Source organism: Ailuropoda melanoleuca, chromosome 2 (assembly GCF_002007445.2).
Source record: "Ailuropoda melanoleuca isolate Jingjing chromosome 2, ASM200744v2, whole genome shotgun sequence".
Classification (NCBI taxonomy): Eukaryota; Metazoa; Chordata; class Mammalia; order Carnivora; family Ursidae; genus Ailuropoda; species Ailuropoda melanoleuca.
This window is the reverse complement of record NC_048219.1, coordinates 143,314,730-143,386,818: the sequence shown is the minus strand read 5'-3', so window position 1 is coordinate 143,386,818 and position 72,089 is coordinate 143,314,730. Positions and strand designations below refer to the sequence as shown.

At 39.9% G+C, this 72,089-nt stretch overlaps 1 long non-coding RNA gene and 2 pseudogenes across 2 annotated transcripts; 2 read left to right on the top strand and 1 right to left on the bottom strand.

The window, feature by feature from the left end:
* Positions 1–2,229: 2,229 nt before the first annotated feature.
* Positions 2,230–2,376, bottom strand: LOC117801274 (annotated as a pseudogene).
* Positions 2,377–35,131: 32,755 nt separating this feature from the next.
* LOC117801355 lies at positions 35,132–35,218 on the top strand (annotated as a pseudogene).
* Positions 35,219–36,165: 947 nt separating this feature from the next.
* LOC105238070 lies at positions 36,166–50,579 on the top strand. 2 transcript variants are annotated; one of them, XR_002142906.1, is made up of 3 exons: positions 36,166–36,229; positions 41,390–41,556; positions 50,488–50,579. It is a non-coding gene; the product is annotated as an uncharacterized LOC105238070 (long non-coding RNA). The 2 variants fall into 2 exon arrangements; XR_002142907.1 differs by lacking the exon at positions 36,166–36,229 and adding an exon at positions 41,207–41,297.
* Positions 50,580–72,089: the final 21,510 nt, after the last annotated feature.

The window sequence follows — 72,089 nt, the reverse complement described above, 5'->3', positions numbered from 1 at the left end:
CCTCCAACCAGTTCTATGCCTTAGGACAAATCACTGTGCCTCGGATTCCTCATTTACAAAGCAGGGGAAAGAAACCTACTCTAATAATAATAATGGCTACTCTTAATAGGTACACCCCTCACAGCTCTGTCACAATGGAGCACTTTCTCCTAGTCTTTGGACCCCGCCCATGAGGTAAGATTCATCACCCTAAAGAACAGCGTGATTAGCAAGGTCAACCATGGAGCAGAGGGGGTAGAATTCACACTCCGAGCTTCCAATCTGTGGGGACTATTCCTGCGCTCTCCTACTACTGCTCTCGAGCAAGAGAGGGTCTCAGATACGTGAATGCACTCAATAAGGCTAAAGCTATACGCAAACTCACAATCCAGAAAGAACAAATGCTATCCTTCGAGCTGGTAACTTGGAAAAACTGGCCCCCGACAAATACTTAGTACTCTAAGATGGAAAAATATTTGCCTATGAGACCAAGCAAGCAAGATGGATAGAAGGATGGACAGGTAGACAGATGGACAGATCGATTAGAAAGAGCTCTTCTGTTTATGACTCCCCTTTCAGAAAGTTTGCCAGTTATTCAAAAGGAACCTTATTCTGGTTCTCTTTCATTTCCGGCTTTCCCCCCCGCCCCTGCATGTTTGCAGATTGCTTAATTACTTCATTGGGCTTTGGAACTCATACATTACAGATACATGATCGTCCAAGTCATTACCTGCATATTTTCCCATTAAGAATAATTATAGCTCTTACCACCACTGCCCGTGTACTTACGTCCTGCAGGCCTGGGCACACTGAAGTAATCATCTCTTCAAAATGATCTTGTTGGGTGAGTGTTGTGCGCACAATCAGTAATAAGCAAGATGAGGTGGGAAGATTTCCATCTCCTCCATTATTGAGTGGCTCAAAAATCACATTCCCCTTATGTCATCACAGTGCCATGCAGGACACTGGGGTGGTTTATGTTCTCCTGAAAAGTGAGTTAGCCCTAAATGCAGAGACAAGACCCTGGGGATGCTGGATTGTATCTGCCTTTCCGTGGATTATCTTTCTGAGCATGTATACATCACCCATTTCCTGGCTCAATTTCATTGTCTACAAAATGGGATTTATAAGATGCTTTAAAAACCTCCGATCATCAAATCTGAGATGGCACGGTCTTATAGGGCAGCATAGCTTTTTATACTGAGTCAGAACCCAAGTTGTGGAATAATGGCTCTTCCATTTTATCCACTCTATAACCTTGGGCATGTTACTTAACCTCTGGGAGCCTCAGTTTCCACATCTGTAAAGACAACACAGTGGTAGTCCGTGCCCCTTAGAGATTCTGGGAAAGCCCACTAGAAAAACACTTCGCCTGGTTCAAGGCACAGGTGACAGTCCTGTGAATGTTCACTGTCACTATTAACTGAAAGATTCTGGGGTCTTTTCAGCAAAGCTCAGGCAACACATCTAAATTAGAAATGAGAATTGCCTGCCAGATAATAGTCCGAAGACATTGTGAAGGGGTCACATGTTACTTTAATCAGTGGATCATGAAGGGGTTCAATTTCAAAGGTAGGAGAGAGACAAGCTAGCAGATGTTTGAAAAAATATTAGATTATAACCAAGAAAAATCTACTTAAATACCTGGTTAGTAAATAATCTACAACTGGTTTCTTGAGGAGCTTATCAATTGTTCTTAAATTTTTTAAAAAATCGTTTTATTTTCAAAAAAGCTGCAAAGTATTCACTGTTAAGTTTTTTAGATTTTAAAGAAGCACTGAAAAGCCTCCATCAAAATTGCCTATTACCACCTAGAAAAGGTTACTATTTTTGTGAATCATTCCACTAGCTCTCGCCCCTGGTCTCGCTCGTATTACACCCCCCGTATCCAGTAAATAATGTGGTTCTGTGTACATCCTTCTCTACATATTGCTCTTTCTACTTAGCTATGTATTGTAAACAACTTTTTGTATCACTTAATATTCTTTTCATTTTCTGAATGGTTAGGTGACTTTCTATTCAATTAATGTAATTTATTTAACCAAGCCTCAGTTGTTGGCTATTTTGGTTTGTCCCCAAATGGTTGTCATGAACAACCATGTAGCTGAGTCTTTGGATAAATTTCTAGAAGTAGGCTTGCTAGAGCAATGAAAATACACTTTTTTTAAACAAAGAGTTGTTTTTTAAATTTCCATTTTTTTAACTTGATTTGTACACAAAGACACATCTTTTTTTTTTTTTTTTAAGTGTGAAGAAGTCCTCCACCGCAAATTATGCCGTTGAGTTTCCCACAGTTGGGGAAACTGCAGAGGTCAGCGTCGCCTTTGTGCAATGGATAAGCCTCGCCCTGGGAAAAACACCTTCGTGATGATGGTATTTTCCCTGCCAGGTAAGTATGACACATCCTCATCTTAACTATAATTTGGTGTCCCCACTGGAAAAAAAATGTATGTGTTTCCTCTGGGACAGATTGTCTTTGAAGCAGGTTCTGTTGGCCCTCTTTGGTGGTGCTGTAAGTAGCAAATGGCCAAGGGTTCTGAGCACGATGTCTACCTGGGTCCCGGTAGACTAAACATGTCACATTTATAACCTTCTTAGCTGTGCTTCCCATAAGCTAGGGACAGCAGGAACTTGAGTGTCCCAGCCCATATGCCCAACTGAATATGATTATCTGTGTCTGGGTCTCTTGGTTTTCCGGGACACATTTGGTGTCACTGATGTGAGGAGGCTGTTGTTTCAAAGTGTGTAGAAACTTCAACCGCTTTTTTAAAGTGATTTGAAATACAAGCTTGTATGTGCACAGAATACCTCTAGAAGGATTCACAAGAAATTGGGGACAAGGTCTGCCTCCAGCTGGGGAAAGTGAAAGCAACACAACTGGGTGAGAGACTTCCTTTGCCCTGGATTCTTTGCACAGTTTTGATTTCTTACCATGTGCATGGATTCACAAGGGAACTTTTTAAGCAAGAAAGATTAAGCCCAAAAGAAACGAGTATGCATGTAGATGTTTCCTCTTGGTGAGCTACCAGATTAGTAAAACATAAGCAAAACTAGGTACTTAAATGATTTTACAAAAAGGGTATGAATAGTTGAGTATTTAGGATGCAAGGTCTGGAGCCAGACTGCCTGGGTCCATAACACAGCTCTGTCGCTTACTAGCTATGTGATCATAGACAAGTACTAAACCCTCTGTGCCTCAGTGTCCTCATCCATAAAATGCGGCTAAGTATACTGCCTCCTTCACAGTTGCTCGTATTCAGTAAGCAAATACATAAAAGCTCTCAGCACAGTAACTAGCACATAGTGCATGATCACTACGTATTAGCTATCGTTACTGCTATCATTCTTGCTATTATGCTTCACTCGATTTTTGCAGTGTTATAACTACAATAGCAAAAAGCCCTCCTTATGATTTGTAGACTTTGAAAATTAAAAGAGCAATTTCACCGGGGCACTTGGGTTGCTCAGTCGGTTAAGCATCAGACTCTTGATTTTGGCTCAGGTCATGATCTCAGGGTGGTGAGATCAAGCCCCATTATGGGCTCTGCACAAGTGGCATGGAGCCTGTTTGGGATTTTCTCTCTCCCTCTCCGTTTGCCCCTCCCCCCAAAAAAAGAAAAGCCATTTTACTGAAAGTGTCTAACTGACTTTATGTTGTTTACAACTATGCAAATACTTGGGGTGGGGGGATGGGGGAGAGGTGAAGAACTTCCTTTTAGTTAGTAGTGATTCCAGATTTGAGAATTGCCACAAGTCTTTGCAAGAGTAGGTGACCCAAACCATTTGGGGAGTTTGGTTTTTGTTTTCTTTGTGTGTCAATATGATTCTATTTCTTTCTTCTTTTGAGCATGGGTGGGGTACAGGGGAGGAAGAGACGATGGTTATACAGAAAAAACTAAAGTTGTAATACCCATTTCACGTGATCACCCCTTAAACAACTGTGTATTTAAGAAGCACATATTTTTTAATTTTAATTCCAGTATAATTAACATACAGTTATATTAGTTTTAGGTGTCCAATATAGTAATTGAACAATTCTGTACATTACTCAGTGCTTATCACAGTAAGTGTACTCTTAAGGAAGCACGTGTTTTGAAATCAGTATTTGCCCAAGGAAACCATTCACAAGATAGGAAGGCATTAAAGATTCCTGAAGACATTCTAATCCCGCCTACTGTGCATAATGTGCTCAGTCATTGGAAATGTATTGCTGGCAAAGCAGATGATATGGTGACGGGGACAAGTAGGCTCTGCTGTCACACAAGCCTAGATACATTCTTTTGCCCAATATTTTACTGCACATGATAAACAGAGTGCTGTTATTACGCCTGTTTCACGGGTGACCCCTGCCGCCTTATTTCAATGTGGCTCTTTCCAAGCTGCCAGCGTCCTCGGGGTGGTATCTCTCCGCCAGGACCTTAGGTTCGGGCCATCCCAAACCCAGGTCAGCGTATTTAGTTAATGAGAGCACAACAGATGCTAGTTACAAGGATTCTATTCTGAGGTCTTAGCAGATTTGGTGTTGTGCCTCACACTCAATAAGCATTTGCTGAGCGAATCCCAAGTTCATCATGAGGATATAACAGTATTGCCCCAAGAAACACAGGACTGTCTCAAGCACCCTGGAGCCACCAAACCTTCAGGCATAAAAAGGCTATGTTGTCTGGCCCAGAGTTCCTCCCTTCTCTGCTTCTTTGACAGCCAAAGCTGATTCAAATAGGGCAAAGGGTCGGAATTGAATCAAAACAATCAAGTCTAGTTAGAAAACATTTTCACTGCATACATGCAGGTTGTGTTAAGCTTAGAATTATGATTCGCAGTACTGCCTATAATAATACCTTTAAAAACAAACTGCAAATTGGCTTGTCTAATTTTACTAAATTATTCCAAATCCAAGAAGTGTGAAAAAGTGGGTCAGTCCCATGATGAATGATCTGATAGACAGTCTAAAAATGGAGACAAATGTTGAAACGAATATAACATTGTAGGATATTATACTTCAATACAAATTAAAAGTAAAAACAGAGACAAATGTCTATCCTGCTCTCCTTCAATGACATAGAGAGCATCCAGCTTGCCTGGTCATTACAATAGGAAGGCATGAGCAAAGATTGTTCTGGATACCACAGAGCTCAGCATTCCTCCTGTGGATTAGACATTTTCTTTGAAGGGTGACAGAACTGCACAACATAATTTTTAAGAAAGAAACATTTAGAATGTTATATACTTTTTGAACAAAAATTGAACGAGCTATATTTAAACCTCCTAAATTAGAATTTGTCAAGACACCAGATCCAGACATTTCCGAAGCAATATGATAGTGAAACACAAAGACACTGATGGGTACAGATTAACTGATGGGATAATATGCTTCTCTTGTCAGGGGCCACAAGCAATATGGCATTACCATGGTCACATCTCTGCCATATACAGGGAACAGCTAGGTTCGTGGGATGCAATCTGTCTCGATGATATTAATTTAAGGCTGAGATGGCCCTTTGGGGTTTGTAGGCATTTTAATTATAGTACTTTTTTTCTTTTTATAATTTTAACTGAGGTTATTGTATAAACATTTTTAATGCATCCTCATTATTAGGCTAAGGGAAGAAATCTATTTCTGCCAACAGAAAGCAAATAAATCTTCACTATCTCTTTGGTCCACTAGTTTACGTTTAGAACATCACACCTTTACTGAAAAGCTGTTGGAGACATATGCTCTCATTATTATCCTGCAGTGATTTATCACTTAACTCCAAAACAGGCAATATATCCAACTTACCCACTAACTGGTGTCCTATTCCAATTATCATTAATTAACTCAAAATATGTTACTTTTACACAAACAAAGCCTTATTTTTAAAACCCTATGCTTTGAGGCGCCAACGAATATTTTTACATTTCTTTAGCTAATATTTATTGAAAACCAATCATGTGCCCAACACTGTGTTACTCGATGGTATTTTTTAAGCTTCCCGAATATATCTCAAGTTTCTAATGTGAAAATTTATTCTCAAAAAAAAAAAAGAGAGAGAACTTGTGAGAAGAACCCCAGTGTCAGGATGTACAAATACAAGACGGTGGGTTTTGATACCAGCAATGCCAATGATCCTTGTGTGTGACCCAGAAGTCATGTATCTCTCTGTCCCTCTGTTTCTTCGCCTGCAAGAGTAGTAGTTATTTTTCTTGACCTGATTTAGCTGTTAAGAGAAACAGCTAATAAAAATTGTTGCGAAGTACCATGAATATTGAAAAGTACATCATCATCATGATTAATAATAATGTATAAAGCTCAAATATTGAAATGACTCTCTGGCATCATTCCAAATCAAGAAATATAAGCTCTGGCCTTGCATAGTAATGAAGGGAAACAGTGTGAGATACTCTTATTGTACCAGTTCAAATGAACATGGTGATGAATATCTTTAATTACAGTGTAGTCTGTAACAGTGTGTGTGTGCGTGCGTGTGCGCATATAAGCGTGTGTGTGTGTGTGTGTGTGTGTATGTTTTAAACTAAATGTGTTGCAATCCTCTCAATAATATATTTAGGGTTCGAACAGAACCATTCCCAAACCAGGCAGACATTTGTATATCTGTACCTAACCTTAGACTGGAATGCTCATTTTGATAGAGAAGGTAAGCAGCTAGCAGTCCTCTGTTAAAGAAAGCTGGCTCTGATTTCGTAGATCTCAAAATCTGTCATCCCCATGTTAGCTGACTATCTGGCACCTAATGAGAAAAACAAATTACTTTTACTTTCCATGAAAGACATTTGCATTTAGAACTTTTTTTTTTTACCCGTAAAAGGTTTATAAAGCATCCACTCAAACCATTCTACCTGCATTTTTCACTTAAAAGGGTCTTTATGAAATCTTACAGTAAATTTAATAACCCTCTTCAATAAACATGAGCTTTTATGAGTATGACATATCTAAATAGACTCAATGGTCTGCGAATAAAATCTGCATCAGTAATATTTTCAGTGCCGTAACATCCTACATGTTAAGGGGGGAAGCCACGTACAGAGCAGACTCCTGAATAAGAAAAAAAAATTAGTCTCCAGGTTTAAGAAAGCAACTGGTCAGTGAACACTTGGGTTACTCTTTAAGTTAAATGTGAAATGTCCTGATGTGTACAATATCGAGCTCCATGATATTCGAATATTAGCATCTTTCATTTTCTTCCATTTTCAGCAAATGCACATTATGGAAATAACTTCATAAATGGCCTTCAGTAATCACTCCTACTGGGTTTTTCAGGGAAAGGACCTTCACGTGCAGCGCTTCCACACCTCCGTCACCTCTGGGGTGGACTTCTGCTTGGGTGAGCTGCTGACATGAGCCCCATTGCCGCGAGTATCTCATAGCTCCTTTCGCCAGGTAAGCCAGCAAATTAGGCATGAGACTGGGACCCTCATTTCTCCTCTTGCTGGTGTGGATCAGTAAGGAAGACAGGAAAATGTTAGTGACTTTTTTATAGCTGCTATATAACAAGAGAATGAAATGTCAAAGCCCTGGAAACCGCATCTTTCTTAGTCCTATCAAAGCTCTTCCAGCTCCTGCTGATACTGAGACTTGCCCCTCACCTTCAACTTTGCCTTGTCAGCAAGTAGCAATTTAAAATTCCGCAATGCAACTACTGGGTGTTTACCCCAAAGAGACAGACATAGTGAAGAGAAGGGCCATATGCACCCCAATGTTCATAGCAGCATTGTCCACAATAGCTAAATCGTGGAAGGAACTGAGATGCCCTTCAACAGATGACTGGATTAAGAAGCTGTGGTCCATATATACAATGGAATATTACTCAGCTATCAGAAAGAACGAATTCTCAACATTTGCTGCAACATGGACGGCACTGGAGGAGATAATGCTAAGTGAAATAAGTCAAGCAGAGAAAGACAATTATCATATGATTTCTCTCATCTATGGAACATAAGAACTAGGAGGATCGGTAGGGGAAGAAAGGGATAAAGAAAAGGGGGGTAATCAGAAGGGGGAATGAAACATGAGAGACTATGGACTATGAGAAACAAACTGAGGGCCTCAGAGGGGAGGGGGGTGGGGGAATGGGATAGACTGGTGGGGTGGTAAGGAGGGCACATATTGCATGGTACACTGGGTGTTATACGCAACTAATGGAGCATCGAACTTTACATCGGAAACTGGGGAGGTACTGTATGGTGACTAACATAATATAATAAAAAATCATTAAAAAAATAAAAAAAATAAAATTCCGCAATGCAGAACAGTCCAAAAAGTCAAGACATCCCGACTGGGATTCAGTAGTTACTGAACATCCACACGAGCTAAGGGACTTGGGCAAACCTTCAGAACAGCCCACCCTTACCGTCGGCACTGAGGTAACGCACTTCCCGTGGTTAGACGTGCTCCTGAGGAGTTGTATGTAAATTGTTTCCTCCATAATTAATTCATACTTATAACACACCAAGGGATCGTGTTCTAAAATATGATGAACGTTTTTACACAAGCTTTTCTCAAATTCTTAAGTGGTGTCTTTTTTTAAATCAAGATTTGTATATTTAAATTAAGTTTTGCTTAAAGTAGAATGGATAGACAGAGATCGGTAAAACCAAAACAAAACAACAGATTCTCGTTTCAGTCCTTATTTCTAGCTCCTCTTGCCCTCTCCTATTTTTTTAACCAGAATTTCTAGCCAGAACCAAATGGAGGAAAGACGTCCAACAGTCCAAAAAGCTCTGTTTCCTCTGTTTTTTGAGGTCAAACTTCTTTTTTCAAATCATTAGGTGATCAAGGTCAAGAAGCAGAAAGATTGCCTGGGGAAGAGCCACAGGCCAAAATAAGACCTCCAGCATTTTTGCCTTTGAGCCACCCTTATCCTTATCTTCTCACTGCCCTGGATGCCCCAACTCAGGATGCAGGAGCACTGGGAAACCAAAAAGGGAACTTCTCCTTCCATACCTACTTCCTCCATCAACAACCTCAGACTAGAACCCACGGACATGCCTGGCCAGCCTGCCCGTCCTGCTCAAGTTCTCCATCCTCACATGAACTTCCTCCCCAGCTCTTGTCCGCCTCAGTGGTGACCTAGGGGGCTCGGAGGCAGGAGAACCTGAGTTTGGTAGGACGCTCAGACAAAGCAGAGTTAGGCACTCTCAGAATGCGCAGGGCCCACCCTGAAATCTTCCCCGCAGCCCACCCCTGGACAGGTGAAAACAAATAAATCAAGGAAGCCTCTATCAAAATGGACTCAGGAAGCCCCAAAGGGGGTGCGCTCACACACATACCACTCCTTGCAGCAGGCACAACCCAGAGAAAGAAGGACGGTAAGAATTATCTTGACAAGGGAGGACATTTTTTACATAGAAATTTCATCTGCTTTTAAGAAAAAGAAGGAAGATCCCTCCCTGCCCCAGCAACAATGAACTAGCCACCGCTTGTAGCCAATGAGAAGCTGCCACAACTTCAAACTCTTGTTCTTCTCCAGTGAACTTTTGTTCAAAGGCACCCTCCCCGGTTTCCTCCTCTCATCTATAAAAGCAAGTCCTTGTCCTCTGTTCTCAGGGCTTGCCTATGGATCACCTTCGTTTCCTTGCCCCAAGTTACCCTTCCCTGTTATTCCTGAATAAATTCATTCTGCTAGTAAAATAACTGGCTATTTTAGTTTTAAAGTTGACAAGAGCAGCAACAAAGAACAATTGGTCCAAAGGCTGACCAAAAAAACCCCAGAAATAAATGAAAAAAGACTCTAGTTAATCAACAAAATTAATCAAGTTAATCAACAAAGTAGATTATTATTCCTAAATAGCCAAAAAATAGCAAAGTGGTACTTAAACTTGATTTTAAAACTTGTTTGTAGGGCTTTCGGACATGCCTGCTGCCCACAGAGCACTGGAGAGTATCTGCTGGGATCCTTGCCAACCTGGACCAGGAACCCAATCTTAGTGCCAGAGAGCTCCCAATGATCATAAAGATGTTTCCTAAGGCTTGCATAGTTGTGCCTACTAACTGTTCTATTCCCAAGAATCAATGAAGCCTACTGCTCCAAATTACTGCATTTTAAAAGTACCAAATAAAATGAATGGGGTGATGATACAGAGAAAAGAAAACATTTAAAGATAATGAGCACAGAGCGCCGAGCTTCATCCTAGACAGGGGAGGGTGGGGGAAAAGGTCAGTAAATTGAGCACACAAATAATAGTCCTTGCAAATCATCTCGTAATTAATCCTTATCCAGCCAAAATGTACTAGCTTAACCTTTTCATCCTGGGTTTCTCACAATATTTACAAACCACTGCCTCTCAACGGGAATGGAAAACACACCCATTCTGGAAACTTCGGGACTGAGTGTGCCCTTCAATGTGCTCCTGCAGAACAGGGTGAGAAGGTGCCTGGCACTGCCCCTCTTCCTGCTGAGAACAATGGCGTCTGATCATACCATCAGAAACCACAATCCTATCACTTAGGAGTATTGTCTGCATTTTCAGTGCCGGAGTTACATGTACTTCATGGCAAAGGGTTTCGGGTTTGGTTTTGTTTTCAAATAATAGTAATATAATTGATCCTTCTAAAACAATGGAGCTGACCTCAATAAAAAAAATAGGCCTCACTTAGATCCTCCCCAAGAGTGCAATTCGTGATTTATTAGAAAACCCTGTCAAAAAGCAATTTAATGCAGAAGGTAAGTCCACAGCAGGGAGATGCTGAGAATAAAGAACATTCTAGAAGGCACTCAGGCAGAACTTCCAAAGCGATATTCCAAATACATAATTTCTCAAGATAAGAATATTGATAATCAACTTAAGGCTTTGAAAAACTCAGTTTGGAAACACTGCTAGGAAGTACAGCTCATATTGCCTACCTGATACTGTCATTGGAAACCCCTGTAGTGCTGAGCTGGCCCCACTGTGAACTGAAACTGCAGAAAATAAAGCAGTAGCCTGAGCTTTGGCGTCACACCCCCATAATGCCAGGTCCACTCCAGCCGGCACACAGCGCTCTACCCACAGGGTCTATTACTGTCAAACATTATCACACGAAGAATCAGAGAACCATGGAAAATCAGAGTGCGGGGGGTAGAGGGGCATCAGGGAGAGGAAGGGCTTAGACGGCAGCCAGATTATCATCACTGTGGTGTTGACCTGAAGAATTATAATAAATAACATTTATTACATGCTTTCTGTGTATCCCTTTTAAGTATATTATACTTTTAATCTATTTAGCCTCCATGACAACTCCTCCAGGGATGTGCTATTGCTGTAGCAGTGTTATAGATGAGGAAACTGAGGCACAGAAAGTCTCAATAATTCTCTTAAGATCACACAGCGAGGAAGACAGTGAATTCACAAGAACAGAGTTGATATTTCCTTCAACATTATATTCCATGTAAAATATGAGTTTGTTGAAAAGAATCAGGCTGAATTGAACAATTCGAAGAGGGTAGAGGAGATTGCCTGGGGCTACAGAAGGGGAAGGGGATCCTGGCCAAAGATGCCAGGAGCAAGAAGTGTGGTTACCTAATCCTGGCCAGGGCTGAGGGTTGCACATTCGTCAGATAGCCTTGTGTCTAGAGGGACAGCGCATCGGAGGAGCACATAAGCCTCTGTCTCCTCTTGACATTGCCCTTTCTTGAATGCTGGGTGATGATTACAACGACGAAGCAGTGTGTCCTGCTGCTGTGGGTTTATTTAAATTTAATTCAACAAATATTTATTGAGCACGTGAGCAAGGCGCTGCACTTGAGGCCACAGGCGACAGAACACTTGTTCCTGCCCGGCCAGAGTTTAAAATAGAGGGAAGGAATAACGAACAGCTCCCACATCCCAGATACTGGTCCAGGTGGGACCCTGAACGCGCTCCGCGGTGGCGGACTGGATTCCAACTGCCCTTCCCACCACGTGCCCCGGAAGAGGAAGGAAAGGCTCCGTGTGGCAGACCTTGGCACTGGAGAAGCCATGCCGATTAACGGAGAGCTGGCAAGAAGCCTGGAGTAGGAATGAAAAGTGGTCCCAGTCGCCAGCGTGCCTGTTGCTAGAGCTGAAGACTTGCCTCTGTGGACTCAGCTTTCTGCGGTGCGCGAGGGCTGGGACTCCTGGCAACTCTCTGGTCATGCAGCAAAGAAAAAGAGAGAAAACACATCCATGCTGAAAGCCTTTTCCAGCAGCACGAGGCTGCAGCCATGGTTTGGAGAATCAGACCCCGTTACTGCACACTGCGGCTGGGGCACGTCCGCCCCCCCGTTACAGGAGCTCACGCTCCTGCGGTAAGCCGCGAGGGCGCTGAATTCCCACTTGAGGGAAGCTCATTGGAGAGGAGGAAGAGAGGCGAGGTTATCAGCTGTCCTTGGGGAACAAAGCAGAACATCAAAGCTGGAATTGGAGACTGGTTCTGATTTGCAGACGTCTCTGCCTCCTGTGGAGAGTCTCAAAAAGCAGAGCCCTGAGAGAAAGAAAGAAGGAGGTTCGCTGCTCTCTGGTTAAGACTACACCCTAGAACAAACCAGGGGCCAGACATAGAGCCAAAACCCACCCATGTGCCTTCAGGATAGAGTCAGGTCCCACACAGGACGGATGAGGGTCCATGACACCCTGTAGGATACAGGCATCCAGTGCAAAACCAGACGCACACAGGGCTTCTCAGGACTGTGTGATGTGAAAGCCTTAATCTGTTTTGATGAAGAATGTATGGGAGAAGTCTCCATCCCTAAAACCCCTGCTTGGCAGCCAGTAACACGGCCCGCGGCCCTCTGAACCACTGAGGGTGCCTTCTGATGAAGGGAAGCTCATGCCTGCCCATGGGGGTGAGGAGGCCTCGCGTGTGACACCTGACAGCAGAAGGAAAGTGACAGCCTCTCCCAGTACCTGAGATGACAAGGCGGATCCAGGAAGGAATATCCCCAAAAAGGGTCTCCAATTTTTCAAAAGTCCTGCCCAACCCCTTGAAATAAAGAAATGCAAGTGAGCTATGGATGTCACAAATAAATCTTGGCCTCTGTGGTACAACGCAGGAAAGAAACCTGGTCTTTATCCTGGGTTCCTAGCAGACAGTGTTTAAAACCTCTGGAATCTCTGGGGTGATGAGAATTTCTTTTGTATGCTGAAGATTGAGTTAGTCACTAATGACCAATGATTCAATCAATCATACCTACCTAATGAAACCTCCATAAAAACCCCTAAACAACAGAGTGGGAGGAGCTTCTGGGTTGGTGAGCACGTGGAGGTGTTGGGTGGCACCCCCAGAGAGGGCACAGAAGCTCTGCACCCCTCCCTCTTACCTGGCCCTTCCATCTAGATGTTCCAGAGTCGTATCTTTCGCAGTACACCAGTAATAGTAAGCAAAGCGCTTTCCTGAGTTCTGTAAACTGTTGTAGCGAAGTATCAAACCTAAAGAGGGAGTCGTCAGAAATCCCTGATTTATAGCCAGTCAATCAGAAGTTCAGGTGAGCCTGGGACAGGCCGAGGTGGGGCAGTCCGGGACTGAGCCTTAATCCATGGACTCCGCGATACTCTAAGTAGTTAGCGTCAGAATTGAATCAAATTGTAGGACACCCAACTGGTGTCCACAGAGACCTGGAGAATTGTTTGGTGGGGAAGCCCCCCCACCCGCCGCTTTTGTTGTCAGAAGTGGTGTAAGTACAAACATCTCAGCTCAGGTTCTTCTCTTACATATGCTTTAGGAAATCTGCGTGATAAATGAGCAAGAATGGAAATCTTTTTCTCATGGGAGAATGTAGAAAGAGAGTGAAAATGCTGTCCTCTTAGCAACTACTGAACAACTCAGAGAGAGAGGCACCCGTATTACGAATTTCCTGATAAGATTTCTTGGAACAGAAGCTGCTGGGCCCCCCTTCCTCCAACCCTCAGGACTGTTCTAAAAACAGAGGACATAGCTGTTGCTCAAGAGAGGTAGAGGAAAGATGAGAGAAGGAAGCTCAGAGGCGGTGGCGCACTGGATGACAGGAGGTAAATTTACCCAAGTCACCAAGTAAGTGCTTTATCAAGACCTGTTGACTTGGGAGAGGATTAAACTGGCCAAGGCATGGAAACAACCAATGCACTCAATGCAAGAGCCAGACATAGAAGGATGGAGCTAGAAAGGGATGTTTGTGGGGAAGGGTATTCTGTAAAACACAGAAATCCTGGGTGGACAAAGGGGAAGCTGGCTGAGCTCAAATGTATGTGAGGCCCCCAGAGCCAGGGAAGCCTCAGGCTTTCTGGGCAACCCATGCCTTTGTCCCCTCCTTGCTCACAGGGATGTTGTGTGCACCTCATCTTCCCTCTTCCCCTTTGCCCTTGTACTTCCCCTCATTCACATTCTCCCCTCCCATTGCCCATCTCACTCTCCCAGCCCAATCAATGCTAGTTCACAGACCTCTCATTTCCAAATGTTCCCCCTTTTTATGTCAAGCCATTCACAGAGTCATCTAGATGTCCCGCTCTTGTTAGAGAATTTCTTCATAGGCATTCAAACAGGACATGAATAAAGTTACTGTGTTCTAATCCAGCCAACTGACAATATCACACACCACACAAATAAGCTGGTCTACAATGCAACCTACCCACACAGGGGGCTCTTCTGGTTTTACAGTTAGCATCCATACTGAGCAGAATAATTTAAGATAAAGAATCGGATGACTACCTATTATAATTTGTCATTGTTAAAGAATGAAAGTGATTGGATAAGTAGACAGGACAAATGCATGCAAGATAATATTGACAGCATGTTGACTAATCAAACACCCAATCATCTTACCTGCCACGAGTGAGTCTGGTTAAACATTTTGATGATGTACAGACTAGCTTGTGGAGGGATTTGTTCCCAGGTAATTGGCAGGAACCGAAGCTCATTAAATTAGCTCTCATCTGACATGCCAAATGATACTCACAGCTGATCTGTTAGATCATCAGCAAGCAATTGTTTATCTCTGCCATGAGCCAGGATGACAAATAAGCAATTTTAGCCAAAAGGGTTAAGGCCAGTGCCAATCATTATTCACACAGCAATTTAACTGATTCGGTAGCAATCAATACCATGCTGTGAAAATGCAACACAGCAGTTTCTTCCACATTGTGGGACGCTTTCTGTGAATATTCTGCCAGAATATAAGCAAACAAAATTCTAAATAAAGACAGGTCTCAAATGTAGTATTTGTGATCTGATTTTTAAGGGAGTGAAGAAATCAGTAAACCTGGAGGCATTTACGTTGGGCAGTTGCCTAACAGAGCAGGGACATGAAGAGAGCCCGCACCCAGATGATTGGGGTAACCAGTAAGGGATCATGCAAGGTGGCAGGAGAGAGGTGGCAGAGGCTGGTTTAATGCCTACACCAAACTTATCAACTTGATCAGAAAGCCCGAGATAGTGATGTGTAAAGCAGCTCGCAAAGGCTACTTTTTGCTCTCCATATCCATGCCCTTGAGATCACTGGAGATTAGCTGAGGGAGGGCTTCTGGACCACACAATGTCGTATTCAATTAGCTGATTGCCATGGCTGGCCCTTGTCCCGTAATAGATGCTATTTCCTTTTCCGACCTCGTCTCATCTTGCCTCAGGCTCCTGACATTATGGCCAGAGTTGAAGCTGTTGGGACAGCATCTCCCCTCATGGAACAAGTAACCAAAATAGAAAGAGTTTAACAAGGAAAGCTACTAGAGAGGAGCATTTAAAATCTGAGAACAGCAGCCCAGAAACTCCATCATCAGTGCGCCACTTAGTGAGATAAGCACTAAGTAGGATAAAAGCACTGAGATGGCTCTGTCCCGAGTCTCGGTTTCCCTCTCACTGGAACATGCAGACGTGTACCTAGTTTGTGAATTATTTGGGTTTTTTGTTTCTCCTTCTTACCTTGACTGAGAGTTGTGGTCACTTAGCTACTTCATTCCTCATCTGGTCTGGGGCGTCCAAGAAGCAGATGTCCAAGCCCATAACAGCCTCCTCAAGTGGGGCCTGTGCTGATAAACTATGCAGAGCAAAAGAGGATCGAAGCTGTTGCCCAGCATGAGGTTTTAGGGGCTTTTTACTCTTCCCATTCCCTGTGTTTTCCTTGGCCTCCCAATCAAGATAATCAACATTTGATCATAAATCTCCTTGCTTAAGAGCCCTCCTTACGTATGGTATGTTCCAGTAATCATCGAACCAATCAAAAGCCCTGAGGAAAAAGCAGTACCACAGGTCTTTAAAGCAATATATGTAATTAATGTGGCCATAATATTTATAATCTATATTCATAATTAAAATAATAAATACTATACAGAAAGCTCTTTCTCTGAGAGCTTGTCAGACACTTGATGACAAAGGCCTGCACTGAGTCAGTGGTAATGGAGCGATAGGAAAAATCCCAGCGACTGGCCAGATTCTTTTTCTTTTTTAATAATAATTTTTATTACGTTATGTATCCTTAGTTTTTGATGTAATGTTCCATGATTCGTTATTTGCATATAACACCCAGTGCTCCATGCAATACGTGCCCTCCTTAATACCCATCACGGGGCTAGCCCATCCCCCCAACCCCCTCCCCTCTGACACCCTCAGTGTTTCCCAGAGTCCATAGTCTCTCATGGTTCATTCCCCCTTCTGTTTACACCCTCTTCATTGTTCCCTTCCTTCTCCTACCAATCTTCCTGCTATTTCTTATGCTCCGTAAATGAGTGAAACCATATGATAATTGTCTTTCTCTGCTTGACTTATTTCACTTAGCATAATCTCCTCCAGTCCCTCCCTGTTGCTGCAAATGGTTGGGTAATCGTTCTTTCTGATGGCTAAGTAATATTCCATTATATATATATACAGACCACATCTTAATCCAGTCATCTGTTGAAGGGCATCTCGGCTCCTTCCATGATTTAGCTATTGTGGACAATGCTGTTATGAACATTGGGGTGCATATGGCGCTTCTCTTCACTACGTCTGTATCTTTGGGGTAAATACCCAGTAGTGCAATGGCTGGATCATAGGGTAGCTCTGTTTTTAACTTTTTAAGAGACCTCCACACTGTTTTCCAAAGTGGCTGTACCAACTTGCATTCCCACCAACGCTGTAAGAGAGTTCCCCTTTCTCCACATCCTCTCCAACATTTGTTGTTTCCTACCTTATCAATTTTTGCCATTCTAACTGTTGTAAGGTGGTATCTCAATGTGGTTTTGATTTGAATTTCCCTGATGGCTAATGATTAGGAACATTTTTTCATGTGTCTGTTAGCCATTTGTATGTCTTCATTAGATAAGTATCTGTTCATATCTTCTACCCATTTTTTGGCTTGATTATTTGTTTCTCGTGTATTGAGTTTGAGAAGTTCTTTGTAGATCTTGGATACCAGTCTTTTACCTGTAGTGTCATTTGCAAATATCTTCTCCCATTCCGTGGGCTGCCTCTTAGTTTTTTTGACTGTTTCCTTGGCTGTGCAGAAGCTTTTTATCTTGATGAAGTCCTACAAGTTCATTTTTTCTTTTGTTTCTCTTGCCTTTGGAGATGTGTCATGAAAAAAGTTGCTGTGGCCGATGTCAAAGAGGTTGCAGCCTGTTTCTCCTCTATGATTCTTATCACAGGGAGAAGTTAGAGGGAGTGAGAGGAGAAAGAGTCAAGAATCATCCCCAAGGCTCTTACCTAAATAACTGTGTAGATGAGGCATCCAGGATGGTCTGAGACATGGAAAGCCTGGGTGGTTCGGTCGGTTAAGTGTTTGCCTTCAGCTTAGGTCATGATCCCAGGGTCCTGGGATCGAGCCCGGCATTGGGCTCCTTGCTCAGTGGGAAGCCTGCTTCTTCCTCTCCCTCTGCTGTTCTCCCTGTTCATGCTCTCTCTCTCTCGCTCTCTCTCAAGTAAATAAATAGAATCTTTAAGAAAAAGGAAAAAAATGGTCTGAGACAGGCGAGGAAGAGAAGTTTCGAGCATATTGAGTTTAAGATGCCAGTGGAACTTTTAGGTGGAGAGATCCAATAATCAGTTTAATATTTGTGCTTGGAGTTCAAGGGAGTTGTGAGCTGGAGGGGCAGACTGGGCAGCTGTCAGCACATGGTTAATGCTGGAGCCACTGCGAGTGAATGAGGGGGCACATAAAGATAGAACAGGGCAAAGAGTGAACCTCTATAGACCCACATTTAAGGAGCCAACCAGGGAAAAGCAGTCATCCAAAGGAGGCTGAAATGGGACAAGAAACTAGTATTGGGGAAACCTCCAGAATCTTCCAGAGGGCGTTCACAACTTTCTGGAAAAAAAATGCCAGGTCCCCTACCGTTAGTAAATATATCAATATGCAACATAATGAAGTCTCAGCTCCCCCATACCCCCCAATGGCCCCCTTTCTGCTCTAAATCAAAGAGTTTCAAAAATGGATGGTCACAGTCTTATGTTTCCATGAGTCAAATAAGAAGAAGAATAAAAAAATTCCACTGACTTTGGAAAAAAAGGAAGTTATTGGAAAATTCAAAGAATTAATTTCTGGGAAATAATGAAAGTAAAAGCCAATTGCAATAGGCTGTGAAGTTAGAAGAGGAGGAGAAAGCAAAGTAGAAGGAGAGGTTTTTGTTCTTTTTTCTGTTCCTCAGATTAAAGACCGAAGCATGTTTATAGTCTGTGAGGAACATGTGGGGGTGGGGAGGATTCTTGTAGAAATAAATGACAGATAGATGAGAAAAAAGAGAGGGTGTGGGGAGAGAGATTGAGATTTAAAAAGAAACAAGGGAAGGTGAGCAAAAGCAAGGGATTAGCCTTGGAAGGGAAAAGGGCTCCCTCTTCATGAGCTCCAGCCAAGTAAATATGATTGCTAGAACCATACACCTACAGGAGAGGGGTTGTCCATGCTGTGAAGATTGGGAGCGAGAGAGTGGACCTGGGAGGATACAAATATTGCCTTTTGTTTCAGAAGGGTCTATTCATATGGGAGATCATACAGGGCCACCAATGAGAGCAGCTAGATGAATACAGCAGTTTGGGATGCAGGAGCAGCAACGACAAGTGGTCATATTGAGCCACGTTGGGGGTTCACAAAGCGTATTTTGTAAAAGGACATGGCAGCAGGAACATGGAGAATATTAGCAAGAGAGAAGGGAGCTGTCTCATACGCAGCGCTGCTATCCTTCTTGCTACTGCGGTTTCTACTTTGCCCAGCACACACCCACGCAAGCTAGAACTTCAGCAAGTTCCCCTTCTCTGTAAGTTGCTGCCGATGATGCTTGCCACATCGTATGCAGACGTGGTTCCCTTCTCTCCACATGCCGTCAACTCTCCTTTGTGTTCCAATGGTGAGGGAGATTACACGGACCACCCTGGCTTTCTGACAGGCTACCGGGTTGCGTACAACCAGAAAAAGTCTCCCCCACTATGAGAAATCATTGACTAGAACATTTCCTGTGTCACACCACCGAGCATCCCTCCGGCTGGAGCCCCCTGGGTTTTACTGTCGAACTGTTTTAATCCCACTCTGTGTGGGCCAGACTTACAAACAGTAGCAGACCATCGATTGAGCCCTTAACAAATGTCTAATGGGTTCTCAGCCTTGCACTAACAGTGGGATTAGCGAGGGAGCCTACAGAGACTGATTATTTCCTCCTAGATTTGGCCATAATCCAGCCTTTACCTGACTCTCTGCTCACCCAGCAATCTTTGAATACAAATTCAGTTTCTCAAGTATCTTAATAATAAGAAAAGAGGGCACTGGATAATGAACACAAAATCCACCACTTGAAGGGCAGCCCCCATTGTGAAATAATAACTTGGCATTCTGGTTTATACATAGTTTTTTAAGCATAGCATCGCAGCCATTTTTACAGCTCCTGCATGACACTGGATATCTGCTCTTTCCCCTCCTTTCTCCCACAGGTGGACCCTTGGGGGCCCAGCATCCTGGGCATAGGCTGGAGATGGATACTGCAAGTGCTCTGGCACAGGAGAGAGAGCCCTTGTCCAAAGGCTGCATGCTTGGAAACGGTTTGAGGAGGTAATAAGGGGAGGGCATGTATTCTAAAACAATATCTCAAGAACACACCAAATGAAAACTCCCAAGGAGAATATCTGATGAATAGTCTATAGTCAGACAGAGAGAGAAAATCAAGTATGAAGAGAAAGAGACAGAATATGGGCAATCTAGACAGGAGAAGACCTAAAACATAGCCCAGAGCCAATGAGAGGACAGCTTCCGGACCTTTCCTTTCAATAAGTTACCTGTAGTTTGGGTCATGGGGTGCAAGGGTCCTGTAAAGCAAGGATACTGCCTAGTTACCACATGCTGTACTTATGTATATTATCTCTAATTTTTACAACTCTAAAAGGTAAAAAAAACAAACAAAAACCCAAAACAAAAAACCTCTTACCTATTTCCGTTGTAGAAATGATAAAATTGAAGCTAGGTATTTAAGTAAGTGGCGGAGCCATGATTCATATTCATATCACCTGTCTGCCTTCAATATTATGCTCTGACTACAATGCCAAGCTCTCTAGGGCTTCCTTAAGGTACATCAGTCCCCCTCAGCCTGAAAAATTCTCCATAGAGTGAAACCTGTCCATATATCTGTAAACCTGAAAAGTTTAGGGCCACACCCCAGATGGCTGTGATTACCCAGACACCCTCTCCCTATGAGGCATAGCCTCATGGGGACATCTCTGCCATCAAGCAAACTTAAGTGGCTTTTCTAGGTACATCACCATGTTTTCACTGACTACCACAAGGTGCAGAAACCCTGATCTAGGACAACATGTAAATGAATTCAATGCTAATAAATCTCATTTAAACCATTAACTTTAATTTGACCCATCATATGGGCTGCTTCCTTAATTCTTACTTCTTGTATATGTCGTTGATAAGGTATGAATGAATCAATATCAATACATCCCCAATAGTAGAAAATAAATCAAGAGAAATGCTATATAAGCAGTGGTAGATAGAATCATCTTTCTGTAGTACTATTATTATGTATTATTATCACTGTTATTAATATGTTACTGTTGAATGCATTAGGGTGGAAAAATAATCAGAGCTCATTGAAAAGTGTACTGGCAAAACCCAAAAACAAAATCTTTGTCTTTCCTTTGTATTAACCAACAACTAATTTTGGTAGATCCTGGCTTTTTAAGGGAAAAAAAATGGTCTGTGAAAGTTACTCTAATAAAAAAATATCAAGTTAAGGGATGATTCTGCCATTTGAAACCAACAGTCAATGTTATATGTAATTGTGAAATATTAGAGCATTTTTTTGACAGCCAGGAGAACCACTAAAAGTTTAAGAAGTATGATATAGAGATCAAAATTGATGCCTTAATAATTTGAATTTTGCAGTAGCATAAAGCATGAATGAACAGGGAGAGAGGAATGGAGGTAAGAATGCCAGTTATGAACTTAAGAGTAGAGATTTCTGGGTAAGAAGGTGGAGTAGTTCCTACAAACACCCCTCAGCCCCACCTCACAACCACTACCACTGTGACCTCAAAATAGAAAACAACAACAGATAAAATAAGAGAAACTCTTTAAGGACCTTGTTACACTCAAAATCAAGATAAATCTCTCCATGGATGAGAAACAGGAGGCAAACTAAACTCAGGATGAGGTGTGAAGACAGAACATTTCCCAGGAGCAGATGGGATCCAGGGCCAGGATGGGGCTGCCCCCCCGGAACACAGCCTGAAGCCCTGGGTCTGCACAGACGGTATCCCCTCAGAGCAACACTGTAAGCTGCTCATATAATGTAAGATCTGGTTCTGGACTCCTCCAGAAGACAGCTACACAATCATTAAACAAGAAAGGAGGAGCTGAGGAAGAAAACAAATAAAATCCAGACGCTTCCACCCAAAATAGGTTTGCGAATGAGAATTTCAAAGCACATGAAGAAAACGCTCCCCTTTGATGGTTAACAAACTCAAAGCACAAAAGAATTCACCTTTATTTTGGAAGTGGAAACAATGGCGCCATCTAAAAATAAAAATAAAAAATTGAAGATCCTCAGAAATGTTTTCTTTTAAAACAACAGGATATTATAAAATAAAAACAAGGAGCTATCATTCAAGTACAGGCATATTTTTTAAAGATTTAGAAATCCTGGAAATGAATGTTTGTTGCAATTTTATAAAACCCCTCAGCAGATGGTAAGTCTTAGAGTCAAAAACGAAATCCTGCATTTGTAGCTAAAACTAGTACAACAGCAGCTGAGGCGGGAAGGCTGACAGGTGAGGCCCGGGGTGAGGTCATGGTGACAGGAATGTAAAGACAAGAAAACATTCTGAAAACAGAAATAACTAGGCTACTTTGCTGCGAGGTAGTATTCATTAAGATTTAATTCTGTCTCACCACTGAAATAGCCAAAGGTCAACTGTGATGATGACCACTTGAAATTCTTCCATTTGTGGAGCTCCGTTAATGTGGCTGGCATGCGGAAGATGGGTGAAAAGTTGAGGATTAGGTCCTCAGTTCTGTCCATCACCCACCATCTAAAATAAATGAGCTTACAATAAAATTCTTCACCACTCATGTCTGTAACAATAAGAAATCTTTTTTTGAAGTCTTATTTATTTAAGTAATCTTGACACCCAATGTGGGGTCAAGCTCATGACCCTGAGATCTGTTCTTCCAACTGAGTTGGCCAGGTACCCCAAGAAATCTTTAAAAGGATCAAGTTCATCAGAACTCTCCTGATGATCAGATTGTTTTCCATTTAAGTCTGATTAAATAAATCTACAATAGTTTGTCATAAAATATTTATTATATATTTATACATGTATTATATCATATGTATTTATTACATAAATATTACTCTATTATTTTCTCTTATAAAATTTTTAAAAATATCCTTCATTATGTCAATAAATTGATTACAGAATGATGAGCGTCGAGACAATAAAAATTCCATAAAAAAACCGAACTAACAAAAGTACAGTTTATTAGAAAAGTGAAATTTTTCAGTAAGGATGTGATAGAGAAAGTAGATTTATAATATTTCTGTTAAAACAAAATTTTAAAATAAGGTTGAATTAGCTTGGAAAAAACAATGTAACACATGATCTTAAAGAGAAATGTTTGTCCAGCTCTACCACTAAGAGTGTCCGAGAAAGAGAGCAGTATTTTTGCCTACCACCAACTCAACCTTATGCATATCCCAGGTCCTCAGACTTGAGTCTCTAATATTATTCCTTGCTACAAAGAATCAAAGAGCCTTTCAGGGTGATGATTCTATATTCTGAGGCAGGAGAAAATCAGGACAGGCTTGGAACACCCTGTTGCTGCCAGTCAGTAATTAGGGATGTTCTCAAAGGCATCGGACAGTGTGCATAAAAGATAGAAGGGACGGTTTTCAAAGGCTCCCTGGCTGGTGCACCCCTGAGGGCCATCACTGGGGTGGACAGTCTGAGATGAGGGCTGAGAGAGAGCAGGAACCCAGAAGGCTCTCTGACTCTTAACACGGACTTTTTAGGGGGAGGTGTCTGTCCAGCCCGCCAAAGAACCCATCAAAGCATCCCACAGCACCCGTACTACAGAGCCGGCATTTGGACGGCTGATCCATCACAGAGAAAGAGCGAGAACCCGTGGAAAGCATGGTATCGGTCTTCAGTTGTGCATGGCTGCAACTACAGCAAAGACTCTGAGCACTGGAGTTACAAGGAAATGGGTTTGTTCTCTCATTCCTCCGTGCCCCTGCACCAGAGCAGTAAGAAACAAGGAAGAGAAGGAGGTGTGTGATGGAGCAAATTATGCAACACAGACACAGACGCGCGCGCACACACACACTCCAAGCTCCTGGAGTCCCAAGGCTAATCTGTACTGAAGGAAGATGAATGCTTAAGATCAAATAGGAGATTAAAGTTTTTAAATAAAAGGGACTAAATTTTAATAACCAAAATGAGACTCTTTTAATAATTAAAAGTGACTGAGAAGGTTGAGAATCAGTGGGAGCTGTTACCAAGGCAGCTCACTACGCAGGAAATAGAAAGATAAAGCCCATGATAGCAGTGATTGGAGTACAGAGCACTGTGATAGCAGTTTATATCTCAACGGATTGAAATTCTTGAATCATACCACGTAAGTAAGATGTAGAATTCGACACTAAGGAAGTGTAAATAAAAAAGATTCACTTCCACGCACACACAAAAAATCTTTGGACAGCATATAAAATATAACCCATTATTTAATAGACCTTTATGTTTAATTATCATTTTTAGACAGGTTTTTTTTTTAATTAAGGAGGTCAATTGTGTCTAGGTCCTGTACTATTTGAGATAGGTTGTTTACTGTGGGAACTGCAACTTATTTTAAAAATATATACAAAGTATCTTCATCTATGGATAATAAGTGGAAATTAAAGTGATACGCACATATTTAGCTAGTAGAATAAAACTACCAGCCATTGTCCTATGTATGTGTGTCAATATATTCCGTCCTCTTACCCCCGACCTCAAAGCGATTAGGGCCAATAAGTTATCTTAAAATATTGTCTTAGATGTGTCTGGTTCCACCAGTGTTGTGCCGGCCCACCTCCCTTTACGAACGATGTACTGACACTCCTTCACATGTCCTTCTTCAACAACAGAATATGGATAACAGCGCTCTAGCTCTATTTTAACATTAATTGCAATATTATGATTTTTCACTTATTGCTTCTTTCCAAGGCATTTTGAGCTTTGATAAATCATTATTGACATAAACTAACCTCACATAATTAATGCAGACTTGCTGTCAAAAGTAAATGCGTAATCAGAATTTTTATACAAAACACAGATTCACTTTGCAGGCTCTTTGGAAATATATTTTAAAATGCATATTGGCAGCAGGGTAGATGTTTGAATTTTTGAATATAAATGCATCCTTTAATTATGAGAAACTACCATGGATTTTATATATTGGATATATAATTAATAGACACCTTTAAAATACTCTATTTAGAAAAAGCTTAATGCCTTGAGGAAAAAGGAGGTAAATGATTGAGCTGTGACTTGGTAGGAAAACTTGAGAAAGAGGGAAGACTCCTGATTCAAATGGCTGTCTTTACTCTGCAAGCGTGGCTAGCCACAGAGCCGCCAGAGGCTGGTTTGATTTTTAAGGCCCTCATTTATAATGTGGAAGCCTGAGCAAGACACATACCTACCTCAAGCTTCGGTTTCATCATCAGTAAAGTAGCCTACCTCACCGTGCTTTTATAAGGTCAAAGACGTGACTGCACTCCACTATTATAAGAAATGATTATCATCGTAATCACTGTATATAATATCTTCCTCCCTAACACCTTAGCTACCAGAAGGTCTCTCAAGATAGAGAAAACTTAAATCTGGAAAACTGTAGCCACCATTTATTAAACACTTATACATCAGGTCTTGTGCTAAACGCCGTATGTGTGTCATCTCGTTTGTCCCTTACCACACCAGTGTTATCCCCATTTTACAGCTGAGGAAATCAAGATCCAAAGAGGGAAGTAACTTGTTTACAGTCACCCAGATGGTAACCGATGGGTTGACACCTGGGTCGACTCCCTCCTCACGAACACTGGTACCGTTTTGGCAGCCCCACTCATCGTATGCGAACTCCTCATTAATTATTAAGAACAAAATACTCAGTGAATTCTAATCCTAGAAAGAATACAGTCTATTCAGGGCATAGTCAATCACCTTGCTCTGCTACCTCCCCCAGCAATGAGCATGGTGAGCTGGAAGGAGTCACCATGCCGCTAGCTAGCTCTGAGCTTCAGGGGGAAGGGAGGAGTGGAATCTCTCCCTCTTGTTCGCCACGAATGCCCCGGCAGATGGCAATGCTCATTTGGTAAATATTTCATGTGATAGCCAAATTCCTGAAAAAACATGTACCATTGAAGAAAAATTCTCGTCTGGCTAGTCTTCACATTACTCATAGAGGAAGTAAAGTCTGGAAGATGAGACAGAACAGAATTTACTGGGTCGCCCACTAGCCTAGGAGCCTGAGAATGGGGGCATTCCCACAGCTCCTCAGTCCCAGCAGCCTGCATTTTCCATGTGAAGGCACACCAGGATTAAGGAATCAATGAAGGGCCTCTTCCTCTGGGAGCCAAGGATAGGAGCAAGAGAGGGAGGAATGAGAGAAACCATTTCTTGTCGTAAGTGACTGGTGCGGCCATAGACTCTGTGCCATGGGACATGCTAGGGAAAAGTGTTCATTGCAAAACCCAGATGCCAGAACGAAGAAGGAATAGGGTACTTGCAGCAGCCACATCTGGCTTTTTGGCTAGCTTTCCACTCCATGCTGCCGATTCGCCCTGCACCTGCTCCTTAATTGTTTCACTAGTTACTGGTGAACTCGGTTTTACCCACTTCGACCACCAACCACTCAGAACTTGGATAAACGTGCCACCATGACATCTCTTTTCAAGCTGCTGTGAACCTTTCCATAGAAATCAATATCAAAAAACTTTCAGCTTTAGGAGTTAAAAAAAAAAAAGGAAAAAAGAATGTCTCTATTCTGGACCCCACTGGCAACTAAGTACCCTGATTACGTACACATATAATGATTTTGAAAATTGAGCTAAAACTCTATCTTGACCTAAAGTAGGCGCTCTCTTCCTGTAAATGAGCACAGGGTTCAAATGGTTAATCCAGTGGCTGTACTGTTAGGTAGGCCCTTAGGAAATTTAATCTACAAGGAGGCTTCGTTAAAACCCTCACCTTTAGCAGAGCTTTTTTGCGCATCAGAAAAGTGAGATACATTTCATGGCTTTCCATCTACACATTTTTATGCTACACCTTTCAGCAAAAGCTTTTACAATGATATTAAACATTAACTCTGTATGGGTTAATCCCAAGACACAGCATCAGCCTTAAGGTTAATAGTCCTTTTAATTAAAGGATAAGTCAGTTATTGAACACAGAAGCTAATCACAAAAGGATTACCACTGAAAATGAACATAGTCTGTGCAATTAGTCTGATAATTAAGACTTAAGTACTGGACAGAGATCAAAGTGCTTGTAATATGCAATAAAGTTCCTGGAGTTGTAAGGATATTCAAAATGTTAGCTTGCGCTTTATTGCACCTTCCATTTATCGTGGACCCATGATAGCAGCAAACACATTTCCCCGATGGATGTCAGCATGGGTAACTGCAACAGCTGTTACTGCATAAGCCTGGTGTTTCTCACAATATGATTACTCTGTCAATGACGGCTGTAAAAGGTGGCGTCTGCATTCATCAAACAGAGTTATCAATAAATGTAAAACCATACAACAATTAGAGATCTCAAAGGAAGAACAAATCCAGCTAGAAAAAAAATGTCAACCACACGCTTTAATTACTAAGATTGTTAATCAATAAAATGCCTTCATAACTTTTAATTAAAATTTTATTTGAGCTGGATGTTTGGAGAATCTTATTCTTTGTTTTCATTACATTTAACAGTTGCACTACAAAAATCCTAGTGGCATCTGTGAGCGGCCATCCCCTGAGGGACACTTTATATCTGTAATTGCATATTGTCACCTACAGAGGGTGTTAAGAATCCTTGTTAAAAATAAAGGAAATAGGAGACATCTCACAGTAGCCATTATTATGGAGCAAATTACTAGGTAGAGCAATCCAGAAGCTGTCAAGAAAGGTTAGCAAAAAGGGGTGTGAGGAAATCAACCATTCAGCAATTCATCTTGAACCAAAACTAGCTCTAAAATAAAACCATGGCAAAAAAGGTATTGGTTTTATGAAGTAAAGACATTGCCTTTGTTTATAGCAATGAATAAAGATTAAGAGGCTACTGATGAAGGATGAAAAGATGAAATGATAAAAGAAAATTCAAGTGCTTTAATCACACTGATACTCAGGCAAGATATAGTGAGAACAAGTTAGAATTCCAAAGCTTTGTGCTGTATACATTACTTTATCTTTACTTTGTGTTCATAAGAGTCTGTAATTTATGTATCACCAGCCCCAGAAGTTGCCTGGTGAATTCCCATACCTTCATGTCAGTCTCTTCAAGCTGAATGAAGCCTCACTGTTAATGTTTCTAAATGGTCTCTTTTTTTACTTATAAAAAAAGAAAATTGATCTTGATTTTTTTTCTCAATTGAGTTTCCACTAGGATTTCATTTGACTCTCAATTCCAGCTCACATAAATAAATGAGGTTGACTATTGCTTACTTCATTGCTGAAATAATTAGCAATCTCTCCTTTCACCTCTGAATGCTGATAAGAAAAAGAATTCCGGTGCTCAGAGGTGCACTCATGGGCTTCCCTTTTCTTAATCTCAGCTTCGTTTCCTGGATTCCCATTTGAGTAAGAATGACTGAAATACAGCCAGCCAATTCACCCAGTGCCTTAGAGGGCTGCCACCTCCCTAATTCAGAGCAGATAGAATGTACCCTCTGTAGGGGCCAAGGGCAAGCTGCCCCAAGATGGGCCACTTTGGCCAGAAGATTATTTTGAATTAAAAGCAATCAAAACCCAACAGATTTAGGAAAAGCTCTTTACCTCCCCCCCTCACCTGCCTAAATATACATTGGAAAAGACAGCCTGTACCAAGAAGAGAGTTCTTAAAAGAGATTCCTTTTTACCTAAGAAACTGGTCTTTATAACAAGGCAACCTTGGTTTTCCAAACATCTCTTCTCACCTTCCTGCTAATGGCCTTCCTCCCCTTTATATCCCCAGACTCCTACTTCTCTTCTTAGCTCAGGATGACATATATACCTCATTTTGCTTGTCTTTAGAGATTCATGTCTGTATGGATATGCTGTATATAGGAAATTAAATTTTCTCCTGTTGATCTATCATGAATAAATTTACTTCTTAGTCCAGATAGAAGAATCTTGGACAGAGTCAATTTTCCTCCTCCCCAACACCTCCATGTTTTTCTTCTCTCAGGAAAAGTTTAAGGGCAATCATCAGAGCACTGCTTGAAAGATCAACCAAGGAAGGCTGTTTTTAACCAAAAGGTCCCCATCCCAACTTTGGTTCCAGCCATCGAAAAACACTTGTAACTGGGGCACAGGGGTGCAAGAGCACCTGGCTCCAAGGGTCCCAACCACCCCAAACTCAAGCACTTGCCACTGACAAAATTGAAAGGCAGAGAGATGAGTGGTGATGAAACAAGAAAGGAATTTATTTTAGCAAGACCAACACCGGGGAGACAGCAGACTAACATTCAAAGACTATCTCTAAAGTGCTGAAGAAACTTCCAGGTTTATAAAAAGAATATGTGAGATGTAGGTGGGCAGTAAAGGTCAGCTCGGTCATTGTCTTGGAATCAATCATGCAGGGTCTTGTGGTGTCACCACAGTCCTTATTGCTTGAGGGGGTAGTTTTTGTTCCCATAACAGGATGCTTTGCCCGCAGGGTCTTTTGCCTGAGTTAAGAGATAAGCTGGAAAGAACTTAATCACACAGAAAGTACAGACCGAGGTCACAATGGAGGTAGTTGAAGTCCTCTCTCAGCCTGATTATACACGACATCAGGGTCACATCTTAGAGAAAGAAGAGGAAAATAATAGCACTTCATACTTAAATAATGCTTACCAAATGTCAGACATTGTTCCGAGCACTTTATAGATTTTAACTCACTTAATCCTCACAAAAACCCTAGGAAGTCAATTATTATTATCACACCAAGAGGTTAGGTCACTTGCCCATGTCACATAGCACACAGCTGGAACTATGAATCCAGGTTATCTGGCTTCAGAGTCTATGTCCTTAACCCCTGTCCAATACTGCTTTTAAGAAAATAGCACTTAAAAAGTAACAAATAAAAATAATAAAATAATTAAAAATAAATTTTTAAATATTTCTTAAATTACAAAATTTTAAAAAAATGAATAAAAAAGAAAACAGCACTTCCTGGCCATCTACTTTGTGTCAAGCTTATGCTCAATGTTTTATTTCTGTTTGCATAATTCTGCAAAGTGAGCTTTACAGATGAGGAAATTAAGACCCAATGAGGAGAACTAAACCTGCCCAAAGTCACACAGTAAGCAGTAATGTCCAGATTCAAATCCAGTTCAATTAGACTCTAAAAACCCATATGACTTTACACGTTGTCGGAGTAAGAAAGAATCACTGGATTTTAATTCTGCTAACATTCAATGATGAATAAGAAAGGGCTAGGGTGCCTGGCTGGCTCAGTACGTAGAGCATGTGACTCTTGATCTTGGGGTAGTGAGTTCAAGCCCCATGCTGGGTGTAGAGTTTAACGGAAGGAAGGGAAGGGAAGGGAAGGGAAGGGGAGGGGAGGGGAGGNAAGGGCTAGGGTGCCTGGCTGGCTCAGTACGTAGAGCATGTGACTCTTGATCTTGGGGTAGTGAGTTCAAGCCCCATGCTGGGTGTAGAGTTTAACGGGGAGGGGAGGGGAGGGAAGGGGAAAAAAAATCTTTTTAAATGAGCAGCTTCAAGGGCACCTGGGTGGCTCAGTTAGTTATATGTCTGACTCTTGGTTTTGGCTCAGGTCACGATCTCAGAGTCAAGGACGGAGCCCCAGGTCTAGCTCCGCACTCAGTGCAGAGTCCGCTTCAGATTCTCTCTCCCTCTCCATCTGTCTCTCCTGCTTGTGCTCACTCTCCTCTCTCTTTCAAATAAATAAATCTTTGGGCGGGGTGGGGGGTGGGGGGGATGTTCCCCAGAGCATGAAGGATTGCCTTCAACCCTGAGAGGAGGCCATGTTTTCACCATTCTCCTCGTGGATGAATATTAGGGTTGTGGCATTCATGATGACACGTGCTCCTCCCTACCAGACCAGTAAAACGAATGAAAATAAACAGGGAAGAAACAGGGATTTTCAAACAAACAATTAAGCAACCCAGGTTGGGGGGATGCAGTGGGGATAGGTAGGGAGGCTGCTCAAGTAGGAAAGTCAGGGTCTGATACATATCTGTAAAACCACAACGCCTTGCGTGATAGTAAACCCTAATAAACATGTCTGCACTGGATGACAGACCGCTTCCCTCTCTCTCCTAGCTTGGAGATAGTCCCTCCAAACTCTCCCTAAACCATGGTCTCAATAGGTATTTTCAACCTGCCAGTGACTGCACTTTCCCATCTTTTTCTCCTGTAGCATTTAACTTTTTTCCAGTTTTTCACTCCTGTTATTCTTAGACGTTGTTAGGTTTTTCCCGCCATATAGTCCACACTTTAGGATGGGCAACAACTCTGTGTAAGTTCATGAAAATGTAAATTTCAGATATTACAGGAGGACCTTGTTTTCTTTCCCAATGCTTAGTACAGCCAAGTGTGTCCTAGGTAGCAGTCAGAAAGATCAAGGGAAATGGGGCATGTTTATGAAAAATGCTTTTGGCATACTTTGTATTTTGTTCATACATACAAACAAAGCAGGGAGACACCCAGCACAAGTAATTTTAACCACTTAATCTCATCCATTGCATATAAATAGTAGTCATATTTGAACACCAAAGAGATGTTTCAAACCTAAATGATATGGAAAAAGCATTGCAGACCCCCGAGTGTTATTTAATTTCTACATTTTGAGATGATTGAAAATGAACATGATTGAAATATGAAAGTCGTATTTTTTAAAACTTTCATTTTGCAAAGGTTAATTGACAAGCAGTTTGAGCAGAGGGAATGAGCTGCAAGTAAGTTTCCAATTACCAGAACTGGGACATAGACTTGGGAGAATGTATGAAATATATAAATCTTGAAATGCTAACAGAACTTCCATTTACTAGGCTGAGGAATGAGCAGCATAGATTTGAAGACATTATGGCCCACTTTATAAAGCTATAACTATCTATATAAAGATAAAATAAAATAAATATCTTGATTTTAATTTCAGAAAGATATTCTTTAAAATTTTTCCATAGGATTCATCACTGACTAATAAAATGAGACTCCTTATTCTATTAACGAAAACATTTGGCTATGGTAGCATGTGAATCTCCATATATTCATATATAGACACAGATATGTAAATTCGTTGCCAAATAGATTAGCAAAATTCTAGTAGTATGGCAATCTGGGGGAGAGTCTATCTTGTTGCAATTTTTGAATTTCTCAATCCATCAGTTAAATGTAGATTCAGGGCACAGATTCATACTTCCTTGTCAAATAAATTATGTCTTACATCAAAGACCACACAGATTCCTACTTAACAAAACAGGAGAATGTCTGAATAGACCATAAATGTGAAATATGAAAGAGAGCAAAATGAGACAGCCAATAAAATAAAAGATTTGTTAGCTAAAAACTATCTACAAAATGGTACTACCGACAATCAGAACTGGTGATTAAAGAAATATTCTTTTAAACTGATGCTAATTTTTTTCCATGAGAAATGAGTTCTGGTGATAATGCAAAATGGTAAAATTGCTATGCATAAAAAGTTTTTAATTGGATAGAAAAGACTGAGATGGTGCATGTATCTTTTCTGTGTGGGTATTGAAATGCCATGTGCATGTAATAGGAGAAAAGAACAAGAAATGTGCCAGTTCTTTAAGAAATAAGCCAGGTATTAAATTATTATATAGTTGTAAACTCATGGGTCAATAATATTTGTTTTATCAACTTGACATTTTTCCCTTTCCAAGTAATTTATAGCAATTAATTCTTATTGATAGATATGTTTTCTACTCTGGTTTTCCCCCAACACTGGCATTGAAAAACCTGTTCTCATATAGAAGCTACTACTAAAGATGTTATTTGGTGTAATAATTTTGGTAAAACGAAATTGTCAGCAGTCCTTAGATCAGAGCTATCTTGAAATTTGACAGACTATAATGAATTATGAGATAAATACATTATTTGGGGGCATCTGGGTGGCTCAGTCAGTTAAGCGTCTGCCTTCAGCTCAGGTCATGATCCTGGAGACACAGGATCCAACCCCATGTCAGGCTCCCTGTGCCCCTCCCTTCCCACCACCTCACCACTAGTGTGAGTGCACACTCTCTCTCTCTCTCTCTCTTTCTCTCTCTCTCTTTCTCTTTCTTTCAAATAAATAAATAAGATAAATACATTACTTTTAACTTTTCTTTAAAGAGTTTCACTACAACAAACCATAAGAGACTCTTAATCATAGGAAACAAACTGAGGGTTGCTGGAGGGGAGGGAGGTGGGGGATGGGGTAACTGGATGATACACTATATGTTAATTAACTGAATTTAATTTTTTTAAAGTTAAGAAAAATAAAAATTCGTACATAAAAAAAAAGAGCTTCACTACAATATAGAATTTCTTAGATATGTCCGACTTCCAAAGGGTTTCACAGGATTTGGCTTAACAGTTAAACGAGGTAGTGCAGAGAAAGTGCTTCGCACAGTACCTGGCACGTGGGAAGCACTCAGGAAAGAAGGGGCTCTATACAAGTGGGTGAACTCAATATATACTTCTGAGAAATGAGTGTCTCTTTCGTCCAGGGCTCCATCATGTGTGTACTCATTTGCTAGGGCTGCTATAACGAAATACGACAGAATACGTGACTTCAGCAACAGGAATTTATTTTCTTACAGTTCTGGAAGCTGAAAGTCAAAGATCTAGGTGTTAGGTGCGCCTGAGTGGCTCATTCGTTAAGCGTCTGCCTTCAGCTCAGGTTGGGTCCTGGGATCAAGCCCCATGTCAGGCTCCCTGCTTGGCAGGGAGACTGCTTCTCCCTCTCCCACTTACCCTGCTTGTGTTCTCTCTCTCGCTGTCTCTGTCAAATAAATTTTAAAAATCTTAAAAAAAAAAAAAAGGTCTAGGTGTTAGCAAGATTGGTTTCTCCTGAGGCCTCCATGGGCTTGGCTTCGAGATGGCCACTTTCCTGCCCTGCCCTCTCATTATCTTTCCTCTGTGCACTGGCATCCCTGCTGTCTGTGTGTGATTTTCACTTCTATTAAGGACACCAGTCAGATTGGATTAGGACTGATCCTAAAGGTCTCATTTTCACTTAATCACCACTTTAAAGGCACTATCTCCAAATGCAGTTGTGTTCTGAGGCACTGAGGGTTAGGATTCACCCTATGTATTTGTAGAGAATGCAGTTCAGTCCCTAACAACATAGTAAGATCAGTGTAGACACCTCCCAACACTGGAGGAAGCTGTTGGGATCCAAGGTGCCCAGAGAGGTGGGAGTACTAGCAAGCAAGTAGAGAGCACAAGGGCTGGGTGGGGGCATTCCAGCACCTTCTCTTGCGCATCCTTCCTGTCCTGGTACCATTTGCCTTCTCTTCTGCACCACCATCTGTGCATCTTTGCATTTTTTCTGCATCAGCATCAAAGCATCTGGGCCGTGAGTCAGATGTTCATTTCCTTAAATGAATACTTCGTGAAAGTGAGTAAAAGGCTTAGCACTCTGAAGAGCTGCCCTGTCCCCCCACCCCAGAGAGCTTAAATATACCTAAAGAAGCTCTGGTTAATTGAATGGGGGAGGGGGGTGAGTAGGGAAGATTCCCCACCATGGTTTAAACCACCTGCTCAGGATTCTTTATTCTCCCCACTTGCTTCCTTACTTTTTTTTTTTTTTTTTTTGCTGGTGGCTCTGTTCTCCTGTGGATGAAGAGAAACCAAGTCATGGGGTGAGGGGGGGAGGTGGTAATTCCAAATAAGGATTGGGGGGCAGTGAGTCTATGGGTGAAGAAGTGAAATGGGGAAGGGAAGGGCAGGGAGTGCCCTCTATTTAAAGGGACCTGAAGAAACTCAAAAAACGGATGCTTGTCTTAGCACAAGCAGGGTTCTTTTATCCTTGTCGTTTCACCCTGTGCAAAGAGTAACTGCAATTTATGAGACTGTATTAATGTGCTATTCAGGAAAGAGTCCCCTTTCTTTAACAGGGTGTTAGTGTGAAGAAACACTGTCATGGCATAAAATCATTTCAGTAGAATATGTAATTAGCTACAGCATGAACCTTAAGGAGAAGGAGGAAACAGACGTCTCTTCCCTGTTTGCCTTCTCTCTGAGTTACAGGAAGGAGGGGGTGTGAATCTGAGAGTGTCTGTAATTTAAGCCCTGGCATAACGCCTAGCACAGTGCTCTACACTCTGTTCAATAAATAGATGTTGTCAACTGACAGCCCCATTGTAGAGTAACATTTGTTTCTTTAGCCAAATTCACTGTATCTGCAGAGTTCCTTTGTTCTTTGGGGCTCTCTCTTCCTTAAAACGATGGATTGCCACGTAATAAAAATGTTTTCACCTCTATCTCCACTTCTCTCACCCCCTTAAGTTCTTCTTTTATTGCCAGGTTCCATGTCAGCTGACCCTTCCACCCAACTCTCATTGGCTTCCTGGTACCCAGCAGCTCAGAGCCATTCTGGTTCTAAAATATTGGCAAATCTAAGACTGTACTTTCAGGGATCATTTCTATAGTTTGTTGCTAAAATACTGGCAAATCTTTCATTATAATCGTTGAGGTTTGTTGATTAGAGGAAATGTGGATTATGTTTTAATTGTTCAGAAATAATAGCATTCTGACTGGCATGAGCCAGGAAAGTCCCCCCTGAGCAAAGACGCCCCAGCTGTGAAAAATTAAGAGGCAAACTCAGCCATAAAATCAGGAAGCTGAGCGTGGTAGAACAGCCTGAGGGGTTACCATCTTTTTTTTGCCTAAATCAGAAGAGGTTATTAAGCTTTAAAAGCACCTAGAAAATTAATGGTTTGGGCAAATAACACCTTTATCTAAAAAGGAGATGAGTGGTTTCTCTTCTCTCTATATATACTATCGATTATCCTGGAGCTTTCTATGACCCACATTCCTCTCCATCTACCAGTCAGAACCTAAATTACATGCAGCACCTGAGGAAAAGGTACTCAAAGAATCACAAGTTAACATTTGTCTTCTCTGCATGAATATTCTTCGAGTTAGAACCAGAAAGATAATACACCGAAAGTTTATTGAAAAACTTTGCAGCTCAGAATCCAATTTAATTAATGAGATGTGACCTGTGTGACCATTGCATAAATACACCACATCTTCTCTACTCATTCATCTATTGCTGAACGTTTAGGTAGCTCTCATAAATACTTGGAAGCGTGCTGACCACACTGACTCCATGTTTGGCCCTCCATCTCGTTCATGCCCCAGCAGTGACTTCCGTCAAGGCTATGAGTTCCAGGCCCCCTGGAAGTTAGTGTGTGCCCTGATGGGAAAGTGGAAGGCGTCCTCTGACCATCCCTAGAGCGGTGCACAGGAGGAACCAGTTTAGATAACTAGTAGAGAAAACCGGCACACAGACGGGTCTACTTTAGATGACTAGAAGAGATCCTCTGGCGCACGCATGGCCCTGCCTTAGATAACCACCCTGTGATGTCACCACCATGCGCCTCACTTCATAAAACCCGGCCATTACGGTCCAGACTGGGCGGAGAAAGGCTCGGAGAATACCTGCAGGAGCACGGTCCCCACACGCCTGGGTCGTCGCCAGATGTCTCTGTCAGTAAGTTACCCCGAATAAAACTCTGTGTAGATAGTGTGGAGCGGCTTGCTTCATTCCTCAGTCTAAAATGGCTTCTCCGTCTGGAGGAGACTTAACTGACGCTCCTGCACCTTTTAACAGTAATGGCGCGATTAACAGAGGGGTGCGTATAGCTTTTCAAATTAATGCTTTTGTTTTCTTCAGGTAAGTCCCGAAAGTAGAATTACCGGATCATATGGTATTTCTATTTTTTTTTTAATTTTATTTTATTATATTGTGTTAATCACCATACAGTACATCCCCAGATTCCGATGTAAGGTTTGATGCTTCATTAGTTGCGTATAAACAGCCAGTGCACCATGCAATACGTGCCCTCCCTACTACCCATCACCAGGCTATCCCCTTCCCCCACCCCCTCCCCTCTGAAGTCCTCAGTTTGCCTCTCACAGTCCATAGTCTCTCATGTTTCATTCCCCCCTCTGATTACCCCCCTTTTCTTTATCCCTTTCTTCCCCTACCGATCCTCCTAGTTCTTATGTTCCATAGATGAGAGAAATCATATGATAATTGTCTTTCTCTGCTTGACTTATTTCACTTAGCATTATCTCCTCCAGTGCCGTCCATGTTGCAGCAAATGTTGAGAATTCGTTCTTTCTGATAGCTGAGTAATATTCCATTGTATATATGGACCACAGCTTCTTAATCCAGTCATCTGTTGAAGGGCATCTCGGCTCCTTCCATGATTTGGCTATTGTGGACAATGCAGCTATGAACATTGGGGTGCATATGGCCCTTCTCTTTACTACGTCTGTATCTTTGGGGTAAACACCCAGTAGTGCAATGGCTGGGTCATAGGGTAGTTCAATTTTTAACTTTTTAAGGGACCTCCACACTGTTTTCCAGAGTGGCTGTACCAACTTGCATTCCCACCAACAATGTAGGAGGGATCCCCTTTCTCCACATCCTCTCCAACAATTGTTGTTTCTTGCCTTGTCTATCTTTGCCATTCTAACTGGCGTAAGGTGGTATCTCAGTGTGGTTTTGATTTGAATTTCCCTGATGGCTAATGATTTTGAACATTTTTTCATGTGTCTGTTAGCCATTTGTATGTCTTCATTGGAAAAGTGTCTGTTCATATCTTCTGCCCATTTTATGATTTGTTTATTTGTTTCTCGTGTATTGAGTTTGAGAAGTTCTTTGTAGATCTTGGATACCAGTCCTTTATCTGTGGTGTCCTTTGCAAATATATTCTCCCATTCCGTGGGCTGTCTCTTAGTTTTTTTGACTGTTTCCTTGGCTGTGCAGAAGCTCTTTATCCTGATAAAGTCCCATAAGTTCATTTTATCTTTTATTTCTCTTGCCTTTGGAGATGTGTCGTGAAAAAGGTTGCTCTGGCCGATGTCATAGAAGTTGTTGCCTATGTTCTCCTCTAGAATTTTGATGGATTCCTGTCTCACATTGAGGTCTTTCATCCATTTGGAGTTTATTTTTGTGTATGGTGTGAGAGAGTGGTCAAGTTTCATTCTTTTGCATGTAGCTGTCCAATTTTCCCAGCACCATTTATTGAAGAGACTGTCTTTTTTCCACCGGATGTTTTTTCCTGCTTTATCAAAGATTAGTTGCCCAAAGAGCCGAGGGTCCATTTCTGGGTTCTCTATTCTGTTCCATTGGTCGATGTGTCTGTTTTTGTGCCAGTACCATGCTGTCTTTGTGATCACAGCTTTGTAGTACAGCTCGAAATCCGGCATTGTGATGCCCCCAGCTTTGTTTTTCCTTTTCAACAGTTCCTTGGAGATTCTGGGCCTTTTCTGGTTCCATACAAATTTAAGGACTATTTGTTCCAGTTCTTTGAAAAATGTCCTCGGTATTTTGATCGGGATAGCATTGAAAGTGTAGATTGCTCTGGGTAGTATGGACATTTTAACTATGTTAATTCTTCCAATCCATGAGCATGGAATATTTTTCCATCTTTTTATGTCTTCCTCAATATCTTTCAAAAGTGATCTATAGTTTCTAGGATATAGGTCCTTTACGTCTCTGGTTAAGTTAATTTTTTTTTTCTTAGGAACCTCCACACCATTTTCCAGAGGTTTTCCACACCATTTTCCAGAGGTTTTTTTTAGGAACCTCCACACCATTTTCCAGAGTGGCCACACCAATTCATATTCCCACCAACAGTGCGCAAGTGTTCCCTTATTCTCCACATCCTTGCCAAAACTTTTACTTTTTGTCTTTTTTATTTTAGCCACTCTGACAGATGTGAGGGGGTATGTGGTTTTGATGTGCATTTCCCTGGTGATGAGTGATGTTGCGCATCTTTTCATGCATCTGATGGCCATCTTTGTGTCTTCTTTGGAAAAATGTCTATTCAGATCCTCTGCCCTTTTTTAAATCAGATTTTTTTTTTTTTTGGTGTTGAGGTGTATGAGTTTTTATATATTTTGGATATTAACCCCCTTTCAGAAATATTTGCAAATACCTTTTCCCATGTAGTAGGTTGCCTTTTTGCTTCATTGATGGTTTCCTTTGCTGTGGAAGTCTTTTTACTTTGATGTAGTCCTATTTATTTTTGCTCTTGTTTCCCTTGCCTGGGAAGATAAATCCCCCCAGAAATATTGCTAAGGTTGATGTTCAACATATTACTGCCTATGTTTTCTTTCAGGAGTTTTATGGTTTCACATCTCACATTAGGTCTTTAATTCATTTTGAGTTTGTTTTTGTGGCTGATTTATGAAAGTGGTCCAATTTCATTCTTTTGGATGTAGCAGTCTGGTTTTCCTAACGCAATTTATTGAAGAGACTGTCTTTTACCCATTGTGTATTCTTGCCTCCTTTGTCATAGATTAACTGATGGTATAAGTATGGGTTTCTGGGCTCTCTATTCTGTTCCATTGATTTATGTGTCTATTTTTGTGCCAATACCATACTGTTTGATTACCGTAGCTTTGTAGTATAGTTTGAAATCTGGGATTGTGATACCTCCAGCTTTGTTCTTTCTCAAGGTTGCTTTGGCTGCTCGGGGTCATTGGTGGTTCCATACAAATCTAAGTATTATTCTAGTTTTGTGAGAAATAGTACTGGTATTGATAGAGATTGCATTGAAGCTGTAGATTGCTTTGGGTAGTATGGACATTTTAACAATATTAATTTTTCCAATCCATGGGCATGGTGTATTTTCCCTTTTTGTGTGTGTGTGTGTGTGTTGTCTTTGATTACTTTCATCAATGTCTTATAGTTTGCAGAGTACATGTCTTTCACCTCCTTAGTTAAATTTATTCCAAGACATTTTATTCTTTTTGATACAATTATAAATAGGATTGTTTCTTTTTTTTTTTTTTTTTTTTTTTTTTTTTAAAATTTTTTTTTTTTTTTTTNCAGAGGAGCCTGATGTGGGGCTCGAACCCATAACGCCGGGATCACGCCCTGAGCTGAAGGCAGACGCTTAACCGCTGTGCCACCCAGGCGCCCCTATAAATAGGATTGTTTCTTTATTTTGTTTGCTGGTTTGTTATTAGTGTGTTGAAACAGAACAGATTTCTGTATATTAATTTTATATCTTGAAACTTTACTGAATTCGTTTATTCTAATATACTTTTGATTAAGTCTTTAGGGTTTTCTATGTATAATATCATGTCATCTGCAAATAGTGACAGTTTTCCTCTTTTGTTACCAATTTGGATGCCTTCTCTGTCTGATTGTATTGTTGTGGCTAGGACTTCCAGTACTATGTTGAATAAAACTAGTGAGAGTAGAGCAATATCTTTGTCTTATTCCTGATCTTGGAGGAAAAGCTTTCAGCTTTTCACCATTGAATATGCTATAGCTATGAATTAATCATACTCCTTTTTAGCAGTAATTCTACATTAAATAAATGAAAATTTGGTTACTTTATTTGTCAAAGTATTGAAGCCTATACTTGGAAACTCATGGGATGTAAATGTCCTAAAATCAATAGGTTATGAATATTTTGGCAGCAATATTTAAGAATCCAGTGTACAAATTTTTACTTCCTACACCAATAAGAAGGATTTACAATTTTATTTGACTAAAAAACAAGATTATAGATGATCTCTTTGTAGGATGAGGCAGCACATAAATAAAACAAAATAAATAGGTTGTGGAGATTTCTTTAGAAATCTCCCTTCTAATTTACTTTAGCAAAATAAGGTTTGAACTTTTTCCCTTTACAAATATTTTACTAAGAAATATGATGTGTGTGGCTTTTATTTCCAACAATTTATCTCCAGACCTTCCAACATTACTTACAAAGAAAAACCACAAATACCCATTTTTTGTGCAGACTGAGTTTCATCTTTACATACCTCACCTTTATTTTTCAATGGAATGAGAATGAATGATGGACTTCCCAATTTTGCAAAGTCCAAATCACTTCTTAATATGTGATAAACTAACCCAAAAACACATTTAAAGCTTTTATCCTATCCCCCAAGTGGAAGCCAAATGGCTGACATTACATTGTCATGGCGATTATCTCTGATTAAGTGTTTAAGTGAGTTAAACTACTATTCGTGTGACTTTATTTTGAAAGCTTCAGCGAACACTTATTTTTGAAATATTGAAAACTTCAGTAAGCACACTTGTAACTTGAGTTACATTTAAAAGGATGGAGAAGAAAGGGCCTGAATCAAGGCCAGTCACTGCAGAGGGTGAGTTTCAGAGCTGGAAAGAAGGACTGGAGGAGATGTCTCTCCTTCTCCTGGACCCCACCAACCCTGTGCTCACTGGCACCTCTGTGCAAGCACACAGATGCTGAAGCCCATCAGCCTTTATTCCACTCCTAGGCAAGCTCACTGAGGAGGGGGTATCTTAGTCCTTTTGCTATACAGTTGCCTAACTTGTCTTTTCGAATATGTTCAATAAATTGTGGGTGAATAAATAACATGGCTCAATCCCCTCTTGTTACAGACAATAAAAAAGAAACCAACAGAAGGATGATGACTTGTGTTAGGGTCAGTTGATTAGAAGAGAGACCCGATAAAACCCCGAATCTGTCAATGCTGATGCTGTGGAAATCTCAGCCAGCAAGTCGAACCAAAAGTAGGACCAAAGTGCAGAAAATGGGTTGAATGTAGGTTGTGGCTCATGATAAGTGATTTTATTGCTTTTTATGAAGATGTTGCCCTTTATATTATCAACATAATTTATTATCTTACTCCACAGAGACATCTTACATGGAAGTCCAGTGATTTAGAGCACGGTGGATTCAAATTCCAGCTGTATGGCCTTGCTCAGTTCCTTGGTCTGATCTTCAGATGAATGTTCTCTGTAATGTGGATGGACACGTTGCCACCTCTTAGTTGTTACAAGGACCAGACGGTGTAAAACACGTAAGAGCAGAGAGCTCAGAGCCCATCACATGCTTATCAACACAGCCATCATTTAAAGTGCTTTGTAGGGCTTCATTAAACCCTTGAATGTATGAGAAACAGATCCCACTCAAAATTTGTTTAGAATATGTATACCTATTAATGTAGATCTTAAAACATAGCTCCTGTGCGTTTGTGTTTTTAAATACTTATATTTGTACAGTATATATACAGAAAGGGAAAGAATTCCGGAAAAAAGTACAAAACCTTAAGATGGTTGTTTCTGGGTAGTGGAATTTTTATCTATATTTGCATATATATTCTACAATAAGCATGAATAATTGTGTAAAGTAAATTTAATATATTTTTAAACATGAATATTGACTTTTATCTGGTTTAAAATCTTTAAGATAAGTCCTAAAATTACTGTACTTTAACACATGAGCTACGGATAATGCCAAAGTTATGGGAATTTTCCTCCCAAATGCTGCTGCGGTCTTGTTTTTCATTATTTTTATAGTTATTTATTACTTGTACTTAATACCATGTGTCAGGTACTATTCCAAGTGCTTTATAAATATCAACTTAAGAAAGAGCAATAATACCCTAATTGGGGAGAAAAGAAGCTCAGGGTAGGGACAAGACATATCTAGATTAAAAGGATAGTCTAAGTTCAGTCTTTTAAATCAAGATTAATGAAAAATGCAGGGCAAATACAAAATTCCTGCAGCTATTTTATTCATATGTATATGACGGCCACAAAAAATGATCTAGCTAAGTATATTCTGCTAAGAAATGAATAATTATTTTCTAAATAATTTGGACATGGTTTTATAAGACATCATTTTACAAGGAAATCACCCAAAACTATGTAAACTACAAAATAGACACCTAACATACACTATTTTTCTCTCTAACCAAAGCTACAAATTGTTATTTTCTTAAGTGAAATTCAAGTATGTAATTACAAACATAATAATAAGATTGGAAAGCAGTTCTCATTATCTCCCCCATCTAACTCTTCTCCACATGCACAAGGTCCCCTATGAAGCCAGCAGGCAAGACTGGGTAGCTGTGAGGTCACAGAGGGGGCACAGCAGTGGGTAAGACTCGGGCTGGTAGTCAATATGATATACCTCTGGAATCCGTATAATCACCCTGAGTAACGTGGGCACATCATGGTAATATATGGTGGGCTATCATTTTCCCTTGCTGTTCTTTATGTAGCTGTGATGACCATAACTCAACAACAAATTTGTCATAGAATCTTCAAAGAAGGGGGGGGAATCAACGAGCTTGCATACGTCTGTTCTGGGAACATATGATTTTGTTCTAATATAAATCCAAATATATTCACAACCATATTTGCTTCATGTGTAGGAATGGCTCCTCTTAAATATCAGTGCTCCAAAGGCACCAAATTTGCCACTGCTGTCCCCTGAATGTCACGCGATAGAAAGACGGCCTTGGCAGAGTAAAGCTGAAAATCTCTTGGCAACAGGGAGAACCATCATTAGTCTTCCTGAGCTGGACGCTGCCTAGAGGCCCCTGCGAGAGTCACTGGCCACAGCCCCACCTGGGAGAGACTAATCGTTTTCCAACCGGCTCTAACATTCATTTAGCACCAGAAGATGTGTTTATGTTGAAGTTTTAAACTCTAAGCGTTTTCAATGAATGAAACCACCGAGCCAGCCTTATCTTTCCTAATTCTCCCCTTCCTGACACACCTGGACCGGCTCTGGTACAAGCCTCATCTGGGCCGTGGCCAACGGCTGCGCCCATAACTATGTTCACATTGAAAAGAAGGCAGCAGAGAATGATGACATCATCTCCTTCTGGGGTAAAACAAAGGAGCTCTTCCAACACCATATGAGAAAGCAGAAGCCCTGAGGGCGTTTTTCTTAAATTTCTTTAGAAATCTCAAGTACCCCTGCTAGAAGGTCTGTCAAAGTTCAAAGATCTCTGAGTCCACAGAAGGGAAGGGCTCTGAAAAAAAGAACAATGATAAATAGAAAATACGAGCTGAATGGATGTTCAGAATTCACCGCACCTGATACCCACCCCTCCACCCCGTTACTGATAAGGAAATAGAGGTCTAGAAAAGGATCCTGGGTCAGGCAGTGAGCTTTGGGCAGAGCCAGGATTTGGAACATACTCAGCTTCTGTTGTGGCTTGCTGCTCTTCCAGGATTCAACTTGCAGACTCCTAGCTCAGTGCTCCTTCTATAATGTGCTGTGTTGCACTAGGGAACTGGGAGCCATTGAGAGTTTGTTCAGCGAAGAAATGACCCGTTCATCTCTTTGTTTTAGAAGACTGATTGGGTAGTCCCATATGTAAACTGGATTAGAAGATTAGCATCAGTCCAGCATCGCCTTAGTCCCAGGTAGATCGGACTGGGAACTGAGGGAATGGAGTGAAAGGGGAACGATGCACAAGCTCTGTCAAACCTGCCTGTCTTGTCTGCAGAGCGCATGAAACCTGAGCCCATCTTATGCCCCGTCCCTGATACAGTGCCTAGTCCTTGACAAAAGGGACACGGTAACTGCTGTGAAATGAACAGGGTAATCAGAGGTAGAAAAGATAGGAACCAGTGACTGACCGGATAAAAGGATGGCAAGGAGTAAGAGATGAGCTCTCAGTTTGTGGTTACATAGCTGAGAGAATGTAGTGGAAATTGGAGGAGAAATTGGTAAGGGGAGCATCAGGGAGAAAATGGGAGTATTGTGGTCACCCAGGGTGGACCTGGACAGAGCTTTCTTGAATTGCTGACCTAGAAGTGATTGGTGAAGCCCTAGGATAGATGAGAGTGGCCTGGAATTACAGAAGCAGAAAAGGGCTGAAGCCATCAGTGAGGAGAATCTGTACCCGCAGGGCGCCCCGGCTGTAGCTTTTTAGATTCCTAGTTCTCCACACAGGTTGATACAGCCAGGGTGCTGGCATCTGGCAAAAACACGAGGGCATATCTTCAGACCCAATCTCAATGTCAGTGTGAGATTTTCAAGCAAGAAGACCCAAATGTGTGCTTATGGTACAAGCAAAAAAATTTCAGCTTGAACTTTGAACTTGTCCAGAAGTTGACAATCACGAAACCTTAAAAAGCTTCTATTTTAGAATTTTAAGCATCTGCCTTTGGCTCAGTCAGTTTTAAGCATCTGCCTTTGGCTCAGGTCATGATCCTAGGGTCCTGCAATTGAGCCCCACATCCGGGCTCCCTGCTCAGTGGGGAGCCTGTTTCTCCCTCTCCCTCTGCCTCCTCCCCATGCTTGTCCTCTTTCTCTCTCAAATAAATAAAATCTTTTTTTAAAAAAGATTTGAATAAATTTTGAGTCTCTTTGTGAAGAAATATTTAAATTTTGGAGTACATGCCAGTTCAGGGGGCGGGGGCAGCATGATGATCTTTGCAGAGATTGGGCCGGGTGGCAGAAAGCCCTGACAGCGCATGCCTGCCCCCACCCCTCTAGGAATAGTTGTATATGTGTGCATCCTTCCTGAGGGAGCGCTGGGCTGTAGTCACCTGTGCATGCACCTGCCATGGCCCCAGCAGCCTCTTCAGGTGTACCCTACAGCTTTTCTGCAACTTCTATCCACCTGCCCAATGAAACAGAGGCCAGACTTTTGAAATGAGCCTTTTATATTCATGTTATTACTTTTTAAGGTAGTAGAATCCTAGAACCATAAAAATCAAAATTCATAGACTGTTCTGTCTGAACATGACCTTAGAAATGAGCTAGTTCAATCCCCTTGAGGAAACTGGGAACCAAGTCTGATCTTCCCTCCAGGGACAGAAGGGCTAGGTTTTTAGCCATGGTTGACATTCTAGGATCTGAGGCTGAAAGTGAGGCTGAGTGTGGACCTGGTCTTCTGCTGTAGAATGTGTGGTCAAGAGGATGGCATGGGGCAAAAGGGCTTGAGAACCACATTCTCACAGCTGTCAGAGCAAGAGCAAGAGCAAACGTTCCAAATAGAAAGTGGGACCTGGAGAAGCGAAAGAAGGTAACTGGACAGTCAGCGGGGGTATGGAGAGGTAGGGATGGTGCTTATAGATTTTTATGGGTGAGGGCTTCTCCCCACAATAACCTGGTTCTGCCATGAGGGCTATCCCTTGAAGATAGATTTCTCCAACGTTCTTATGGTACTCGAGTTAATTCCCATCACTGGTGGAAATAAGAGTTTGGGCATAAAAGGGAAGAATACAGTACAATCCCAAGCATTAGCTAAGTATACGGAATGAAACTATGTGATTATTATAAAGAATAATAATATTAATTTGCCAAAAAGATAATTGTATGTAACAACTTATGTTGTATATATAAAAGTACCTAGCTTTCTTTTTTCTATTTGCTCACCGACGTCTCTACCCACCTGTTTAAAAAAAAAAATCATTCATGTATTCATTAGCTCACTATTTACTTGGCAAATATGTATTGTTTGCCTAATGTGTGTTGGACACTAGGTATACAATAGTTCACAAAATTGCGTGGAGTTTTCAAAGAATAATGTCAATCTACACTAACATGAATTCAGCTCATTTCAGCATTTGCTCTTTCTTTTCCTAAAAGCAGTTCTACTTTCATGGGAGAAGAACTCCCCCGAGCTGAGAGTATCTGTTTTTCGGGAAAAAGAAGACAAAATCAAAAGCCTTCCATTTCTGTATCATAGGCATTTCCTGGACAGTCTTCCTCCAAGTAAACAAGAATTTATAATCTGTCCCTTAGGAGTTTTCAAAAATAGTCCCCCTGGCTTATCTTTGCTTCCGACAGGAGTTGTTACAAACAACTCTCTATTTTTGCTGTTCAGTTTGCTTGCATTTTGACATTATTCAGGGTTTAACTCTTAAGAGTTAAGTCTTCCCAGCCTTTATCTATACCAGCTTCTTTTAACACTTAGCTAACCTGTGGATGGTGATGTGACATTAACTTATTCTCCACGTGATCTCTGATATGGAGAACAGGCAGTATTTTCTGCAAAAGGAATTTTCTCCTAACTGAAAGGAGAAGAAAGCTAACTCCAGCTTCCTGTGGGCCAAGTCCCTTGTGAATTCTGAGAGGGAGAAAAAGGTTAATTGTGAACAGGTTCATACATGTGTCACTTACAACTCACCACTGGATCCCTTCAGTCTCACACCCTTTCAGCAGTAGGTTTAACACACTGAGACCAGACAGAAGTTTTTATTGCTCTCTTCAGTAAGACACAGGGTGAGTTTAAAGAAGGCAATCTTTAAGATTTATCCCTGTGTTCTGGAATAAGAGTTCCATAATTCCTTTAATCCATATTGCCATCTCCCCTGGCCTTTCGCTTTACTTTGGTCTTTCAACATCTCACCTTATTTTAATAGCAATTATCAGAATCCATATACTAATTCAACCTAACAAGAACTCTAGTAGCATGAACTTGGTATGAGCACGGAGAGGCACTGGACCGGGCACTTATATTATACTTCATAATCATACCATATTTCACAGGCAAATGAACTGTTTTCAGTAACTACAATTTATCTTTAATAGATCTCTGACAATAAATCAAAAGAGTTAATTGGATAAATTTTTCATAAGGCATTAGAGTCTTACAACATCCCTTAACACTAGCTGAAGCAGTGGGCCTGAACTTGCAGACACACCATAGAGAGTGAACAAGATCTGTGGAGGTAAAAGCCAAATTTTAAATAGAATTCATGGGTCCTAAATTTCTTTAAACTATATTTATATCCATCCATCCATCCATCCATCCATCCATCTCCACATCAGTAGATATCTGTACATAGATGCTTAAACACACTTAGTTCCTTCTAAAAATTGTCATTGATTTTTCTACTTCAAAAGGCACTACACATGCTTCATTTTTGGACATTTTGGATTAGGGCAACAGCATAGCATTTCTTGAAATTTCACAAAATCTTTTATACCTATCCTATCTCTAGATAAACAAAAGAAATCTGAACATTTCAATACTTGAAAACAATATGATTTTTTACCAGCCTCAAAGTAAGTTGACAGAATCATTAGTCCTTATTTCAAAAGCTTATCCAAACCCTAGGACCTCTACACACCACGTGGTTCAGCCTACATCTGAAATAGTGGCCATCTTTAAAATCATACACTTAGTACAATTTTGCAGCTCAAAGCCTTCTTAGAAATCCATTAGTTCATTATTTCTGAAATTTCCTTCCAAAAAAAATCTGTGTACTTTAACATGTTAATAGGTGTTTAGGGTAACAGTCTGTATTCAAATAAAGTTTGAAGTGTCCTCTCTGGAGGCTTGTGGTGCACGTTAGCATACTAAAGTCTTGGCAGACCTATAGTTTAAAAAAAAAAAAACCTACTGGTATAAGGGAGTGGGGCTTTCATATTTTATTCTCTAGATATATATATTTATTACTTTATACAAAAATATATGGCATGCTAACTGAAAAAGAAATGAAGATCTAGATTTCAGAGAAAGTGGAGGAAGGGAAGAGAAGTAGAGAAAGATCTGATCCAGTCCCAGTGTGGACTGGAATTTAAGGATTAAGAGATATGTCTGAAGAGCATTTTTATAAAGTTTTGTGATGTGAGGTGCTGTATATCTCTTGCTGGTGTTCTTAAGAATCACATTACTTATCAGGGCAAGAGAAGGAAGGAAGCAAAAAAGGAAAGAGGGAAGGTGAGAAGAAGGAAAGGAGGGAGAGAAGGAAAGACAGAAGGATGGAGAAAGAGAAAGGACCTGCCTAACTTTGTAAAACCTTGTGTTTCCAAACCTACTTGACTGTAGAACTCTTTATGCAAAGAGTATCTGTGAACATTGTGATGTGATGGCAAATGTTTAACAATTTTGGGGAAAGGGAGGGGCCTGATTTGTAGCGTTTACCTGTTTCCATGGTGTAAATTCTCACCAGGTTATGTGACTGTCAGAATTACACAGCTAATCATTTTTATTGGTATCTAAACTCTAACTTCTAAATTCAGGGATGATTCCATGCTATCCAACATAAAATTTTAACTATGTGAACAGGAAGTATAGCACTATAGAGCTCAGTGAGAAGGAAGACCCTTGCCTCAGACATAAGACTTGATACCTTTCGATGGCTCAGTTCCTCTGCCTGTAGATGACATAATTTGGGTAATACGTGTGTATTACCAATACCTCCTAATGTAATAAAACATCCAGGTTCATTTCTTCTTAAATATTTTGAAATCCTTAGTCAGAAGAGGCTGTAAGACCATTTAAATGTCATTCTGAAGTCATTCACGTTTCTTTCAAGTCTTGAAATCTTGTAGATCTGAGCCTCAAAACTAGAGGTTACTTTCTCAGGTCAGAGGAAATGTCCTACTTAGAAACAAAGGAAAGCTGCCTCTCATTTATTTCAGTATTTTTGTTGTTCAAACTTTTCCTCTCAAATCACAATTCACTTGCCTCATCGTATTTTCAAAAGAAGGGTTGTGTTAAGTGCTTCTAAAATATGGAATTGTTTTTTATTTATATTTACACATATTTATAAATTGATTTTGTTTGTGGAAGGTGATGTTACTTCCTTGGGCTCAAAGATTAGAATATAAATTTGCTTGTATTGAGAGTCCTTATCCTTCGTGGCAGAGACATCCCTGTGAACCCTTCTATGAAAGGATTTGTTACGTAAATCCCAGGGTCTTCTCTGACCTGCTTCCAAGGATCTTAGACAAGTCTCTTATACCCTTGATTTCCCTATTATAAAAAGAATGGGATAATAGTAATCTATACTTTATGGGGTAGTTGGTCTCAACTACAGAGATTTTGAGAAGTGATCATTAAGCTTGTGAATTTCACTCTGACTTTTGGCCATTTTACATTTTGACTCTTTCACCAAAAGCTTGGTGAGAAAAAGAAGTAGAGTTACGGTTTGTTTCCTTTAATTTATCTGTAGATTGAAATCATTCAGATTCTACTTGTGTCTCATTAGAGATGGGTGCCAAGAGTTGATGACAGTGAGGAGTTGATATCTTGTAAATAGAATAACGGATTTGTGTTGCAACTATATTTACTTAATAAACAGCATCAATAAAAGGACAATTTTATAAACAAAGGCTTTACAAAATTCAATAAGCCACAGATACAAGATAAAAAGAAAAGAAGAAGCTTAATCAATAATGGGAGGAATTAAAGGGTAAATGGAGCTGCCTGATGATTAGGGCACTTTCCTGGCGGCCTCCGGCTGAGCCACTTTTTACACCCCCAACAATGAAATAATTAACATTCTCCAAAGATCCCTTCCATAATGATGTATTTCTGATTTTTTCAAAGAGTCTAATGAAATTCTGCAAACTTTCAGAGTTTTTATCTTGAAATCTTACTCTATCTTCAAGCTTTTCTGTGGTTGCAAAATGATTAGTTCCTTGAACACTGCATACGAATCATTCTGGAAGACAATTTCCTGAGAGTTACATACATTACCTATTCCTAATACCTAAGGAATATTCTGAACCAAACCGGTAACCGTAAGTGCCAATGAGTCCTTCTAGGATTGGTATTCTGTGCTATTCATTGCTCCTTCCAAGTGAACTTAAGTAAGTTTGTCAAGCAGCTTGTGAGTGCAACTATTTTATAGGAGATTTTGGTGAAAATCTTGAAAATGATATTATATGAAGTTGAAGAAAAATCGTAATTAATATTTAAATAGAATTTTGCTGTGTACCTAGTATTTGTCCCCATGTTGTCCCATTTAACCCTCACAATCACCATGAGGTATATTATCCCCCATTTTATGGAGAAAGAAGTTGAGGTTTCAAGAATTTGCTTTATCCAGGCCAGTGGAAGCCTATTAGGGAAGTTTGGGACTCAAATACCAAATTCTGTGCACTTTCCACAATAGTACATTACGTCTTAGAAATGAGTTCCGCTTTTGCTCCTATTCTTCAATCCATTACTGATGTCAGTCAGTCCCCAGTCCTAGGGAACCAGCTAACGTCAAGTAAATATGTTATCTCTTCATATTAACCACAGGGCTCTGACCTCCAGATTCGGTGGTAATGCGGCCGTAGAGCAGAGAGCGCATCTTCCATACCTGGACGGTACAAGCTGGGAATTCTGGCTCCAGTGCTGACTTGGGCAAGTTACCTGACACCTTAGGAGCTCAGTTTCTTCATCTGTACAATGGGGATAGTGACAGCACCTATTTTATAGCATTGTTGTGAGATTAAATGGGGTTAAATACAAAAAGCACCTAGCACATAGTAAGCACTATGTAAGTAAACACTAGTTTAGAAGAAATAGATTTGTGTGGCTGTATGGTCCCCTTTGTTGACTAAAGGAATCCGTCAGGCTTAAAACTTTGCCCATCCAGCAGAGGTAACAAATTAAATACATATGAAAATGCCATTGTCAGTGCCATCTCTAACATCAAAAACACATCTGGTAAATAGTACTAGAGTATTAGAAAGTGGAGAATATAAATGATATGGAAATAAAAATATGTATAAACTTCAGTACATGTGATTTGAATTTAAATGTATGATCTCTAAAACTCTAGCCAAAAAATTCTATGACTGATAATTTGGCACTAGTTATTTGATATAATGAGTTTACTAAAGATAATTAGTTTAGTTATCCCAATGTTTTTCCTTTTAATCTCTTAACATATACCTCATCTAGTCAAGGCACACACAGAATGTCCACATAAGGCCCATCACTCGGGGCTTAACTGTTCACTCCTGTCTGCAGAAATGTAAAGGCCACCCCAGGCCACCACCTTAATTATATCCAGGATGCGCACCAGAGGTGAAAAGCCTCCTAGAACTGTTTTTCAATCATCATCTCTCGAACTGAGCTGGACCAGTGACACTAAAACCAGCAATTAAAAGCCTCAAGTTTAGAAATACATTCAGTTTCCCAAGTCCCCAAATGCCAAAGGTTAACTGAATTATGTGGAGATAATTCGCCAAGGTCCCAAGGGAGGGCTCTGCTAACTTCAGATTGCTGGCTGTTTCAGGCTTGTTTTTCCCTTCCCAACTGATGTGCTTCCTGCAGTGGTGCTGCCAGTGTAAATATCAGAAAAATAAGAAAAGTTGCAGATGGAGAAAATAAAAAGCTTTCAATACATGTTCTTGGGGGAAGCCATGTGATAGCCACACTTAGCGTTTTTGTAACATTGAAGGTTTTTTCCCTTTAGCCATTTGCAAGGATCAATGTGAGTAAATTTACACTCACTTCCTATTTAAAGTATTCGAGATCTTTACTGTGTTGCTTTGCTACTTAAATTGGAGCGCGTAACCGGGCATCTTACTGTGGGAGACCGTAATGAGACCCGCAACTCTCCTCCAGGCTGAATTAGAACCACCCATTACACCTCGAGTTGTGTGGTAACACCTCCACAGTGTTTCCAATTAACTTTGTAAGTTTTTAATCAGTGACAAATGCATCTTTGTAAATTCAATTTACCTTTTATTGCCCCGCTATAAACCGTCTTGCAGCATTCCGGTACTTTGTGGACATTTTATTTGCTACTGACATAAGACAGCTGTTGGACCTACAACAAAGGCTAAGCTTTATGAGTTACCTGAATTAGGATGTAGGTGAAGTAATTAAACCCCAAAGAGAAAAAGGGGGGGAAACAGATAGCCCTTCACAATCCACACACACCGATACACAGGCAGGAACTCCTGAAGCAACTCAGAAGCTGAAACATTTGAGATTAAATCCCCAGAAACTCCCTTCTTTTATTATGAATTTTAACTCCTCATTATGTGGAAAGAGGTACATAAGTGAAATGCTCAGGCACATTTTATTAATAAATCTATACCGCTATTTGTTTTTTCCTTAATCAGATTCAAATGCATCCTGTTAAATAGCCATGGGTGATTAGATCATAAATCTGAATGACCTTGAAGATGATGAAGGAAATGCTTCTCTGTAAAGCGATCATCATGCTGCCAGCTTCATCATTTACACATTTTTACAGGTGCAGAGAAAATGTTTAATTTCAAATAGCTTGCAAGAATCACTCAGAATAAAATATTACTTTATAAGATCTCCAGATAAAGCAAATGAACTAATTGCAGTACTTAAAAATGTGCATTTTTTGTTTCTATTTTTTGCTCCGAAAATAAGAAAATGGCCAAAAAAAAAAATTAGGGCAAGGATTAGTATAATTACTTGACCTCAAATATAGCTACTCTAGGATTCCAGCTTAGGTTTTGTTGTGTTCTAATATTACTAATGATACATTAACTCACTGCCCCTTGCTGCAAATTATTAACTAATTGTGAGTAATATGGTCATGAGACCTATCTTTTGTTACATATTTAATCAAAAGTCTGCATTTTTATAAAGGCAGCAGATTTATGGGTGACATTTATGGTCTTTTCCTTAAGTACTGAAGAATTCTTTTGTCTTATTTTCAGATTTATCGCTCAACCGCGAGACATTTGACATTCAAGGTGTAGATCTGCATCTTGCCATTATCACATTGAAAATACTGTAAATGTTGTAATTTGTCAGAAGTTTTTAGACCCTGACATTATTCCAGTTCACTAATTGATTCGTTCATTCATTAATTCATTTATTCATTAAGTGCCTAATCTCTACCTAGGATAAATAGTGTCTGAAAATGTGGCCCTTCTCCTGCAGATCAAGGATTATAAATCCAAGAAAAATTTCAGGCTCATATACACTTATGTGTTTTTTATTTCCAATGTTTATTTAGACTTGATTTGCTTTTCAGAGGTTTTTAAAAATCAGCCATGACCTAAAACTTCTCATTGAATCTGTACATTGTTACCATTTCTAAACCATGGGCTTGGCTTTCTTTGACCTTTTCTGAAGGGCATACTCTTTAAGTACAGTTTTGATTCTTCTGTATCATAGATGCTTTTGATAGCTTATGAATTCTTCATAATACATATACAAACTGGTCAAAATACAGCTTTGATTTCATTACCCTATTTTTCCCCATTCTTTATTACTTGCTTTAAAGAAATAAGAAAATAATTGACAGGTTACTATCTAGCTACTTTAGGATGTAGGAATTAGACACGAAAAGCACCCTTTTTAAATTGCTGTAAACCAATCATTAGTTTCTTACCATTTCTTCTGAGTGCTCAAAAATATGTGGCCAGCTATGGAAGAGGAGTTTCAACAGATAGTATTGAGTTTATGTTCTTTACCCCACAGCGTGAGCCTCACCCGGTCAAAGTAACCTTCTGACAGCAGTGCTGTGATTGGGGACAAAAAGACCCAGGGCTCTGGCACAGCAGCCCTTAGATGGGGAGGCTTTCCAGGGGTTACTCAGCCTTCCCCATCCTCGGTCCTTGGCCTGCCGCTCACAAAATCAGCCCTGGGACATTCAAAGGGGTGGAGAGAGAGGTGTGGCTTCTCAGAACTCAGGCCTACCGTGATCATTTCCCAAAACACCCCACTATGCAGAACTTGCCCCGAAGATGAGGCAAAGCAGAGATGAGAATCAAAAGCTTTGGAGCAGTGCCCTGGTAGAGTGACTAAGCTATGAAAAGCTGCCACTTGTTGACAGCTTGAAATACACAGGCATGGAGTTTATCACAACCACCCCACATGGTGGATGGGGAAGCAGAGGCTTAGGAATGGATCCGGAGCTAACAAAACTTTGGAGCTGGAATGCATACCCATGTTGGCTGTGAATTTCACGGGTCTGGACAGCCCTGCAGCGTATCTTTACCACTACATCCCCTTGCCCATCAGGTGCCAAAATGTCCTACTGGCTCTGAAGCCTAAATCCTTATTCCTTAAAATTTTAAATCTATGAATTCTATCTTGAGTAACAAAATTTACATCCCCGAAATCCATCCTAATGCAAAAACTAAATAATTATTGCTGTATTTCACTGCTATTTCTTTTTACTTTATGCTGCCAAGCTATGTCTGATGGAGACACTGGTGTACATATACATTGGAGTTAAAGATCCCCTCTGGGGTAGCAGAGTCTGCCCTATTTTATTGCAAAACATGCCCCTATTTTCGAAAAGTAGACTAATTGTCCTGCCCCCCCCAGACTGTTCCCATTTAAACCATCTTAGAGGCAAAGCCACTTTACTATAATTTATGTTTAGCTTTTTAAATAAAAGGCTTCTAATGTCTCTTGCATAGGAAGGATTTTAGAGTATTGTATGTGATATGCAAATTGTGTTAAAATAAATCTAAAACAAGATTTGTATATATTCCGTATTATTTGGCGATATAAAACTCCAGCTCTTGAAGTAATTAGCTAGGGATCCTAGGAAATTATCATTTTGGATCCTAGTCAGGGAACATTTTAAAGATCAATGAACATCCGAGGCTTCCAAATTCCACATTCCGCATTGCACCCTCTCCACACCCAAAAGAAAGGAAGATTAAAAACAAATTCCTCGGGTATTGTCAGTTGTTGTCAGGCATTCTCAGCACACTCACGCGCGGGATCGGCCGCAACAGCTCAATCAATAGGAAAGAGTAATGTAATCATTGCCTCCGCGTTTTCTGTAATTCCTCATTGGGGTAGCAACAGCATTTCAATAATATTCAGAGAGACTATTTATGGTGCTTAAGGTAAGAGGTTTCTGCCATGTGTAGAATAACAAAAATTCAGCGCTAATATTTAACCCTTAATGAGGAACATTCTTAAGGAAAGAAGCAGTTCAACACTTACCTTAAATTATCTGTGCCAGACAATAGTCACAAGATGTTGAGCCACAGGGCATTTGAATAAGCAAAAGAGTGTGTGATGACCGTCAATTGATGGAGGACCGGTTGAATACAATATGGTATACCCACACAATAGAAGATTATACAGTTGTTAAAAAGTGAGGACACTCACTATGTACTCATATGAAAAACTCTCCAAGATACTTCGTGGAGTGCACAAAGCACAACGCAGGGTAGTGTATATAGGAGGCTATATTTTGTGTATAAAAGGAGAAAAAATAAGGATATACATTTGTATTTACTTCTCTGTGCATAAGGAAACTGAAAGCTGTATCTAAAACTAATAACATTTTTATCTGGATATATATGTGGTGGGGTGGGGGAACTGGGGTGGATGGAAGACGTGAATGAGTAGAAGATGCTAGTATATATTCATATATATAATTTTTAAACATGTGAGTGTATTATTTGATAAATTAAAAGTTGTTAAGTGATGTATGATCTATCAGCAGGGAACTAGTTTAATAAATATGGTACATTCATAGAGTAGAATATTATGTGGCCATGAAACAGAATAAGGAAGCTTTTTTTTTTTTTAAAGATTTTATTTATTTATTTGACAGAGACGGCCAGCGAGAGAGGGAACACAAGCAGGGGGAGTGGGAGAGGAAGAAGCAGGCCTCTAGCGGAGGAGCCCGATGTGGGGCTCGATCCCACAATGCCGGGATCACACCCTGAGCCGAAGGCAGTTGCTTAACGACTGCGCTACCCAGGCGCCCCCCAGAATAAGGAAGCTTTTTATCTACTGATTTAGAAGGATCTCTCAGACGTGTGATTGTGTTTAAAAGAAAATCCGTTTACAGAATAATGTCCTTAATATGCTACCATTTTTATGGAAGGAGAAGGAATATTTGCTTGCATGTGATTAATTAGCTCTGAAAGTACACCCAGGAAATGAGTAGTGGTGATTGGTTGTGTTGAGGGAAACAACTGTGTGGTGTGGCTTGAGGTTGGAAGGGAGACTCTTCATTGAATAGCCTTTTATGCTTTTCTCTTAATCACTTGAGGGTATTATCTTTTTATAAAAAATTCAAGCATTTACTTTTTAAAACAGTATTCAACTATAATGACTGCTTTTTCCTAAAGAAAGAAAAGAATGAATTAATAAATTGATCTTGGAATTAGAGAAAGGAAGAAAACCAAGCTCTCATTTATCAAACTGTCTCATTTGTCAAACTACTAATCCAACCGCCATCAAAGTACTAATATTTCTCCTCACTTTGCTCTACACTAATTTGACGGGCATGCACTGTCTTCGATTCAAATGTGGCTTAATAAAATTAACTAGATTCATTTTTTTCTAGACCTGTAAATAAATGCCAGGTTTCTCTCCCATCCACCCCACCTCCCACTCCAGGAAGGGAAGACTAAATGGATTGAGACTGTGTAATTTAAATTTTACCTGGCTCATTATCACTTTCAAATAATTTATGCATTTTAAGCAGCTGCTTTCCTTCTCCTTATGTGTCAATCATGCAAATTAGCGACACCTCAACAAAACTAGCCTATAATAAATCAATTTTTAAACTAAGTATTTCACAGGGTTATCTTTCCCTGTGCAGATTTTAACAGCTGTAAAGCACCCACACTTCCAATTGGAAAGTAGCAGAGAGATCATGAGCTTATAATTAAACAAATCTGGGGTTTAATCTTGACTCTGCCATTTATAAACTGCATATCCTTGGACAAATCATTTAACCTTTTTAATCCTCAGTCTTCCTTATCTGTAAAATGGGAATGAGAGTACCTGTTCGCAGGGTAGTCATTTAAAAAGGCATACTAAATTGTTGAGTAGAATACCTGATATGAGAGTGGCCAGTAGTTTTCTGGTTTCCCTGTGACTCTTTCCTTTAGCACAGCAAGTCCTACATCCTGGGAAACCCCTCAGTCTGGGGCAGATCGGGACAGCTAGTCACCCTATTTGGTACAAAAGGAATATTCAATGTGAATTAAAATCTTGAGTGCACACACTAGGGAGGACAGTCGCGTCTGTGGTAGGTTGTTTTGTTTCTTAGGGGACTTCTGTGAGGAGGATACAAAAAGTCTGTTCTGAAACCTTAGACTACAGAAGCACAAGATAGGCAAGACAAGGGGAGTAGTGACTTGACTTGGGAGCCAGATGGCCTGAGTTTTAGTTCTGGTTCTGTTGAAGACCAACTGTGCGGCTTCAACGCCACTGGGCTTGAGGTTCATTATCTATAAATGAGAATTTTAAACCAGCTCTTTCTTAGCTCTAAAAGTCTATTTTAGGAGTAGTCAGAAATGCTCAACTTCTAGGAAAATGTCTGAACACCACCAAAGGAGATGAAAAAGCTCAATGTCCCTTGTCTCATCAGTCCCTCTGATGCCGTGAGCATACATTAAGCATTATCTACTATGTTGAGAACTTTCTGCTGGATAGGAACAAGGTGAGTAAGACCCAGCCCTTGCCCTCCACCACATAGGGCCAAGTGAGAGTTATTTTTGCCTACCAGAATCTGAGAAATCTCTGGCAAGAAGTTGGTTACCAGGGTCTGAAGGTTGGGTAAAACATGGATCAGCAGTGGATGGCCACGGCCTGAATGGAGGGGAGAATGCTAGTGGTCTAGAATCCTGGTGCAGACAGACTGCAGAGAGAGGTCATGAGGTTTGGTGAGAGCAGATAATAAATACTTCACAGAGCTATTTTACTAGGGTCATTGCAATACCACCCAGACTGCCAAGTAGGGAAGAAAATGGAGGCCTGGGGTAATGAGGGGGAGGAGAGAGATGGAAACCTGAAGTGGAACCAGAGCAGGGCCAAGGAAAGGTTTCTTTGGAAAAGAGTGGACACATTTGCAAAAGTGAACATATTTGCAAATACGTGACAAATTTGCAGCAGGGAGAACACATATAGAAAAGTTCACTTTGGAAAGGAGCAAGGGGTGTTCATCTTTCCTCCCTGTGGGCATGGGAATAAAAGAAAACTTCAGAGAAGATAAGAGGGGGTAGAATTTGGGCTCCACGGTCTCAATCAACATAAAATAGCAGTCAATGCCACTGTGCCATCCTTTTTAGTTAATTTAATTATTGCCTCAAATGTGAATTATCTTCATGTTTACATAACAAGGACAGTGGTGTTCAAGTAACAGGATAATTAATTTAATGTTTTGGTTAACTGAAGGTTTCAAACAGAAATTCTGCCTCATTCCAACTTCTGTTTTTAGATCTTATAAAAATCTATTAATTTGCTCTCCTCTCTTGGCAATTAAAGCGTAAAAGTGGACTTAAAAATAGGATTTATTGGATTTCAATTTAAAAATTGTTAATTATAAACAATATGAAAAATAAATTATGAAGAGGAAAAATTCTCACATATCTCCCCAACCCAAATATTACTAATATTTTGGGGCCGGTATTTACTCCTAGTTTTTTTTCTAGGCATTTTTATTGTAATGGTGTTATGCAAATAATATATATCACAGTGGGTCTTTTTTCACTTAACCATAAAAAACAAGAATTTTCTCACATTAATACAAACTCTTACAAGAATTTGCTTACACTCATCATTTTAACATCTGCATTCCACGATGAGACTATACCATAAATCACTTAGCTACTCCTCTATGTGGACATTCGGGTTGTTTTTAATTTTCCTTATTATATGTAATGTAACAGCATGCAACTTTATAAATAAAAGGGATTTTCTAATTAGGATTATTTTGTTAACTTTGATTTCCCAGGAATAAATTTTTTAACATCTTTTTATTGAGTATATTTCACATACTACATAATTCACTCATTTAAAGGATATAATTATTTTTCATATATTCACAGATACATGCAATCATTACCACAGCCAGTTTTAGAGCATTTTTATTACCCCAAAAAGAAATCCTATACCCTTTAGCTGTCACCTCCCTACTCCTCACCAAACACCCACCTCTCACTAGCCCTAGATAACCACTATTCTACTTTCTACCTATATAGATTTCCCTATTCTGGACATTCCATATGAATGGAATCATGTAATATGTGGTCTTTTGTAACTGGCTTCTTTTACTCAGCATAATGTTTTCACAGTTCACCCATATTGTAGCATGTATCCATACTGCTTTCCTTTTTATAGCTGAATAATATTCCATTGTATGGATGTACCATATTTTGTTTATCCATTCTTTTATTGATGAGCAATTGGGTTGTTTCCACTCTGGGCTGTTGTGAATAATGCTGAGATAAGCATTTTTGTACAACTTTCTGTGTGTACATATGTTTCCATTTCTCTTAGGAATGGAATTGTTAGGTCATAGGGCTAGAAATATAAATTCCTGCGCAAAAGAGTTGAGATATTTTGAAGTCTCTTAATATGTATTTCCAAGTTGCTTTTCAAAAGTTTTTGAATTAAGTTTAGTTCTGTGATGAAGATCTTGCTGTTACTCACAGTCAGTTCTCCGGAGCAATGATGTCCTAAAATAGCCTAGGACAGTGTCATCCAATAGAAATATCATACAACTCATTTAAGTAATTTTAAATCATCTAGTAGCCACATTTTTAAAACGTAATGAAAAAGAGGGGGAGCCTGGGTGGTGCAGTCAATTAAACATCCTACTCTTGGTTTCAGGTTACCTCGTGATCTCAGGGTCATGAGATCAAACCCTGCCTCGAGCTCTATGATGAGTACCAAGTCTGCTTGGATTTCTCTCTCCCTCTCCTTCTGCCCCTCCCTCTGCTCTCTCTTTCTTTCGCTCCCTCAAATAAATAAATAAATCTTTAAAAAAGTAACAAGACACAAGTAAAATTAATTTTAATATTTTATTGAACTCAGTATATCCAAAATATACCTTTTCAACCAAAATCCATATAAAAAATTATTGCTAAGATATTTTATCTTCTTTACTCACATTCAGTTTCTGAAATCTAACATGTGTTTTGGACTTCACATCTCCATTTGAACTAGCCACATTTCAAGTGCCACGTGTGGCTTAGTGGCTACCATATTAGGTAGCACAGGTCTAGGAATTTGTCTGAATATATCTTCTTTGGAAGGTGGCAGGCAGTTACTTTTTAAAACATATCCTCATTTATGTTTAACAAAAAACGAAGCAGGAACAAAATTTAACTGACTAAAAATTCCTACTAGATAGAGAATGGTGAACTAAATCCTTACTGCTTTCACACACCACTTCATATTTCTACTTGTTGGGTAACAATGTATGAAGTGTGAAAAAAAGACAACTTTAAAAGGTCCACTCTTTAATTCCAGTTTACTTGAACAGACTCTGGAGTTATTTTTGTTTCTAGAATCTACGTGATGTTGCCGAAAGCTAAACACCAATGCTAACGTTCTCCCAAATTAGTAAGTAATTTCCTGTGTTGAGTCTTTAACAATGAAATGAACAGGAAAGGAAAAAAGCAAGAAATAGATTTCACTGTGCTATGCTGGTGGAAGCCATGTTTTTCAATTTATTCTTTGCACAATAAAAAGTATTTGATCTGAGATCCTATGTAATCCCAGGACACAACAATCCTTCTCTGTTGTATGGCAACTTCCTGCCATGCATAATTATTTTCCAAAAGCGTATCAGGTCAGAAATGAAGCGGAAAATGGGGGAAAGAAAGAGTCCGTGGTGATCTTAGGCAGATTTTTTTTTACTAGTAGGAATCAGTTGGATAGTTATTACCACCTGGCACTGCTAATGAGTCTAGTTGGGAAAACAAAGCTGCAAAGCATTCCACAGCAGACTGCACTGTGGTCCAGTTCTGGGGAGTCTTTTGGGGTCGAGCATCTGAAGATACATTTGAAGGTGTTTTGCCTATTATAAAAATTGAATTCTTTGTTCTTCAGTTTTAAAAGAAACATGTTTCTTAGAATGAATTAGTTGTGATTCATTTATGCTTCTATAACCTAAATATCTTATTGTATTTATAAAATAACTTTAATAGCTTAAATATATCTTATGCATTAAAAGCAATTTATTTATAATATTCTTGGAGGAAGTAGACTGTCTCTTCCAAGAAAGTACCTCCACTACTAATTCAAATGGCCTCTAAGCACCCTAAATAAAGAGACAATATAGTTTAGTCATTCAGAGCAGGAAGTCTGACGTCAGAGTCCTAGATTCAAATATGAGCTCCACTTATTATCCAAGATATTCTTCTGTGCATAAGATCCCTCTCCTGAAAAAACGAATAATGACAGCTATTTTAAGGTTCAAGTGAGATAATGCATATATGGTACTTAACAGAATGCCCATCGCATCTCTGTATTGTGGGTTTTGGTGGGGTTTGTTGTTGTTGTTGTTGTTGTTATTATTATTACATACATCTTATAGATTCCAAGGTATCAAAGCATAGAGAATCGCAAATAAAAAGTCCAGGGACTAGCAAAGAATCAAGCACCAATTATTATACAACACAATTGCTATATTACATAAGAAGAAAGCATGGCTATCCCCCACGTTGCAAGAACTAGGGGAAAGAGGACTGGAGCAATGGGAAGGGGAAGCAGTGGGAAAAAATGAACTTGTTTACCAAGAAGATGCTTTACTACCACACTCCGCGTGTTAACTAATTCGCTACATATTTATTGAGCACTAGCTATGTGCAAAATACTGTGCTTGGTATTGGGGTTTACAAACATGTTACCGCCTTCAGTAATCTTAAAGCCCAGCACAGTGTTGCCTTTATTACTGTATGTACTGCCTTGCCTTGTAGTTCTTGGGTTGCTTGTCAACCTTGGCCTCTTGATTATGAGCCGTAGTGCTTTCTTATTCACATCTGTACCCCTGCATTGTGCTCAGTGGCTGGCTTATAATAGCCACTCAATAAATGTTTGCTGAAGTGACCTCTTTAGCATGAGGAAGGGAATCGATCGGTATTAGATTTTCAACGGTAATTGATAAGCTCTTTGAAGGCAGAGAGATGCATGCTTGTAAATGTCTTGATTCCAAGAAAGGTGGATTTTTGATGCTAGGTTAGCAGTTACACCACTATTACAGTATCATTATTAAAATGAGAGTTGCTATGTAATATCAAATTCCAGTAGGTTTCTTTAGTCACAGGTGCATAAAATACACAATTGCATTCCACCGTCATATCTAATTAAGGGAAACAAAACAATGAAAATGTGCTCTCTGATAGGTTTTTCTTCCTTGAAGTTTGGAAAACCTTTTATTTTTCAACGAGAAAACTATACATAAATTTTTTTGTTGAACCATAAATGCTGGGATTTCGTGATTATTTTCCATTCAGATTACCTTATTCTCTTCTTCTATTTAAAAAAAATAAAGTTTAGGTGATAAAATACACTGAAAGGAGGAAAAACTGATTACACCATATGTGTGTGCATTCCAGTTCTCACGTGGAAATAATGTGGTCAATGAGAACAGTTCATAATACTGTTGCTGTGTATTTGATAAAATTATATTTTGAAGAGTGCATCCTTTCTGATGTCCTGTGAAATAAATTGTGCGCTGAGATATTATTAACTTTGTTCGATTGTGGAAGTTTGCGGTGGATGCTTTGGTAGGGTGAGAGAAGGCAAGTTATAGGTATTCCTCGTCTATTGATGCTCATTTTAATCGGTAGTCTGGAATCAAATGCCCATCTACAGCCTAATCTAGGTGTGATGGCTTTCCATTAATCTGTGATGGGTTTTTATTTCTTTATTATGAGCTAAATGTGTAAATTCAAAAGAATTAACAAAGCCATCTTGGCACGATTTAGTTCTCAGGCTCCCTCTGCTGGTAGTGAAAGACAACAAATTTACAGAGAATTTACGAATGAGGGTGATATCACTGTTTCTACAATTTTGCCTTTTACATTAAAGTTAAATGTATTGTTGAACACTTATGTAATAAAACCAAATTTTTTGGTTTATAGCTAGCAGGTTTTCCCACTAAAGATTAAGTGATTTTTTTTTTAAAGATTTTATTTATTTATTTGACAGAGATAGAGACAGCCAGCAAGAGAGGGAACACAAGCAGGGGGAGTGGGAGAGGAAGAAGCAGGCTCACAGCAGAGGAGCCTGATGTGGGGCTCGATCCCATAACACCGGGATCACGCCCTGAGCCGAAGGCAGACGCTTAACCGCTGTGCCACCCAGGCGCCCCAGATTAATTGAATTAATTAGTCTTTTCATCACAGAAAATTGAACTATTTTGTATTAAAATAAATATTTGCCAGAGTTATACAATTTATAACATCACTTATACAAATGATTACCAACAGCTTTCATAAGCAGAAACAGAACACTTAATAGAGACATACTGAAGATTTAGTAGCTACCCAAACTACTTTATCCTCTCCTATATAAAACCTGTACCACATAGATACACACCCCACATACCATCCAGTAAAACAATTACTTTCTGGGCCATAATATCTCAACACATAAAAATACATGGCAATTTGAAAAAAATATATTCAACGTGCAGTCCTCTGAGTCTGAGTATTTGTGTATTTGGTGCTGTTCTAACTTTGAAAAGCACTTTCACATTTATCATCACATTTTATACTGAAAACCCTTGAGATAGAGCAGATACAATTATCCCTATTTAACAGGCAAAGTAAGTGAGGTCAGAGAGGTTAAATGATTGGCTCCAAATTATATACTAGTTAGTGGAAAAGAGCCTTCAGCTCTTCCAAAAAGTCTGCAGGCCTCTCGAGAGAGAGAGCTATTTAATAAAAAGGCATCAAGAAAATTATTTAAATTATCTAGTTATTAACCATGTTGTCTTGAATTGCCTATCCATATTTATGCTTCACAAGCCCCTAATCAGATCACCTCCTAATGAACCCAAATCTTCTGAGAGCTGAAGACAATTTTCAACTAAGGGTCCTGGCAAAGAAATAGAAGAGAGAAAAGAGAGCTGTCAAAGTGCGTGCCATCTTAGCACTCTCCATTCTGTTGGTGCAAAAAGGGTAGGCTGTGTTCTCATGACTGAGTTCCAAGATGATTTGGGAAGTGATAAGAGTTATGCGATTGTACAGAAACGTAACCTGGGTTCTAATTGGGTCAACCTCAAGATAAAAACAAATGAATACTCCGGTTCCCAGGAGTCACCCAGGTCTATAAGGCAGAGTCTTTCAAAACCAAATCACGAACTTAGCTTTTTTTTCCATGCATAAGTGAACAACCTTTTAGCAAAATTTAATGACAGAGTTGAAACCAAAGATTCTGGTCTAACTAACAATCCTCAGTGAAATAGGTTTGATGGTTTCAGTTGAGTGCATATCATGAAAGCACTCTGGCACAATTGATAGGATGTTCATGAGGAGGTAATATACAGATCCACAGATTAAATTACTTTTCACCCCGAGAGATATTTATAGGGGCGATCTATCAAGGTTACAGAGAACAGCAGTGACATGACAGTGGAATGCTCAACCTAAGCTGGAACATAAAGACACCTGCAATTTTATCCTTGTTAACTACTACAATTGACAACTTTTCATTTAAAAAAATGTTTTGGTACAGAAGTCAGTTCTAAAGATTTATACTTATTCTTCGAGTTGAATAAAAATGCAAAAATGTATCTATTTTATTATAGAAAAGATACTACCTGCATCTTTAAAAAGATATATGAAATTACTGTTTCCACAGCAAAAAAAGTCTATTTTATTATAGAATAGATGCTAGTTATATCTTAAAATGAGAAATAAAGACCAGAAATATGAAATTATTATGTTTTCAAAACCACAAAATCCATTCAATTGCAAAAAAAAAAAAAATCCAAATAGAAATTTTTGCAAGCATTTTGCATCTAGGAAAGCCTACCATGAAATCAACTCAATTTCAACTACATGTCAATGTTAGGAAATGCAGATGGATAGAATTGTCATCGTCTACCTCACAAGTTTTACTTCAATAACTCTTAATTGGAATGAAATCTGTTCCACCTGACCTTTAGGTACACACATGTACAAAATTGTCATTTCCTGGATCCTGCCAACGACTGAGAAAATAGACCTAACTGTGCTTTCAAAAGGACAGTAACACTTCAGCTTTATCTCGTATACCTGATTACTCCATTCTTCAGAATACAACCACCAAGGAAGCAGAAGAAAACCCAAAAAAACCCAAAACCTAAAAAATAAAAATAAATCAGGCCAAAATTCATCCACCTTATTCATGAGAAAGTTACTTGGCACCTTTTTTATGGTCCATTTCGTCTTATTTTTATATACATTCCAACAAACTTGGTTACCCGGGAAGAAAAATCTTGCTAGAGGTAGGCATATTGACATTAAAAACAGCATTTTATATATACCAGATACAAATAAAATGACCACTCATGTCCAGAGAAAGAATTGTAAAATTGTAAAACACACACACAAATTCGTGTCTAGTCCAGTCATAGTATCAGAGAGAAGACTGAAGTGTGCACTTTCTAGTGCCTTGTAAGCTAAAGAGCCGGTACTGGCTGCTAAGTCTCCGCGTGGCTTGGATGGGGTCATCACAAACCCAGAGAGAGACTCCTGAGAAGGTTTACTCTAGCGAGGGGAGGTCAAGTCTCTTCGGGCACACCTGAGTGCAAACCTAGCTTCAGAGGCCCAGACCAGGGCCTCGCCAGGAGGGAACAGCCAGAGTTGGCAGCCCACGTAACCAGCATTCACTAATCCATGCAACGCCCCTTCTACACGGCCTCCCATGCAGGTTCTTCTGCTCTACTTATACTCTGACACAGGAAGTCTGTGTCCCAACCCCTCCTGGGCAGCACCCAGCAATGGTGGGAGTGAAGGAAGAGTTTCTCCTTTTGATATCGGAGCAGTCTGACAAGAGCAAGAAATGGAGACTCAGGGTTACAAGCTTGGTGACTGGTTGTCCTCCCAAAGTGATAAATCACGGTTAAAACCAAAGCTATATCAAATACCTTCTGCCAATCAACCTTTCTATACTGTATAGTCCCATTTTTCTCCATATAAATATAACCTTGATTTGATGAAGTCATGATTCCTGTGTTTCTTTGATTCTCTCTTGAAACTTTGAGCCCAAGAAAAATGGTGGTAGTCTACAAAAACAGTATCCTGAGAGAAATTTCTAATTTTGTTTTTTTTTTAAGATTTTATTTATTCAACAGAGATAGAGACAGCCAGAGAGAGAGGGAACACAAACAGGGGAAGTGGGAGAGGAAGAAGCAGGCTCTCAGCAGAGGAGCCTGATGCAGGGCTCGATCCCATAACGCCAGGATCACACCCTGAGCCGAAGGCAGACGCTTAACCGCTGTGCCACCCAGGTGCCCCAGAAATTTCTAATTTTGAATGGATATCTTTGAGAATCTTTAAGCAAACATTTGAAAACGTTTATTTGGAGAATTTACAGCATCTCAAAGTGACCATTTGAAACCAGGTGTCAACCTTCTTAATGAAGATCCTTTGTCGCAAGTTCTTGAACGTTTAGTACCTGCTGATTAGAAAGCCACAGAGTGATGGCAAGCCACTGTCAGCCTAACAATTTAATTTTTAATTAACTTGCATTTAATCAATCATAACATCTCATATATTTGGAAGGTGGCAGTACAAAAAGGTAGGAGACACAAATTCAAAATCCACTCACACACCTTTCACAGTAACTCCAAGGGCTCCTCCAATTAAGACCCACAGGTTGGAAACTACTTCTTTAGAATAACTGAACTTATGAAAATGTTAAGGAACTGAAGGAACATCTGACCCTTTTGAACACAAGCAGGTTATAATTTGGCAAGAACCTGAGAAAAAAAATCAAATTAAGCGTCCTCCCCCTTTTTTTAGATCAAGGGCATTTTGAATACGAACAGGATAAAGAAACCAAAAAAATGAATACTTGACTGGCATTGAGACCAAAGTGCCATTACATTTTAACACAGGAAAGGATGTCAATAAAAACCTATCCTTGTGTAAGAAAAATGTGTGGGTTTTTTTCCCCTTTTATCTTTTATTCTAGGAAAAAAAGAAAAGAAGCTTATGGATGATTAAATAGTAGAATCTTATAGTGGCTAAGCTCCCAGTTTTCAGAACCAAATAAACAGAATTTAACACTGGGTCTCAGCCCTAACCAGCTGTAGGATCTTGAGTTTCTTCATGTGTGTTTCATGTGTGTTTCATGTGTAAAGTAAGAGTAGTATCTGCATTAGAGGAAATGGTGATAAAGTTTGAACAAAGTAACTATAAAGTACTTGGTATATAGTAATATCTCAAAAAATGGTGGCCATTATCATTCTTGGTGAATTTTGCCTGTAAATGGATACATGAGTGAGCTGTATCTTTAGAAAGCTAATATTTTTTAGTATACATAATGAAAATAAATTGCAAACAGATCTGAAAGCTAGAGACCCGAAATGCAAAGAGAGTGCAGGTAGGTAGGTATCCTTACTCTACTTAAGTTCACTCCAGGAGTTGAGAGAAGGAGAGAAGGAATTTTTATCAATTTATTTTTGTGCTTGGGCTCTTTGCTAATGCCACAAGTACTAAATGGTATCTACACTCTTGATATTATGGGGACCACTTGCAGAAGAATTAAACAATTCTGTTGCTTTAAAACAAAGCCTATGGACCTAAGAGAATGTCTGAGACAAGTGTAGATTATGACAGAGACAGAGACATAGTTCTCAGACCTTCTTACTTTTTGAGTGAAATTTATAGGTCTCATTTGTGAGAGAAAGCCAGGTTTCCATGGTTAAATAGGCATATGTATCCCACTGCTAGAGATTTAGAGATTGCTTATTGTCAAAAGGATCTCAGATGGCCTCATATGCTGATACTGCACTTTTTCTTTCATAGAACATTAATTACCTTCCACCTCTGCTTCAAAAGAACAAGTGAAAAAAAATCCGAATCCTGAATATGTTGTGGCTGTAAGTTGGAAGACTGAATTTCCACTTTCCATTTTTGTATAACTCTGACTATTATGTATTTATTTTACCTTGACAATAAATAGGTATAAAGATCTATTTCTTCATATTTGGTGGGGAGAGAGGGAGGAGATCTCAACTTAGAATGTACTTTTTTCTTGTAACTTATTAAAATACTTAGGATCCGAACATTTAGCTTCCCTTGAAATAAGGATTGTAACATCAAGAAAGTATCTTTGGCCCTTCAGGGATTTTCTTGAAGTCTGCAGAAAATCATCCTGATAGCACCTGAAGGATCAGGAGGGGATAGTTCACTTACAGTTGGGAAGTGCTGCAGGGCAGATCCGCACATAATTCTCTCAGTGCTCATTACCTCTGGCTTTCTGCCTTAGCAACTGCCATGTACTACATCAAGCGAGTAAATGTTCTATGCAGAATGTTTTTTTGTCACAGCCTTTGGGCTCCTGGGGCATAGACAGGGCTAAAACAAAGTTAGCATAAGACATTTGGGACCCAGTTCCCTAACTTTTCAAAATATTGAGGTTTTAATCATAAAATGTGAATAAAATGACGAATAAAAATATCTAAATGTACTACATAACAATTAGTTGGTTAAATCAGACAACCAGTTCTATGAAGGATATAAATACTTTTACCACCTTCATCTGGGTCGGTGTGATAAGTTGTTTCCCAGTATAAGGTTTAAGAATTCATACAGAGTCGCCCATCAAGTTAGGCCCACATATCCTAGTCCCTCTCTGCTTTCCTGAAGACATAAAAGGTCTAGGCATTGTTCTAGCAAATTCTGTTTCCTATTCGGGTTCCTATCATTCTTAAATCCATTCATCCTTTCCATAAGCACTTACTGAGCTCCTATTGTATGCCAGGCACTAAGTATACATATGTATGTACTCCTGCCATTGGGTAGGCTACAACCCGTGAGAGAGTCCAAAGATAAACAAATGAATACGCAACTACAGATTGTGGTCCATGCTGTGAAGGAAACAAGTAGGAAGCAGTGACAATCAAACCTAGAGGTCCTCTCTGGGGTAACAGTCAAGCTATAGTCTGTAAGATGAGAAGTGCCCAGAGTTTTCTAGGAAGTGGGAATAGTAGGAATGTGCTCAGGGATTCCTGGGTGTGCCCAGAACCCACAGAAGGCCAGTGTGGCTGAAACAAAGCAGAGGAGGCCAGGGTGGGGGCAATCATGCTGGAGAGGGGCTGGGGCCAGATCATGCAAGGCTTATTAATTTGGGTTTTCTGAAGTGCAATGAGAAGCCTTTGAAAGGTCTTAAGCAAGGGAGCAACATGTGTTTAAAAGACCTCATTCTGGGGGGCACCTGGGTGGCTCAGTCAGTTAAGCGTCTGCCTTCAACTCAGGTCATGATCTCAGGGTGGTAGGATAGAGCCGTCGTCTCCCCACTGAGCCGGGGGTCTGCTTCTCCGTCTCTCTCTCCCTCTACCCCTCCCCTCACTCATGCACTCACGGTCTCTCTCAATTAAATAAATGAAATCTTTAAAATAAAAAAGGCCTCTCTCCTTTGGCTGTGTGCTAAGTGGACTGAAGGTTGCTAATACTGGAAGTGGGAAGACAAGTGAGGCATTTGCAATTGTCCATACTTTTGGAGCAGCTCTCTAAATTTTGACATCAAAAGAAGCTATAAATGCAGATGGAGGGTAAACTCCAAGGCAAGTAAGCATCGTGCCGCTAACCAAACTGTGTAATATTTATAAGCTATATCCAATTTTTTAAATTTTCTTGAGCACTTGATTTTCTGGAGAAAATTGCTAACCTTGAAGAGTTATACAAAATGATAAAATTAATGAATGTGAAGCATCAACATCATGCCTAGCAGAGGGTAAGTGCTCAAAAAATTATATCGTTATTTTCAAAAAAAATAGTACCTTCTTATGACCCATAAATTCTCTGCTTTTAAAAATCATCAATATTTGCATTTATAAACTTGTTAGGACATAGAAATTACCATGTTTGAATGGGTCCCTCTCTTCTTTTTTATTTTTTTCTGTTACATCTTGGAGGAGAGGCTGATTTTGCAAGAAAATGAAGTCTACTTAATATATGAAAATCAACCAAGTTCTTAAAAATTCCAAGTATGTTCAATCCATCCTAGTAGTAGTTTATTTCTGGTTAACATGTAAGATACATTGACATTCTCATCTTTGTATACAAATGGAGAAAAAATATTTCAAATACAAATTTGTATCCTATTTGAAATTCTGTTTTCCGTTTTAATTAGTCACTAAATCTGAATTATGTTTTGTAAGTCAGTGTCATTTAATACCAGTATATTTGAACTTTAGTGAAATTATAAATTAAATATTAGGAGTCAAGTAATATTTTCACTCACTAATATTTATAATTAAGACATTGGTGTGTTTACTTTCTTACACCATACACGAAAATAAACTCAAAATGGATTTAAGACCTAAATGTGAGAGCCGAAGCCATAAAAATCCTAGAGAGGACACAGGCTGTAATTTCTCTGACACCAGCCATAGCAACATCTTTCTAGATATGTCTCCTGAGGTAAGAGAAACAAAAGCAAAAGTAAACTACAGCAAAATAAAAACCTTTTGCACAGCTAAGAAAACAATCATACTGAATTGGGGGAACATATTTGCAAATAACATATCCAATACAGGGTTAGTATCCAAAATATATAAAGAACTTGTACAACTCATCACCAAAAGAACAAATAATCCAATTAAAAATGGTCAGAAGACATGAACAGACATTTCTCCGAAGAAGACAGACAGATGGCCAACAGACACATGAAAAGATGCTCAGCATCACTCATCATCAGGGAAATGCAAACCAAAACCACGACGAGATCTCACATCACACCTGTCAGAACGGCTAACATCAAAAACACAAGAAACAACAAGTGTTAGTGAAGATGTGGAGAAAAAGGAACCCTGGTGCACCGTTGCAAACTGGTGCAACCACTGTGGTTCCTCAAAAATTAAAAATAGAATCACCATATGATCCAGTAATTCCACTACTGGGTATTCACCAAAAGAACACAAAAACACTAATTTGAAAGATACATGCACACCTATGTTTATTGCAGCATTATTGACGATAGTCAGATTATGGAAGTAGCCCAAGTGTTGTCCACTGATAGACGAATGGATAAAGAAGATATGGGGGAGATATATATATATACATACACACACACACATACAGGTATTTGGCCTGATTTCGGAGGGGGGGTGAAATTCTGGATTTGAATATTGGAAGGGCATCTGGAAAGCCCCCCAAAATGGATTATGACCCAACCATAAGAGAGTCAGAAGAACCTGCAGTCACACAGGAGGTGCTGACAACACCCAATCTTTAGATTTTTCTCTGTATCTTTTCCCCCTCAGCTGACCCATGTGCAAAAAGAAAAGCCAATTCATAGTTGGGCGGATGTTTTAATCCAGTGCCAATTTTAGACCACTCTATAAAATAATATGTTATTAGACTGATAGAATATGAATCAGATCAAGTGAAGATCTCACAGTGTAGAAAAATCTGGATTAAAGCATTATTGCTAAATAGTCAAGCAGATTCTTGTTCTATTCCCAGCGCTAGTGTGCCTGTTCAATGAAGAGTTATGTTTCTAACGTTGACTTGTGAATCAGTATGTCTCAGGTCAGCCCAGAACTCCCGTTAGCATCAAATATGGATGAAACATGGAATCAACAAACACTACAGAAAATAACCATAGCTTAGTTCAATCTTTCTTGGAAAATGAGTTCAGAAAATGGAGCTGAGATACTAGTGATATGTTTCCTCTGGCTGAAGCCCTGGAAGGAAACAGGGACTCTGTCTTTTCCCTTCTCCTTTCCTGCCAGAAAGGAGTTGGTGCCTCTAAACTCTAAAATACAAGCCATAGGCACCACCAAGCGTGCGTGGCAAGAAGTGGTGGTACTCTGAACCACGAGAAGGAGGTGGGATATAAGACTAGGGATGGGAGAAGGAATCCAGAGGGAAAACAGGGGTTCTGGAAAGCGGGAAGTAGAGGGAGGTTCCTACATTAACACTTAAAAACTCTTAACCTAGCCCTGGGGAAGCTGGCAGGTGAGGGCAAGCGTGCCAGGT